Genomic DNA, 72,089 nt, shown 5'->3' with positions numbered 1-72,089 from the left:
AAGCACAGCAGCTGAGGAACAACTAAGATATCCAGGGCATCATGTGTGGAGGTGCACAACACCTGACAAGTATGTATGCAGACAATGTTATTCCCTCTGTCACAGACCATCTCAGATCCCTCCTTGCCCTCATAGATGAACTCTGCATGTTCAGCGAAGTGGCAGGCTTCAAAACTAACATTAAAAAAAACACAGATTCTTAACCTTATGGTCTCTCACGCCCTCGAAGCTGCCCTCCGTGCCATGTACCTGTTTGAATGGGCAGTGGACTCCCTGCCCTACATGGGCATTAGACTAACACGAACATCACATAAAACATTGACTGTCAACTACTCCAACCTTATCTCGTAAACATGCAAAGACCTAGTGGCCTGGGGATGGCTTCAACTGTCCTGGATGAGACGCAGTGCAGCAGTCAAGATGACCATACTCTGTGCATTCTATACATATTTCAGATGTCCCCCCCCTCTCGCCACCCCCACATGCTTTTAAAGTGCTGCAACTGTCCATCAATAAATTCATGTGGGACAGTAAGGAACCGCGCCTTCCCAAAAACCTAATGTACCGCCCCAAAGCGTAAGGAGGGCTTTTACGGCCCCCCAGATTCTGCAATATTATCAAGCGGCCCAACTCCACTACGTGGTCGAATGGACCTGTCTGATGATGGAAAAACACTGGACCTTCATGGACCAAGCTGTCGCAGGCTCGCACATCTGGAGGGAGATCTGGTTACCATGGCAACACAGAGCATGGGGCCTCTACTCTTTTACCATCATGAGCGCGATGCTATGCGTTTGGGATGTGGTCGCTACTAAGGCTGGCCTTACTAACTTTCCCTCTCCTATGATGCCGATAACAGCCAATCACAATTTTGCCCCCAAACTGCACCTCGAAAACTTTAAACGTTGGCATGAGGCTGGGTTTAAGCATCTGCGTTCCCTCTTTGACGCTGAGGGGTTTATTACCTTTGAGAACCCCCTATCTGACCTAGACTATGTCCAATACCTTCAACTGCGCCCCTGGGCGATGGGCCTCTCGACCTGCACTGGGGGAGGACGCAAGCTTCTTCCATTTGAGAAATGGCTTGTCCTTAAGACAGATTACCGGAGACTTGTTTCCGATCTTTACAGTCTGCTGGGTGTGATCTAACCCTTAGCTAAGACCAAAAGCCAACTATGGTGGGAGGCAGAGTTGGGTAGGCCTCTCTCTACTAAAGATTGGAGTGATATATACTATAGAATGCATCACACATTGCATTGCGTAGCAGGGATCGAAACAGACAATAAGATAGCCTCTAATTGGTATCTTACCCCAACGAGTCTCCAAAGGTGGGAGGATCACAAATCCCCGGACTGCTGGAGGGTGTATGGCAACCCTGGTACCTTACGGCATCTCTTGTGGCATTGCCCCAAGTTTACTCGCTTCAGGAACCAAGTTCTTGACGACATTGCCAGTGCCTTTAGGACCTTCATACCATGAGTTCTGGCCTACACCATACTGTATTAGGACTCCCTAACACTTTGACCTACCCTCTACATTCATGTAAAGGCCGGCAGTTAGCCCTGGCGCTTAATACCGCCCACCAGGTTATACTAGCACTCAGGGGTGCAGCTCACATACCTGATCATACTCGCTGGTTGCACAGATTGTGGTTCCTTCTAGGTATGGAGAAACTGTTTCAGATGGGCCCCCTTTAATGGACTTCTCTCACAGGAATTTCGGGAGCTGACCTGCCCGACATAGCCTCGAGTCGTATGCCTAGTCCCTGATATACCGCAGGGTGGGAACACTGAACAGACCGGGGATCCAACACTACCCTCTACCACAGTCTGATTTCATTCAATGTCTGTTGTCGACCACTATGTCACACACAGGATGGGGATGGTGGTCTTAATGATTGGGTTTCTTTTGTTACTTATCTTAATTAATACCTCTTACATGCTGCTGGCCCCAGGGCTGTAGGCAATTGGCTGTGTTGCTTTGATTCTCTGTTACTAGACGGCCTTCCTGGTTGTAGGCGAAATTCTGGGTTCTGATACATAGGTTGACCAGTTTTAGATGTGAGCAACCCCAAAAAATAATTTTTCTACAATAAAAAAGGAGCCAAACTCCAGCTGATAGCACCCTCTAGAATGCTCCCAAAAGCGGCTGAGTCCTTCCAATAACCCTGAGCTCTGAGGGGAGACTCTCGGGGAACAGGATGGGTCGCATGTGAATCTATGAAAGATACCAATACTGGAGAACTACAGTTACAGGTAAGTAACTCATTTACTTCTCCAGCATTGGATCTTTCATAGGTTCACATGCTTGAATCAGAATAGAAAGCAGTTACTATATTTGTAATCTTTTTATAGCATAAGCAGGAATAGCAGATGGTGGGTAACCAAATATATACAGAAAATATCCATATGCAATTAACAATTAAATAAACATGTTACATACTTATAATTTGAATAAATGCATAATTAAACATATAACCAAAAGAGGTTAACCTTATTGAATTAAGTGGTGAAGCATGGCCTGCCCAACAGCTACATTCACTGCGCTGACCGTAGGCAATAATGCTGCGTGAATGTATGCACATTCTTCCAAGTCCCAGCACAACATATTTTCTCCAGAGGCACTCCCACAGACAAAGCAGTTGAGGCAGAAACTGCCATAGTAAAGTGTGCTTTGGTCTTAGCTGTCAGTCTTCCTGACTTGGTTTGTGTAATGTAAGCAGAATTTTAGACATCTCTTGAGCTCCAGCGTGTGCAGAGACCTCTCTGTTGGCGATGTCTGTATGGGGAAGAAAGTTTGTGATATTATAGAATTATTGAGATAAAACTCCAAAGGGACTATTGGCATAAAGTTTGGCTTGGTTCTGGGAATTATTAAATTGGCTGTAAAGAACAAGAAACGTTCTTGAGTTGTTAAAGACTGTATCTCCCTAACCCTCCTGGAGGAATTCAACACCTGTAGTAGTGCAACTTTCCATGAGATAAACTTGAGGTCTTCTCTGTGTATGGGTTTGAATGGACTCTTCATGATTTGAGATAGAACTATGTTCAAGTGCCAATCAGGGGAGGAGCCCTTACTGGAGGAAAAATTGTGAACAATTGTTTCATAAATTGTTTGATGATTTGGCTTGAGCACAAAGAGGGAGAATGTGATGTGTATCTATAGCTTGATATTACAGTGAGATGCATCTTAATAGATGCATGCACCAGTCCTAACTGAGCTAGCAAGAGGAGATAGGGCAGTATCTGCTCAGGTGATGCTTGTAGAGAATGTAAATTTGATTTCTGGCACCATAAGCAGAAATGTTTCTGTTTGAGCCAGTATGTTTTTATCGTGTCACCTGCCCTTTCCTTTGAGAGAATGTTCCGGCCATCCTGAGGAATATTAAGATGTTCAAATTCATGGAATTCAGGAGCCATGCCCATAAGTGGAGTGAAGTCGGGCCTGGATGGAGGACCTGGCGTTGACTCATTGTTAAAAGTGTTCAAGATGGTTGTAGGCGAATGTGGTTGGATTCCAGTAGTAGGAGAAGGTCCATGATCCAATGTTGCCTGGGCTACCTGGGAGCTATCAGGATGATCCGACACCACTCCGCTTTCATTTTGTTGAGAACCTTTGGTATAAGAGGTATGGGGGGAAGACAGTATGCATAGATCCAGGACCATCTGATCCAAAAAACATTACCCCACGACCTTTGATGTGGATGCTGATTTGCATTGAACTGGCATTTGCGGATCTCCCTGGTTGAGATAAGATCCAATGTTGATTTGCCCCAGAGAAAGAAGATCCTGATCAGCGCAGACTGATCCGGCTCCCATTTGTGGCAGGTGTCCTTGGTTCTGTTTGGCATGTCTGCTAAGAGATTGCTTGCCCCAGGAATATGTTTGCCCTGAAGCCTTATCCTGTGTGTTGTAACCCAGCTCGAGATTTCCTTGGCTTCTTTAGAAAGCGTCAGCAATCTTGTGCACCCTTGTTTGTTCATGTAGTGGATGCCGGTGGTATTGTCTGTGCAAACTAATACTGAGGACCCAGCTATCCATGGCAGGAAAGCTCGGAGACTGAGATAGATGGCTTTAAACTCAGAGACTGAGATAGATGGCTTTAAGCTCCAGTGCATGTTCTGCTGGGGTGCTGACCAACTTCTTCGAATTTGCAGGTCTTGCAGATAACCTCCCTATCCTTCTAAGGAACCATCCGTAGTTATTACGAAGTCGGGTATTTGAGGTAGGAACGTGAGGCCCTCTGATAAGTGAGGTGCTTGGGACCACCAGGTTAGTGCTTCCATCATACCTGGTGTGATCTTCACTAGGTCCTCCAAGGATCCTTCTGTTTCATTCCACTGTTTTTGTAACTTCTTCCAACAGTCTCATTTTCAGGCATGCAAGAGAGACCACATTGATCACCAATGAAATCATGCCCAGGAACATTTTCAACAGATGCACTGAAACAGATTTCTTTTCTCGAGAGTTTGAGAGCTAGTTCCTTGAGCCTTTGTTCCCTGTCTCGGGATAGAAAGTCCTTGTCCTGGAGAGTATCTAAGGCTGTACCCAGGAATATTATACTCGTAGTCAGAATAGTTAACTATTTTTTATAATTTACACTGAGACCTAATTTGTGGAACAATGCCAGGCAAGCTTCTGTGGCCTTTGATACTTGAGAAGTCATTGGTACTTTTATCAACCTGTTGTCAAGTTAGAGGAATCCCTGATAACCATCCTTCCTGAGAGAAGCTGTCACAGGGGCTAGGCATTTTCTGAAAATGCAAAGAGCTGACTTGAAGCAAAATGGGAGGATTTTTAATTGGTAATGAGTGCTGGCTATGGTGAAGCAGAGGAATTTGCGATGTTTGGGGTGTATGGGGATGTGGAAATATGCATCCTGTAAATCCAGATTTGTCATATAGTCTCTGTGGTTTAGGAGATGCAGGATGCCTGAAAGGGTGACCATGCAAAAGGATTGCTTCCATAGATACTTGTTTATGTTTCTGAGATCCATAATGGGTTACCATACCCCGGTTTTCTTCTTGATCAGGAAAAAAGGGGAATAGAAATCTATTCCCTTCTGGGGATGGGGAACTTTTTCTATTGCTCCTTTGGTTAGCATGGCGAGTGCTTAATTTCCGAGGAAGTGAAGTTGAGGTGGGTATGCTCCCTGTGGTGGAGTCTTTGGCGGTCTCTTGATAAATTTCAGGGTATGAACAAGAGATGACAAGATCTAATACCCATCTGTCTGATGTTATTTACTGCCACTGCTGGAGGTAATTGAATATCTTTGCACCCAGAGTCTGTGAAGTGCTAGGGTAGCAGGCCCTGGGTGAGGTCACTGTTTGCACTAGTGTCCTAGCCCTGGAGGGTCTGTTTCCTTCTCAGCCCTTGTTTATTGTATGCAGCTGCTGGTGGCTGGTGATAGGGCTCCTGAAGGTAGGAGGCCCTACACTGTTGTTGAAAGGGCTGGTATTGCTGAAAATGCTGATATTCTCCTCTGTAGGATGAGAAGCCTCTTTCTCATTCTCCCCGAAAGGGCACTTTCCGATACTGTAAGGTGCCCAGCGATTTAGCGGTGTCTGTGTCTGTTATCATAGCTAGTAGAGCATCATGCATGAGCATTTTCGACTGCACCTCCAGCCTGAAAGAGGTTGCATGGAGCCAAATTGGGTTCTTAAAACTGCAGCTCCCTCTAACTGCCGAAAGCCAGTTCAGACTATGTCCATTGCACAGTCAATGATCTCAGATGGCGTGTGTTCTCCTTCCTGCAAGATCTTTTTTGCCTCTGATCTTCTGTCCTCTGGCTCCAGGTCTATGAGGTCGCTGATCTCAGACTACATTTGCCTATCATACCAACCCAATATAGCAAGAGAACTGTTATGGCAGACATGGTCAAAAATCTCTTCCCTATATTGTCTGAGCATTTGCCCTCCTTGTCTAATGGAGCAGAGATAGGCGTGGAGGGTTTTTTAGAATTACGTTGAGCTGCTTGAGAGATTATGGAGTCTGGTTTAGGATGTTGGATAAAGCAAGCAGGTGAGTCTTCTGGTGCCTTGCATTTTTTATCTATACGCCGCTACAGTAGCCAAGAGTTTCATAATTTTTATGCCCTCTTCCCATATATAGTTAACAATGGGTGTGGCTTGCACTGATTCCTTTGTCACTTCCTTAAAATCAGAGAGAAAGCAGTTGGACTGCTTGACTGATATCAGCAGTTGAAACCTTCTTGCAGGCCTCTCCATCAAACTGTAAAATTCCCCTATGTCCTCTGTAGGCGAGTCCACAGGCTACGATGCAGAAGGTGATGGGGTGGGAAACAGGTAATTATCCCATTTATCATGAGCAGTTGGAGTATCAGGGATTTCACCTCCTTCTCTGTCATCATCTGATGACAGTGGATCCTCTCCAGGAGGCACTGCTATGTTCAATGCGGGCATCATCCAAGACGTTACAGGTGGAAAAATAGGCCCTGGTGTTCTGGGAGACTGAGGTGGAGGTGGAGGTGGAAGAGCAGGCTGCTCTCTTGAAGGTTCCAGGAACCTTTTTTGGAAGTCTTTTAACAATGCTTATAGGTCTAGAAATGGAGACATAGGCATTTGAACCGTACCCTCACTAGAAGGCGATTCACCATAATGCTGGTGATGATGTCCCCCATAATGTCTAGGTCTGTCCACATATTTTGTTTGTTGTGGATTGCAGCTTTTTCCATAATATTGTTTAAACTCTTCCTCATCCTCTTCCTCCAGATATTTTACATGGAGTTTGGATGGGTTTTGGGCTGTTCCAAAGGAGTCTTCATCCTCCGATTACGGCTTGGGGGAAGAGGAGACACCTTGCTCGGTGAAGTCATCGATGGTAACAATGGTGTAGTCATCAACAGAGTTTTCACCAATGATGAGATCCTCGTCGACAGGATCGACGCTGATGTGGATGTGTCGTGGAGATGAAAGGCATCATCGACGTGACTGTGTTATCCATACATGATGTTACTCTTGACGGTGAGGTGATTGTCGAGGAGAGTTTGAAAGTGACTTTAGGCTTCTTTGGTGACGGTTCTGATGACGACCTTAGTGGATGAGCTTCAGGTTTGATTATTGGGCTCAGATCTGGCAGTTTTGAGATTTTTTTTTTTTGTTTCTCCTGTTCTTAGCAGACCAATGATGATTTTTTTAAGGGCCTTTCTGCCTTCTTCTGACATCCCTTGGTCATGGGATCTTTCCCCCTTATGATATCTCTTCTGAGATGTGGAAGAGGTGTCACTATCTTCCTCAGAAGTAGGAGATCTAGTAGGCTTGGCTTTCTGCAGCCATGTAAGAAGCCTCCTCTCCCTGTCCTTCAAGGTGTTGGTACAACAGACTTTACAGTTTTTTACCTTGTGCTGAAGATAGACGCAGTACAGACAGTCCTTGTGGGATCCTCCACATGAAGACTTTTCTTCACACATGTCTTGCAGGGTCCAAAGAGCCCTTTTTTAGATGCATCGGACATGGAAGAAGCAGTAGAGTAGCTTACTAAAGTTGGTTGTGAAGAAAACTGAGCAGAGCTCAGGAAGACGTCCTTCACACTATGTGCTGTAGATTTTAGTTCCTTTTTAAAGAGGACATAGATAGGCTATTTAACTGATTGTTCATTGCTATTATGTTCTAAGATAATGGCACATACTGCTTTATTATGGTAGCGTGGGACTCCCAATTCGACTCCTACTTCAACAATGGGGAGTGATTCAAGCATGTCAATCTATGAACGACCCAATGCCGGAGAAACGTAAGATTAAAATAATAGAAGATGTTTTTCCTGCCTCTGGCTTTGAATTATATTGCCTAGCAGCACAGTTCTAGGTTGTTACCAGATGACTGGATGGAGAGGATGTGCAAGAGACAGGGATGCTGGTAGAGAGACTGGGAATGGAAGCTTTAGGTGATTAATAGAAGGGATTTGTATATGACCACCCTTGCTCACACCAAATCATTCTAAGATGTTGGAAAATATTTTTATTGAAAAGTAACTTCTGTTGGCCTTACAGTCTGTCCTGTCATGGTGGGTCTCTGAAGAAAACATGGGCACTTTAGAGCCAAATGGTAGCAGGATGTATGGACTAAGGGTGACTGTTATCCTTAGAACAAACTGCATTCCCTAAATTACTCGACTGTAATACATGGCCTATAGAATCACTGGTTTTAACATACAATTACAGCACAAGTTCAGGACAGGAACATTTGGAGAAGTGGAGATATGGAACCCCACACACAAAGTGATGCATCTCTTTTCACCTTGATTGACTGAGTTATACACAGTGCTCCTCTCAGTGACTTACATTTGTCAGGTTTCGAATAAGAATAAAAACTCATCCTGTGGAGGGCTCTAGAAGATGAAGAATGGAAGAAATCACTTGAATGTACACAGGTGGTATGTTGAAAAGACCGATTTAAATATATTAGTTTCAATTATTTACACAAAACATATTTGACCGCTAAAAGGATAAACAGAATATTTAACATGTCCGCAGCATACTGTGCTGTACGTCAGAAGGAAAATGCAACAGTGTATTTTCATATGGAGTGGGAATGCCTCATAGTGACTATGTTCTGGATGGACATAACTGCCCATCCTGGTCCATTGGTAAAGAGAGTGAACATTGAAAGCACTGCCTTGCATGGAGAAGAGAAAGGAAAGTTGCCAGTTACTAGCACATTGCACTGTGCTCAGTTTGATATAGGTAACGACATTTAGAAAAAATTCAAGGTTCTTCATAGTTAATGACACATTCTAGAGGAGACACATTGGTTGATGGAAATATAATGAACCCCCTTCACACTAGTATGCATGCAAATATTTATTTCCATGCAAAATTGAGTCTAAACTGATATGTTATTGTATGTTTAAAATGGTTATAAATATTTTGTTGCTTGACTACTAAATTCAATATAAATTATCTAACCAAAATCTTGAAGCAAAATGAACTGATGCTAACTCATTAATATACCGATTTCATAATTGAGTAGGAAATATGTAATAGAATGTGCATATGCAACTGCAGTTGTATAACTAAAAAGAAACAGCAGAAAAATCTTTGATTAAAAAAATGGAGGGTTGGCCATTCTCCCCAGCCACTCAGCAAGGCGAGTGACAATTAATTTTTTGATATCCCAGCCTAGGAACGATGGGGTGCATTTGTTACTACCTTGGTCTTAGCCAGGCTGGGGGTGGGAGAGAAGGCCCTTTTTAGGTACAGTGCAAGTGTGCGACCTCTTGTATACTTTAAGTATACTTATACTGTGGGCTTAAAGCAATTTCATTTGTTGGTTGCAGTGTTCTTCAAAAATCCTTGCTCGCTAGTGGTCAGTTTTGTCTCTTTGTCCCTCCTTTTTCTCTTTCAGAGCAGGGACCAGCTACTGTATAGTTCCTCTTTGTTTCTTTATCTGTTGCTTTAACTGACTACTTTATTTCTTTGTTGCTCCTGTTACACTTTGGGAGTTTCAGGGTGATAGCTGCTTGCATTTTATCGCAGCATTAGTCCATCTCTCCTCCCATGTCGCTGACATTTTTTTTAATTGTTAGTTTGTGCACAAAACCCATTGTTATTACTTTTTTGTTAACAGCAATGCGACGTCCAATTCACGGCCACCGCGCTTCATCTTTAATCACAGATGCTGCTTTGAGAGGCAGCACAACTTTCTTTTGTTCTCCCTGGCTCGCTCTTCAGGCCTTACAAGATAGGTGTGCGAGCTTGATCGGGCGCATTTCTTCTGTACCGTTTGTTTAATGTCTGTCTTTCGTGCTCTATGTGGAAATACTAAGTCAAAGCAATCGCTTGAAGGATAAGTGGTAGTTCCTCCAAAGACAAGCAGGCTCACACCGAGGCAGCACTGCTGTTCTAACCACTGGGTCCTTCTTTAATGCAATCGCTATTTACCTGAGGTAACGGGATGTGGAGTGCAGTTGTTGGCTGCTCTCGAAGCATGGACAGTGACATAGGTAAATGTTTTCTCTAAGGCGGATCTCAAAGTGGAACATGGTACTTGTTTGGTTGCCAGGACGGACACAAGGCTCCTGGGTCCTACTACCGTCAGGTTCAACAGCTTAGAAGACTTTGCATATTACAATGGTCTCGAACTTTCTCCTGCTGTGCGTAGGTTATGAGACTATTTTGACACGCTGGTTACCGCTGTGCATTACTACAGTGGGACCAGTTTCACAAATGTATGATAATTGTGGGTGCATTTCAGGACCTTGAAGGTTTGTAATCTTAATAACAGCATCACTGAATATGTTTTGTGACTTTGAATCGACTCTTCAATCCAGGTCCAGGGAAAAGGAATCCCGCAGTCAAACAAGCATTTGCAGAGTCAGTAGTAGGACCTATTGCTTTTCCACTAGTTTTAAGTTACTCTGTGCAGCATCCCTGATGCAGTGTAACATGGCTAAATAGTGAACAACAAAAGTCATTATGACGCAGCCGCCACTGTGTTACATGGATAACTGCACGATTGCCGATATGTTTGACTGTGAGCAAATTTATTTTTCCTTTTGTGTATCTCCTTCACACCCATGCTCATGGCGACCATAGCGCTTTGAATCGGCTCACTTAGATCAATTGTTTTAATTTTTATTTATTAATTTATGTGGCAAGAAATATCCAGGTAGGAATTTACAATGCTAATAGCTCTAACTCGGTTGCCTACAGGCAGCAAACATGCACTGTCGCTTGATGACAATCTATTATGTCTAAAAAAAAAAATTTTTAAAAGAAAACTCTAAAAAGGGGCTTTTAGCCCACAAGTTATTTACCATTTGTTGGCATCATTATCACTCATCTCTGCTACCTTCTATTTTGGCAGCACATGTGAGGCGTCACTTGCTTTTCTTTGTGAGGAGCACTGAATAAGTACAGACTGATTTATCTTAGCAAGTGTCCATCCACTGCATGTGCTATGATTTCTTCTTTTTTTGGCATTTTATATAGCATGAACTCGACCTGAACGTATTGGAGTGCATTACATGAGCACCAGCTACATTACACAAGTTCACATTCATTTTCTTAAGCAGGGAAGATTAAGTGATTTTCCCAGAATCACAGGATGTTGAGCTGAGATTCGTACCTGGTTTTCCAGTTTTGAAGTCAGCAGCTCTGGCCATAGCACCACATCCTTCTCCCCCCTCCCAACCATTCTTTCTCCATTTGGCTTCTTAAGACTGCTTGCATCAGGTTAGGCAACTAGCATTGGCAAAGTCAATAGGTCTCACCTATGCAAGATATATTGACTTTGTAATTGTATTTTTGCCACATTGTACAGGAGTCCACCTGCTGTGCAGCATGCTTAAAAGTAAAAAAAAAAAGTCAATCCTGCCTGTGTCCTAGTCTTTTTTTTTTTTTTTTTTACTTTCAACATTGAAAAGACAAATAGTAGAGCTATTTGGCTTTGTCAATTTTTCTGTGGCATGTTGTACAGCTGCGTGGCTAGAAGCATAGTTGAGTGTCATATCTCTCTTTTCTTTTTTCTTTTTTTACTTTTAGCCATGCTGCTCAGCAGGTATGCTCGTGTGCAACAAAACATCGACAACGCCAATGGATCTCACATAGGTGAGACCTATTGGCTTTGCCAGTGCTTGTTTTTTTTTTTTGTATCTCTTCTCGGCCTGTTTGAAAGTCCAGGATGATATCTATATAAGTGGGAGGGCCGTGCATCGGTTCTGCCACCATGCTGCTTTGTTTTATATTTTCCTCCCCAAGTTCACAAACATTCGGAGGGTGATGGTGTTTGACAGTCCAACACAGCTACATCAAACGGTGCACATTTTTGCATATCCTACAGTATCTGTGAGAAAATTACCAGTATTTGTGCTTGAAGGTAAATCTTTACACAAATATACAAAGTTGGAGCACACACACTGGACAGTTAAATGATGTTCTCCCATCTCAAAAACAACACATCGCAAATTCACAAAACCCAGAAAGGGCACCACATGATGGAAGGATTTTGTTCTGTTAAAATTTGATGAACTTTTGTTCAGTAGTTTCGGAGTTATGCAATGATAAACTTAAGGAAAAGCTAGTGTTATTTTTATAGTCAAAGGTATTGGGACCTTTCATGTACCTTTTGAGACATTTTAGCAATCTGTGTCAAAGATTCCTTTTTGAATGCTGTATTTTCCCTTGGACTAGTGCAACTCCTTAAGTGGACAAAGTTATTAGGGATGCAAAAACGTGACTCCTACGAAATCAGGCGTCGTCCTTAACCACCCAGGGTTGCCTGCACCTCATTAATTACAGAGGCTTAGTATGTTTTGGTTTAATTTAATTAAAGCTGAAACAACACAGGAAAACCATGCTTCAATTCTTAAGAACTTTGCACACCCTTTCCAGTTTGTACAGCTCTTTTCAAAAAGAAAGTACGACATATGGACTTTGATAGTGCATCACTGATGTTGATTGTTCAATGAGGGGAAGTACGTATGCGCAGGTTCCCAGTACACACAGGCAGTTTTAAGCATGAAAAACAGGAAAATAGCCTAATTAAATTGCATCAAATTTGTCAGGCATTTAGTGCTTGGTTCCACTTAGTGATTTTTGTGTAATGAGGTATATTTTTTCATTTTTTTAAAACATGTTGAAAACACGCAAAGAATAATTCTGAGTGGGTCAATTTTTCAGAAGTTCACGAACATCTTAGAATGTGATTGGGTGACATCTCTCTAATCATTTTCAGATAGTAGTCATCTTGATTTCTGTGCATTCGATTGTAAACATGAAGATGTTCACAAATTAACATAGGGAAAAACACAAGTGGTTGTTGAACCCTGAAAACAAAAGGCTACATAAATGAAAAAATGGTACACGTTGTATTGCATTTTCTTTTGATGAGAGTAAAATAACCCACGTGTAACAAAAAAAAACTGCAAAACTTGCAGTGTTCATGAAAGAGGGAAACAATTAAATACCATGACCAGAAAAAAATCAATGCTGTGTTATGAATAGGCCAAATGCATTTTATCCCCATCCTTGCAAAACGGCTGAGGCTAAAATAAAAAATCTCCACAACCTTGCAGATTGGCCAGGAAGGATTGTGTTGGATAAGATTGTAAGGGTGCCCAGACCTTGCAGAAGGGCCGTTCGTGGTTCATTTGTCAAAACTAGTCTCTCCCCTTCTCAAGTGACTTCCAGAGCTTTCTCAAAGGTGGGGGTGGGGGGTGATGCGTGCGCTAGGTCTGCTCTTCACCCAGCTACTACAAGTATGTGGTTTATGGTAAACAATGGGGAAAAACAGTTGAAAGCAGTTTTATGAGGGGCTTTTCACATTCAGCTACAGGTAAAGCACAGTTTTACCTGTCCAAAGTCCTTCAGATAGAAGATGAAATAAATTACATTAATAAAACTCAGACGTTAGGGGCATTTCTGCTAATTCTCTAATGGATTCAAAGTGCACACCCTTTGTGCCAGATATGACATTTTGCACACATCTAGTCATGAAGTGCTTAGTGGTAGAAGAAAGGTTCTCTCCTCTCTATATACCTTTTGGAGGTGGTCTTTTTCACAGTAGAAGGTTCAGTTAGGCGAACTCAGCATCTTTCGTTATCATAGCCTTTTTTGAATGAATGGATTGCAGCCCTATTTACATATTTATCAATTTTATATGGCAACCTTAACAATCTTTCCACCAGATTGGCACTTTTATAAGTATAATAGTGCAACAGGGCATATGTTGCTTTACCAAACTCTTGTAAGAAAAACCCTTAACAGAATACTGATGTAACTGGGGGTTTGGGGAGGTAGATGAAAAGTAAGAGGAGAAATTGGGAGCAAGAAAAAGGAGGTTATAGGAAGAAGTTGATGCATACTTTTAAATACCATGAATATACTAGAAGCGTGTACATGGTCTTAAATCTTTGAGTTAATCACCTGTAGAAAATTGTCAGGGTCAATTTAGGTATTATGGCCATCTCCTATAAAAAAGTGGGGGGTACCATGCCAAAAGTATTTAGGGGGATCTTGAGGCTTGGACAACTCAATAACGACTCTAAGTAGGTGTTTCTGTAAACCTTTTTTTGAAAGTCAATATGTTTCATGCTGTTCTCGGAGGAACCCAAAAAGAATTGTTTCAGAGAAAGGAAGAATCTGAATTTTAGCTTTCCAGGATGAGAGAACACTTACTTCCTTGTTTGACTGAAGCCTCCTTAGATAATCCGCTTGCTAGCTGGGTGTGTCATGGTATAGCACTTTGTAGCTTAGACAACATATTTTGAACTTAGCTCTTGCTTCCTGAGGGAGGCAATGAAGATCTTTCAATATTGGGAAGATGTGGTCAATTTTACTTTCTGTGATGAAGTGCACTGTGGAGTGAAAACCAGCTTTCAACAGCGATAACATGCAAGTCGGTAAATCAGCTAGTACAGCATTTCCAAGATCTATTCTGGACATTAGGAGAACTTGGGCAGCAGTTCTGAGTTGATTGTGAGAGAGTCGCTGTTTTATTTTCTTTAGCTAATGTAGATGGAAGTTAGTAGATTGTGCTAGTTTATTTACACAATGAGAGAGAATGAAGGAGCAATCAAAGGTGAATTCTAGGGATGTGACACTTGTGTTCTGTGCTGGGACAAATCCAAATTCAGCTTATTCCAATCACAAAATCGACCACTCCGTGATCTTGGAAAAGTGAGCTAGAAGCAGGAACTCAGTGTTTTGGGGGTTCAGTTTCAAGCAGTTTATATTCATCTAGTTGTGTACTGTCGTTAGGCCATCGCCGAGTGTGAATATCATTGGCCAATTGTCGCTTTAAGTACTGCTGTGTGTCATCTGCATATCCATGTAGTTTTAAGCCTGTGTTCTTTAGTAGAAGGCCTACTGGTTCCACGTAAAAGATCAGTGATAGTGGGGATCCTTGAGGCAGACAGCATGCTACCTTCCCTGATATATATGGTCCCTGTTTTATTATTTGTGATCTGCATTTCAGGAAGGATTCAAACAAGTTTAGCTTGGTGTCTCTGAAACCCATTCTTTGTACTAGGGTCTTCAGTAGTAAACCATGGTTCACTGTGTCAAAGCAAATGAGCGGTCTAGTAATACTTGAAGACATGCTTTTCCATCACACGCAATGTGGTGAATGTCCTCCATAAATTTTAGTGTTGCCTTTTTTGGTGCTATGCGGTGCCCTGAAGCTGGATTAAGAAGTCGACAGTAGAGCACTGGAATTAATATAGCTGTTCCTTTGTATCTATTTGGGGATAGGTCTGAAATTCTCTGTTACTTTGGGGTCAGTACTAGATGTTTCACAATCAGAGAAAGAGTGATCTGGTCTACTTTCAGCTTGTTGGGGAAGGACACTTGTGACAATGAGGCATTTTTTAAGGCAAGTCAATATGGAATGGAGAGAATATTTGGAAATTGCCGTTGATTATATTGATTGTTTTTAAAGGGATGTTCTGTAAAGTTTTTCTTCTGTGTGGGAAGGGGAAGAGGTGTGCTGGGTTACATTGCAATGTTTTAAGTTCTTATCAGTTTATCTGAGCTTTTTTGAATTCATATTGCCAGAATTTATTTTGAAGTCTCCTGTGTAGATGTTGTGGGGAGAGACGATCTGATTGGTTGAGATATTTTCGGTGACATTTTCGGGAAAGTTTCAGGTGGTTTTAGGAGGGTCTGTAGATTATATGGATGTAAATAGTTAGGGATGGACTAATGGGTAAGATAATTTTCATATCATCAACAGCAGAGTACACAGTAGAATTTAGTAAGGAACAGCTTAACTCATTCTTAAAGAAAGAGGTTTAATGCCAATGCAGTTATACATTTTTCATATCTATCATCACGTTTACCATGATCATCCTTTTTAATAATCCTTCCCGGTAGTTCTACTCCCCATTTCTTCACAAGGAGACAGTCCAGTTGTTTCAGGTAGTGTTTCTTTATCCTTTGGTTGTGGTATGATTATCAGTGAGTACTTTAAGAGAACATCACTGAGAGTGTCCATATAAAGTAAGGATGAGTTTTGACCTAGTTATTGCTGACTCTTTCTTTTGGTGCAACATGGTCTGCTGCTCCGATGTTTAGCTGGAGGTTGACAAAAATGGCTTTTCTGAAAGGGGGCACTAATCATTGACTGTCTCGAGACCCTTGTTCTTTGGAAAGATAAGTTACGGTTTTAATTCATTATTTTTGTTGTATTTTGCTTAACATACTGTGTATAAAAAGGGGCTACTGCTGGTGTTTTGCTGAAATTAAATTATTAAATATTGCTGCTTTGGAGTCACATATATTTGAAAAACTTTATATAAGGCATAGCAATAATTAACCTATCTCCACACTATGCCTCTAACATGGGAAATCATAAAAATATAACTGATTGCCTCATAAGTGTTCACGTTACACATTTTATTTCCCTGCACAACCTTGTTTATTTTTTCCTGTTACATTACACATGTATATTGCAGAACTACAACTTTGAAAATGTGAGAATGCCTGGTTACACATTCACTTATCCTTGGAAACATAAGAATGACCTGCCATGCATTTGCTCTTTCTTTGAAATGTTGAAACGGGGGTTATGTATTGTTTAACAACTACGAAGTGTAGAAAACAATGAGTTTCAGATCAAAAACGGACCAACGGACGCCAGAGCCAGTACAATGGACTGACAAATGCCCTTTCCCAGAACTTTTAACATTGTAAACAGATCGGTTGCACTCTATGGGGAAAGGTATCTAGAACTGAGACACATTTTAAGAGATTGGTACATGACAGACTACAGGATTATACGAGCCCTACCTACAATTTTAGGGATATATTTTGGTTCACATTTTTAATAATTGTCGATGCTAAGGCTTTTTGTGAGTACTATAAACGCCTGCCATTTTGATGCTTTAGGCTAGTGAGCAAAAAATACCTCTATATTTGATAAATCCTGAATACTGATTCCAGTGTGGAAGTCCCAGGTGTGTCAATAAACCCGCACGACTTTCTGGTATTTCTGAAGTCATACTGACCTTCGACCCATGGCTAAATTGTCTGTGTCTTCCCAGCTCACGAGTCTGAGAGCAAAAAGCTCTCTAGCTCCCTTCAAAATGGTCAGAAGACTAGGGTCTGGAGGCAGGCATCTAGATTCAATGACAGCCCTTAGGTGACACACACGCCACCATATTTGCTCCCCCCATCACCTAAAGAACCGCTGCTCGGAGCAAACACAAAGACCATGAACGCAAACAGGATGCCAAACAGTTTTTCACATGTCTCTTTGTCACTTTCCACCTTGGGAGACCATTAAACAGGAATCAGGTGTTCCTTTACCAGCTATTATCAAGTGCTATGCAGCACGGTGACTCCCCTGTTAACAAACCAAAGGCTGGCCCTGACATAGGTCATATGGGAGCATGCCAACGAGGTTGACTGGAGGAAATTATCTTCTAATTGGCAAGCTTTAATAGGGTACCTTAGCGCCAGGACACCCTTCCCTGGGGAACATTGTGCTCTACAAATAGTATACCATAATATCACAGATCACCTTATTTCAGTTCCCGTCATTGTCGGTGGAAATAACTCACACACGTAATTGGTGGCTGGAGTCTGATGTTAGCCGGAAGCACTGATTGGAGTTGTCTCCCACAGCCAGCCTTGTCTACTATAAATACCATCAGCACGTAAACAAGTCCCTCGATGATTCAGCCTCCTGTATTCATTCTGACTGGTCAGAGAGCGATGGCCACATCGTGAACATTTGGTGAAAGTCTGACAACCACAGCATTGACTGCAGACCATCTATGACTGTTCATATCATGCTGAATGATGATTTCACATTGGAAAAATGAACCTTCCAAGTGCAGATGGAGAAAGAGGGCACTGGTGGAAAGGAAAGTGCAAAGACAACAGAGTGGATATCTATGCCCTTACGCATAGAGTTTTGTAAAAGTTACAGATTACAGTTTTGGATCCCAGTGGGGCCAACTTAGTTTCTCATCCTTACAAACTGTATAAAAGCAGTGCTTACCAGCTATTGAGGGTACAGTGAGACCTCAGTGAGACAGTGCTAAGTAAGAGACACATTCTTTTAATAATCATAATGAACCCCAGCAGACTCCTACATATAACATGTGAATATTTCTACAGTGAACTGATCTGTCTGTGTTACTTAAGCATGCAATACGACTTTTATGTCCCGAGTCAATCACTGACTCACCGGGGCACACAGACGAGGGTACAAAGTTTGTCAAGGTGTGGATATGGGTTCTCGGCTCACCCACTGCCTTGCGACATACTATTAGAACATTGTGCGCCTGGACATGCAGAGGGGCAGGCAATAGAACAGTGGCGAAGGAGGCAGACCCCAGTAAACAATAGAAACGCTCTCAGCTGTCCTTTGTCCACTTCATGGAGACATCCCGTTTAGATTGGGAGAGGGTTTTCCAGTCAAAAAACACATTTTACTGGTCTCCTCTCGGGCACCTTCTCTGTCCTCTAAGTCTCAGCTAGTATAGTGTGTCTCTGCCCTCATGGTCTCATCTATTAAAGTGTCCCATCCTTGTTCCACTCCTTCCCACAGTACTCTCCGTGTCCTTTAGGTGTTCTGTCCTCGAATTACCAACAGGTGTTTGCTTCTCCATTTCTCTACAGGTTTTCTTTCAACCATCTCCTCTCGTCCTGTTCATCCCACTATGGGCTCTGCAGTCCTTGGAGGTGCTCCTCCATCTCCTTCTGATATTTTCTATTTCTCGTAGGTCCCACCAAACTCCTTCAGGTACATTTCACATCCCCTAGATACCTTCACTCTCCTCAGATTCCTTTGTTCACTCTCTCGCTCAGGAACCACCTATCCCTTTTAGACGTTTTCTCCACTACCCCCTTCGATATGGTGCTCCCTCTCACATACTCTTCTTGATTGGCTCTCTCTGGACTTTCACATGAGTACCCTACCTCAGGTACCCTCTCTTCCTACATACAGAGGCACCTTTGTCAGCTCAACCTAAGTCTTGATTATTCTCAGTGGCCGTTCCAAACATAATGTGCCCAAAACTTTAGAATTCACTTCTTTGGACACTTCTGCCACGCGCTCTGAGTTCCTTCAACATGTATTACCAGAAAGCCTGTGCTATCTGATGAGATAAGCATATCAAATATAAATAATCCTGTGAGCGGGGTCACCACCTATATGTTCATAATGCCTCAAAGTGTTCTGGAATGGCACTAGTTCTACACAAAGCACACCAAATACCAAAGAACATTAAACTCTTGGATTGAGGACTAGCTTAGATTGCTCTGGTAGAACATCTGGATCACACTTCCTTTCTTTTTGACACGTGGGGTTTTGCAGCAGTTGCTAGGCAGAGATCCCCTCAAAGGCTGTTAGAAGTTTCCCAGACCAAGCACACCCCTTCCCTGAGGAAACTAGAGAACGTGAAAAACTGCACTGTCGATCACTCCCCAAAAACCACTGACACCATCTACTGGGTCTCAAGTTGGCAGCGGTTTGCACCCTGTCAAAGTAGGGACCTCAATTCTAGTCAGGGCAAGTTAAAATACATGACCTAAATTAATTTGTGCTCAATCTCTGGTAGTTTGGCCCAAACCAGGCAGGCTTAACTTAGAAGGCGAAGTGGGAAGTACGCCACAAAAAGACTCCACACAGGTGTAGAAAAATAAAGCTCATTTATCTGCATAAATCAAGATCAGAACAACAGAAATCCAATCCGTTAATTATTAGTTAATCACTTTTTTAGGGTTAAGTAAAACAAGACTGACATACGCACGGTTATGGGATAAAAAGGTGGTGCCGGAGACTCCTCGGCACGAATGCGTGTTGTCTGCTCAACAACGGTAACATTCGGGAAGTGTTCTTCTTGAAGAGCGGCTGAGTGTTAAGTAGGTTTTCTCTCAGAGCGGTCACAAGGAAGCAGGTGGAGACCACAGGGGAACTGGGAAGCAGAGGCTGGTGGCACCAGAGTGTAAATCACTTCTGCGGCCCTGGACCTAAAGGTTGGAGTGGGCAGTAAAGTGCATGAAGCCGCTCAGGCCTTTGATGAAAGCGGACTGATAAGTTCAGCAGAGCTGTTCGAGGTGACTGATGAAACACGGACGGCAAAATACAGCAAAGCCGCTCAAAGTTGCTGATGAAAGCGGGTGGCAAAGTACATCATAGCTGCTCCAGGTTGTTGAGGAAAGCGGGCGGCAAAGTTAAGCAAAGCCACTTGGGGTTGTTGAGGAAAGCAGGTGGCAAAGTACAGCAAAGCTGCTCGGGGTTATTGATGAAAGTGGGAGCCAAAGTCCAGCAAGGCGTCTCTGGGCTGTTGAAGAAAGGGGGCGTAAAATTATGGCAAAGCCACTTGGAGTCACTCTGGGGCAGGTGGAGGAATCCTAGGCTACGGGTAGAGATCAGCCGGGCGGCTTAACAGGGCAGGGTAGCAGTTCCTGGGAACAGTCAATCCTGGCAGAGTGCCAATCCTGACACACAGCAGCCTTTACTCCAGCCGCATTTCCTTGAGTCCAGAAGTGTAGTGATTTGAGTGGGTCAAAGACCAAGTACTTATACTAGAAAATGCCTTTGATGTAGTGTAATTAATTCAAAAGGTTTCTGTGAAGTGCACATGTCCCCCTTTCAGCTGACCCCTGGCTCCAGACTATCAGTGAGAGGTAATCAGCCCCTTTGTGAGGGCTATGGCCACTACCCACTGAAGTGTAAATGGGAGCCCTTCCTAACGTCCACCCCAGGAAGACCCATCAGTATGCAGATGCAGCTGAGTATCCTGTGTTGTGGGTGTCTGAAGGTAATGCACAAGTACAGCTGTCACCTAGCCAAAGTCGGACGTGGAAATAGGCTGTAGGCACACAGGGCAGTGAGAGCAGAGAGCAAAGAAATGCCCACTTTCTAAATGTGGCATTTCTACAATGGTAATACAAATTATTCCTTTACCAGTAGAGATGACTTATTATTACCATTCAAGTGGTACTAAACATGGTGTTGCTGTGCCTCTCAGATCAGGAGTTACAGCTTTAAAGTATTATACGGAATTCCCAATGCTGGCCTAAGAGAAGGGAGGCCTCAGAGTAATGAAAAATTACTGTGGTAGTTTTTTTTGTTACCAGGACATGAAACACATACATGCCCTGCCTTACACTTACACAACACCCTGCCCTTTGGGCTATCTAGGGCCTACTTTAGGAGTGACTCATGTGTATGAAAAGGGGGGAGTTTAAGGTTTAGCAAGGGATTTTAAATGCCAAGTTGGGTTGGAAGTGAGGCTGCACCCACAGGCTTTGCAGTGTCAGGCCTGAGACATGTATATGGTATACCACTTTACAAGGGACCTACATGTAAACTAAATATGCCACTTGTGGATACACCAATGTTACCATGTTTTAGGGGAGAAGCACATGCACTTTAGCACTGGTTAGCAGTGGTAAAGTGCTCAGAGTCCTAAGGCCAACCAAACGATGCAGAAACAAAACAGGAAGTAAAGGTAAAAAGTCGGCAGGAAGACCACCATAAGGATGCCAGGTCTAACACCAGCCCTACTTTGGGTAGTGTTGCATTATTTTTATCCTGGTTGTACCTATGAGCACTAGTTGCAACAGTTTTAACAGGTCTTCTCTGGAAGTGCTGGTGTTCATCCCAGCAAATTCATAAAAGACTTGGGTCAGGGGGCTTGCTTGGCCCCAAAAACCACAATATGAACCAACCCATGTAAGAATTGCGCAAATAACATATTAGTCTTATTGTGTATTTGCAATTGTTAACATTTAGCAGAATTGGTGGTGCCACTACATTCCATGATTTTTATTAGATTTTTTAAAATATAAACTTACAAAGAATAAGAAAACTATACTCCCTTGCTCTCACAGAAGACCCTGAAGATGATGCCATGTGACAATCATGAAGCAATTCAATGGGTGATACAAAACGCATAAATGTATCATCCTTGAATAGGGAGTGGCAGAATGGTATTTTAAACCACATATCTGTGAGGATTTTGTTTTAGTGTAGTTAATAATATGAACAGAATTACCTCTAGGTACTACCAAATTGGCAAATCAAGGAATACAAGGCATTGTTGACGCCATGTGATTTTCCAGCAAAACACACAATTTGGTGGTAATTATTTTGGCTTATTTTCCTTCCAACAAAGTGAGCGGAACTAAATTAGCAATCTCAATAAAGCTGACTTGAAAAATACTTTCTAAAGTAAGTTGATACTGTATTGGGTTAACTGTAGATGCAAACTGATTATGATTTGCTCTCAAAGAGTAAGTAAATGAACAAAAGATAAAAAAATATTAGAATATATAAAGCACACCAGTCATCTACATATATTCATTGGCTCAGTTTTCTATTAAAAAAACTTAAGTCTATGCAGAAAACTCTGTGTACATGCTAATATCAATGGCCCACCCCGACTTAACAAAAACTCACCAAATGACAGGAAGCAGGCTTTCTGGACCAAGATCTGGCTTCCTGCTGAACTTGGTGTAATTCAGTTGACCAGTTTTTGCGTTAGCACTGCCTAAAAAGGCCTAGGAATATGCATCTGGATTTAGCCATTTTGGGACCCACCACCTGTGTTTCTTGCCCCCCCCCTAAAACTTTCCAGGAAGGAGCTGAGGTAGATGAACTTTTTTCTGGAAAGTTTCATGAAGAGTCCTTAAACGCGCCAAAATTATTGGCAAACCAAAATGCGCCTTCTCTTTGGTAAAGCAGAACTAACTATAACTACGCAGTGGCAACTGCCACTAGGTAATTAATAGATAGATGTTTTACTTACATTATATTTACATACCAGGTGTGGTAAAGGCATGTGTCTAAAAGTCATAAAGCTGTCATCATATGGCCTAGCTTTTCCACCGTCCCTGAAGGCTAGCACTTCTGCTTCCACCTGAGAGAAGCTGCTGCACTGGGCTCCAGGACCGCAACTGCTGAAGATGAACTCCTGCCTCCATCAGCCACCTACGTTGCAATTGTCAAAGAGGACCATCCGTCTGCACCAGGCCCAAGGACCTCAACTGCCAAAGACAAAAGACTGATTGTGTTGTTCTGAAGGCTAAGATTGCCATGAAGCCCCCTAGGGTGCATTGCCAGTGCCCATGATCCTGAAGGTAGCTAGAATGCTGCCCTTTGCCTCCCATCCTGTCACCTAAGCTCGGGAGTATAAAGATTCTGATCACAGCAGGGCACACCTGGGACTGACCAGCATCCCTGAGAAAGTAATGTGGTAGTGTCTAAGCATGAATCATGAGGCTGACAGAAAGAGAATGTTGCGGCTAGTGCTGAACTTTTCCAACATGGATTTGGTGATCAAAAGCCAGCTGAACTGACCTACGAGCCAATATTCGTGGTAATCACTAGTGATCTGCGCTTGTGCCTAACCTATGCCTCTTCAAATAGCTTTGTCTATACACCACTGGGCAATCTGTGTTTCATTAGACCCCATATGGTGTATACGTTCCTGTAACTGAAACCACCGTTGGAATGTATAGCATTTAGTAATTCTGTGTGACAAAATACTTTCATTTAATTTAAAGACTCACTGTGCTGGGCGATTGGCTCTTGATTTTTGATCTCTTGCCCCGACACTACTTCCCTGAAAAGCCAGTGACACTTGCCCTCACTACCCCGAGAGTCAAGTACGAAAAGTGATGTAAAAGTGGGGTACGTAACCTAGTTTTGAGGAGCCCATTGCAAGGGGCCCCAGGACAACACTGGCACACAACCTCAACCACCACTGATGAAGTAAGGTAACCCCAGCCCACTCTGCAGCGCTCCAAATGCGATCTAACAGTAGATATCTGCATGCATGAAAGATTTTCGTCTTTTCTCACATACCCAAGTTTAGGCACACTACATATTTGCTGTAAAACTGATTGAACAATACATACATGTACCAGACAGAGGCTACAATGCGCTCAAACACTTCCTATCAATCCATTCAAAAAACAACTAAGGCTGAAGCATCCTATTTATATATTTAGGGTGTGTTTAAGTTGCTGCTAGACATTGTTGGTAACATACAGTGCTTATGTGAGCAGGTGGTTGCAGGTGGAGGCCACCGGCGCTCATTTTGTGGGACTGGCATTTATTTTTCCTCATCAGACATTTCCCGGGGGAATGATTATTGGTTTTTGTTTCGAATTCACAAATATACATGTGCAGAGCACCAATACACAATAAGACTGCATGCAGGCCAAATGAAAGACATAGGGGGTCATTATGACCCCGCCGGTCGTAGATAATGTGTCAGTAGTACCACCAACAGGCTGGCGGTACTTACCACCACATTATGACATGCCAATGTACCACTCCAACCGCCATGGGGGTAGCAGCCGCCGGGCTGGAGATAATCTCCAGCCCGGCGGCCCCTATTGTGCTGCAGGCGGTATCACGACCATACCTACCGCCATGGTTTTCGTGGTGTTCGTAACACCACGAAAACCATGGCGGTAGGCACTATCAGTGACAGGGAACTCCTTCCCTGTCACTGATAGGAGGCCCCCTCCCCCCCCAACACTCACCAGAAACACCCCACACCGCCTTCATCCACGCTCCCCCTTCCTTCCAACCTCCCCCCATACACACACACACTCATCCACACAGACATAGATGCATGCATTAATTCATTCACGCATACACGCAGACATGCATTCACATTTCCATTCATACACGCACTCACACACATTCATACACGCACTTACACACCTTTATACACGCACTCACACACCTTCATACATGCATGCAAACAACACTAAACACACACCTGCATTCACGTACACACTCACACATACATGCACATCACCCCCCCCCCCACAGAAGTACACTGCCAGGCTGTATTATTTCTCATAATACGGCTGGCGGCGGTTGTAGGAAAGTACCATATTTCTTGGCATGTTACCCCCAATTTTACATGTATGTCAGTATGTTTTTGCCTGTCTCACTGGGATCCTGCTAGCCAGGACCCCAGTGCTCATAGTTTATGGCCTAAATGTGTATGCCTGTGTAGTGCCTAACTGTGTCACTGAGGCTCTGTTAATCAGAACCTCAGTGCTCCTGCTCTCTCTGCCTTTAAATTTGTCACTATAGGCTAGTGACTACATTTACCAATTTCAATTGGCATACTGGACCTCCCTTATAAGTCCCTAGTATATGGTACCTAGGTACCCAGGGCATTGGGGTTCCAGGAGATCCATATGGGCTGCAGCATTTCTTTTGCCACCCATAGGGAGCTTAGACAAACCTTTACACAGGACTGCCATTGCAGCCTGAGTGAAATAACGCACACGTTATTTCACAGCCATTTTCACTACACTTAAGTAACTTATAAGTCACCTATATGTCTAACCTTCACTCGCTGTAGGATAGGTGCAAAGTTACTAAGGTGCCCACACATAGTTCAGGGCCATTTCCCCGGACTTTGTGAGTGCTGGGACACCATTACACGCATGCACTACATTTAGGTCAATACCTATATGTAGCTTCACAATGGTAACTCCGAATATGGCCATGTAACATGTCTAAGATCATGGAATTGTCCCCCCATTCCAAATCTGGTATTGGGGAGCCAATTCATGCATCCTGTGGGCTCCAATATGGACCCCCAGTACTGCCAAACCAGCTCTCTGGTGTTTTCTCTGCAGTTACAGTTGCTGCCACCCCACAGACAGGGTTCTGTCCTCCTGGGGTCTGAGCAGCCCAGTCCCAGGAAGGCAGAACAAAGCATTTCCTCTGAGAGAAGGGTGTTACACCTCTCTCTTTGGAAATAGGTGTTAAAGGCTGGGGAGGGGTAGCCTCTCACAGCCTCTGGAAATGCTTTGAAGGGCACAGATGGTGCCCTCCTTGCATAAACCAGTCTACACTGGTTTAGGGAACCCCCAGTCCCTGCTCTGGTGCGAAACTGGACAAAGGAAAGGGGAGTGACCACTCCCCTGTCCATCACCATCTCAGGGGTGGTGCCCAGAGCTCCTCCAGTGTGTCTCAGACCTCGGCCATCTTGTTTTCAGAGCTGTGGGGGCACTCTGGAGGCCTCTGAGTGGCCAGTGCCAGCAGGTGACATCAGAGACCCCTCCTGATAGGTGCATACCTGACTAGGTGGCCAATCCTCCTCTGAGGGCTATTTAGGGTCTCTCCAGTGGGCATTTCCTCAGATTACAGCTTGCAAGAATTCATCAGGGTTCCTCTGCAATTCTCTCTTCGACTTCTGCCAAGGATCGACCGCTGACTGCTCCAGGATGCCTGCAAAACTGTAACAAAGTAGCCAGAAGACTACCAGCGACATTGTAGCGCCTGATCCTGCTGGCTTTCTCGACTGTTTCCTAGTGGGGCATGCTCTGGGGGCTGCCTGCCTTCAGCCTGCACTGGAAGCCATGAAGAAATCTCCCGTGGGTTGATGGAATCTTCCCCCTGCTTCAGCAGGCAGCAAACTTCAGCTTCACCTGTACTCTGGGTCCCCTCTCATCCTGACGGGCGTGGCCCCTGGAACACAGGTGGTGGACCCGAGTGACCCAGACTGTCCAGTGGTCTAACTGTCCGAATTTGGAGGAGGTAAGTCCTTGCCTCCCCTCCCCAGACAGTAATCCTGTGCACCATGTGATCTGCAGCTACAAGGGCTTCTGTGCACATTTCCAAGAAATCCTGCATGCACAGCTGAGCCTAGGTCCCCAGCACTCCGTCCTGCGATGCTCAGCTCCCTGAGTTGATCTCCAGTGTCGTGGGACCTCTATGCATTGTTGAGACGACCGCTGTGTTCAGTCTTCTTGAACCCGTGCTCGAGGACTTCTGCAGGTGCTTACTTCCTGTACAAGGGCTCTCTAGGTTGCTGAGGGCCCCCTCTATCTCCTCTCCCAAGTGGCAACATCTTGGTCCTTCCTGGGCCCGGGCAGAACCCTTTTTCTCTAACCGCAACTCTTGCAGCTAGCAAGGCTTGTTTGTGGTATTTTGCCAAGAAAACAACTCTGCATCCTCCAGCACGCCGTGGGACATCTTCTGCACGAAGAAGAACTTCCTACCTCCTTTCGTTGTTGCAAAACCTGCAGCTTCTTCCAACCGGAGGCAGCCATTTTGCACCTTCATCCGGGGTTTAGTGGGCTCCTGCCCCCCCTGGACACTTTATTGACTCTTGGACTTGGTCCCCTTCCTTTGCAGGGCTTCAGGTCCAGGAATCCGTCTTCAGTGCTTTGCAGTCTGTTGTGGTCCTTGCAAAATCCTTTATCACGACTTTAGTGTGTTTTGGGGGAAATAGTAGAACTTTACTCCTACTTTCTAGGATCTTGGTGTGGGGTCTCCTTTACACCCTTAATGTTTTCTCACACTCCCAGTGACCCTCTACACACTACACTTGCTTAGGGGTCCATTTGTGGTTCGCATTCCACTTTCTTAGTATATGGTTTATGTTGCCCCTAGGCCTATTGCATCCTATTGTGTTTTACAGTGTTTGCGCTACTTTCAGACTGTTTTAGTTACCTGATTTGGTTAGGGATATCCTCTGAGATATTTTTGCCACATTGTCACTAAAATAAAGTACCTTTATTTTAGTAACTATGAGTATTGTCTTTCTTATGATATAGTACCTATATAATATAAGTGATATTGCATGAGCTTTGCATGTCTCCTAGTTTAGCCTTGCCTGCTCTGCTACAGCTACCTTTATCAGCCTAAGCTGCTAGAACACTACTACACTCTACTAATAAGGGATAACTGGACCTGGCACAAGGTGCAAGTACCATTGGTACCCACTACAAGCCAGGCCAGCCTCCTACAGTGGTCTACTGGCGTGGAGCTGCTGTTGGTAGCAGAGCCACCTTACCACCATCCGACACTATGGCCAAAGCTGGATTTCCACCCTTCTTCTGGCGGAAATCTGGCTGTGGCTGGAGTCATATTATGGAGGACGGATGGTTGCCGCAGCGACGGTCTTTTGTCGGCCGTCGCCACGGCGGTAGGTGGTTTTTACCACCATTCTCAAAATGAGGGCCATAATCTCTTAATACAATGTTTAACACTACCCATCTGCAAATGCACTTCAACACCTTGTCAGAAGCAATACATAAGTGTAGATACGATACATTACAAAATATTTTGGTAGGTTAATTTCTCCTTTTGGGACCTAGGAAAAATGCACAAAACCACAGCATGGATGAGTAGGTGGAGGAAGGAATTGTTGTTCACCCTTGGAGATGTTGGAGAGCTATTTTAGGGTGTGTGAAAGAAAACGTCTGGTTGAAGCTAAGAACAGGTGTTTTAAAAACAGAAGTACAACATTACTCTGTACTGTACAAGAGTAACATACAATAATAGCTTTTCGCTTCATTTTGAACTTCTACCATTTCAACGCACTCCCAATTTCAGTTCGTTCTGTTATCCAACTTAATGGTCCTCATTTCCCTGACTTAATTTGGCCATGCCAGGATTCGAAGTGCCTATCACAACAGTAGTCCGGAGAAAGTGTCTTATTCACTGAGCCAACTCATCAGCTTCATTTCCGTCCACCCATCAAATGAAAAACAGAGTATGGCTCTTGTGTACACCTCAAGGGCGCTCTTTTAAAAGAGAGAAGCAATACAATACTTCTTGCAGAGATCTAATGGAAGTTTACATTTGATGGAGAGTGGATGACTGGGAGGCTCCAGAAGAAACACTGATTAATATTGAGCCGTGCTGGGTTTACTGGGCTCAGAGGTCCTTAAGGAGATTAGAATGTAATTGTGACACACGTGATTGATGGCGCTGGCTCCCACAATGTACACACAATACAACTAGCGCTGGCTCACAGCCTGCACAGGTGCTTCTTGATGGTTACAGCAGCAGCAACAGGGGAATAGGATAAATTAACACTTTTTCTAGTTTTAAGAAACGTTTTCGCTCACCTTCGCCAGAAGTGTGCACCCCCCAAGTGTTTGAATAAATCCTGTCCCTGAAAATGTATATCGTTCTCTCATCTAACACGTTTTTCAAGTAAAAGAGCTATTGCCGCAATATTTGGAACTGTGTAGTAATTTGAGACTTATTAGTTGACTGCTTGAGCCTACAAATGCTCTAGTCGCACAAGCAGTGGCCCACCAAAATCAGGACAGAAGGTTTGGTTGCAGATATTGAGTACGAACTTTGAGCAGATAATATCTGTGAAAGAGACGAAATGTGCGGTATTTACTAAAAAAAACGGGCTGATTTACAAAAGCATTTATGAGTACAGGAAGCAGTATTATAGGAGTACCCTTTACATATTCTTACATGCCTTTGTAAATTTTCCCTACACATCCCACTCCCTATTAGTAAAAGTGAAGTGAGGGCACAGCCCTTTCTATTTGTGTGTGTACGTGCATATGACTATTCCCTGAATATTCCAATTGTTTCCAATTTTAGTATTTTGGGGGCATTTAGCAAAGGTGAGCAAGAGTATGTAAAATGTTCTACTTTAAGTACTCTGGAATGCCTTTGTGAATATACCCCACTGTGGTTTACGCAGCACCTAAGTCCACCTCAGTACAGGAGAACTCTAGTAACTGATGTTATAGCCCATCTCACTTAGTTTGTATTTCTTCCTTGCAATACACCACCTCTACTAATGCCCTTAACGTTTGCAACTTGTCACCAGGTAAAATGAATACTGTAGCCATAGATCCTAGTTCGTTACTTACAAATGCCAATGATTTGGATGGTCCTTCAGCCTTTTCTTTTCTGGTGTGAAAGGAACTCCAGACTTTCATTACCATTATCTCATACACTATGATCAGTCTCTTGCACTCACCCATGTCCCCTGTCATTCCCAGAAAGAAGTCGTCGCCAAGACATGAAACGTTTATCTGAATGGAATATATTTATACATTGAGTGTAATTTCAGAATAATCATCCTTTGGTATTGCAATTACAATTCTATTGGAAATGCGTCAAAACCTAGTGTTTATCTTTTTAAATCAATCCAAGAGCCCTAGGAATTTCTACAGCAGGTATGTCATTCATCAAAATAGAAAAATCTCAGGGTTTTAGAGCACCCCTTTAAATATAAGTAAAGTAGTTGCCCAAATCATTACCAGAGATAACATCTTTAATAATGTATAATTGTTTTTTAGATGCCAATAAAAGACTCCAGAATATCAGAATTAACAAGTTAGGTCTCGCCTTCCTCGACAATTATTGCTCTAACATTAACTTTGCTTTTCTAATTAAAAAAATAGCCACTAATGTTCCCATTTTATTTTGACCCTCATAATAGTTTGCTCTATAGACTTAATAAGAACTCCACACCTATACTCAGTAGATTATTTGTTTTGTTTACTTTCTTAAAGATACAAATGTATTTCAGACATATGCTTTCTAAATATTAAGCAAACAGAAAAAACAAAGGAGTGCATTCTTTGTTCTCAGTACCAGCTTTGAATTAGCTCCACTCCATCCATATGAAAAGTCTAGCATTACTTGGACCATCCATGGCCTTATTTCATTACAAATAGATACATTAAGGTTTTATGGCCATTCAGAATTAAAAGACATTAGATGGTAAGATTTTAGAAGGAATGTCAGTATGCACTTTTGATGGCAAATTCCATTAGATTGTCACTGTTTTGCAGATAATGAATTGATTGTGAACACTGATTAATTCAGAAGCACATTATGAACCTCTTTGATTTCTTAACAAGTTACAATACACACAAAACAATATTTAACAGTTCCGAAAGTAACTGTTCAATAACTGTGCTATCAAATTAAACCATTTCACCAAAATACATTTTTAAGCACTGGGCCATATTTAACTATTCCTGCAAAATCATCCCATTCTTTAAGAACATGTATCAGGCTTGCAGTAACTGTGAATCAGTGAATTGAACATTATGATTACAATTGACTTCCACTGCCATAATAAGCAACCATGTTGCATTGTTGTCCAACAATAGATTATTTGGTAGACTTAAATTTAACCTTTAAGTAATCAGCTAAGGATATTTGTGCCTTTGCAGAAAAATAATATTTTCCTTTAGATGTATTTCATTTATCAGACGTTTGGAAGTCTTCTATATGTTTTGTACATAGCTGATTATGATGTCTCAAGAGGAGGAAGTGTTCTAAAATTATTTATTTATAGATGTATCTGCCATATTATTAAAGCTACTAAATCACGGAGACAATCATTAAAGAAATAGAGCAGTCTTAAACAATTATGAGTTAAACTGCCTTTTATTACAACCTTTTGTTCAAGAAATGAGTTCACGTGATCTCAAACCAAAATCACCCCAATCACAGAATACAAGAGATTTAATCATAAATTGTACTTGTAAATTGTACTTTACAAGTAACGGTACTTGTAAAGATTAAAACAATACGCCACCATAAAGAATGAAAAATCACTAACAGTAAGAGTACAAATCTTCCAAGAGCCAGAGAAAGCTCTTTCTATAACTATTTTGAAAAATATTTGTGTCTTATTTCAAGTGTATTTAGATGAAGATTTTCTGTCTATGAGCAGATCTGAATTTGTTTGCAATTCCCACATTCCGCAATTTAACAAATTATCAAAGGAACTTTAAATCAATTACTTACTGATACTTTCTAAAAAGGCGACATTAGAGTTTGTAGGACCACAAGTTCTTGAAATGCCCAATTTTAAATTATTATTCCTAGCTTCTAACAAGGTCTAGCTCTCCTATGAATATTTATTCTGTAAAATAACCTCAACATTGAAATCATTACTACATAAAAAATACCCTATTTTTCCTATTGATCACAGGGAAAACTGTTCACCTACTGTTTAAGCTTAACAAGGTCCTCTCTGATAATTATTAATTACACAAATGCGCCCTACTAGATTTTATCCTTTCTAATGAAATAAAACACGTTTAATAAGCTCTCACAATCCCTGGACATTGGTTCACATATCTAATATTCAAAATACAGTACAGCAAAAATAAGAGAAATAACACCACTATCGAGATAAAAAAAAATGTAAAAAAAGATCACAGTATTCCATAATAGACCAATATTGTGATAAAGCTGACACCCATAAATTTAATAACAGAGCAAAAGATACGCCAAATATGGCACCAGAAAGCATAAAGCATTAGACAACCAAGTGTTAAAAGCCAACAGCAGAAAAAAAAACTCCTACCGTCTCTATTGACTACAGCCATAAAGAGAATACTAGGAGGCACTGATATGGTAGATATCTCAGATATAACATACCTAGAAGACAAAAAATGAAAATGTTATTAGTTAACAACAGGCAAATAGATAATTATGCAATAAATTTAACATTCATTTTAGTAAGGGAAGCTAAAGAGTCAAGTTTTATATTTTATACTACTAAATACAGCCTAATATTTTATTTCTGTTGGTTGGGCTCTATACAAGTTATTATTTCATTTTAGTGGATAACTTTAAATAAGCAAGTATGTGTCCATATAGTATTTATTTTTTTCAGTTGTGTTTCATCTCTAAAAATGATTGTCTCCTAATACCTGTGAGTTTCCTGCAATTAGGATAATGTTTAGAAAGAATCATTATTTTTTTGATAGGATCATTGTATTTCAAAAACAATAAGATCTTGCCTTTAACTTTAGCAATTGTCCCAGAAAAATCCTTCAATGTAGCTTATTTAGTTGTTCCATGGATATTAAATTCAGAAAGACCTCTAAGAGGTTACAGTATATTGTTTTTAAAAAGCTGAAATATTTTGTTATTTTTTTTGGTTTAATTGAATTATTTTGTACAATGCAACCTCTAAGGTTAAACTGGACGCTGGTTTGATCATGGCCAGCTGATCTGTTGTGACCCTTTTATGCACCGAGGCAACACTTCTTCCAAGTAACAACATGGTTTAAAGATATGTAATTGGCATTAGAATGCTTGAAATTGGAGCATCCTGTTTCAGAATTTCAGAAATTATATCCTCCATTTTCCCAGTGGCTATGGGATTGTCAATTAAGTGTATTATATTCCAATTTCTTTGAGGTGGTTTTCTTGTTCTGCCTATAAATATGTAGAGGTAAAACCTTTCAAATCCCCAGGTACAAACAATGATTTTTAGTGTAAAACTTAGCTTATGCTTAATTACCTGAGAAAGACAGCTTGGAAGTAAAATTATGAAATTATATACCACTTAGCTAAATCCATAGTATACCAATAAATTGTCACACAATCAGTTATTACAGATGGGTCATGTAAAGGAAATTCTTCCTTCAAATTAGAGAATGGGCAAACATCAGATATAATTCACCAGGGGAGAAGCAATTTTGCTTTTCATAATGTGTTGAAAAGAATCCAATTACATTGTAGCTGAAAATTGTCAGCGAAATACATTATACGGAGTGTAATGCAGAAAAATTCTAACTACCATTGAATTGTTTCAGGCAATTCAAACCTTTTCTTGGCACAGCTGGTTACACAAAACATTCCTGTTTAGAGACTTAACAATAAATCTAATAGGTTAAATAGAATTTAACTGTGAAATTGATTCATAATTGCCGTATTGGGAGATCTTAGTAATGAAATGACTAATACAGCATGCAATCTGAAAAATGAAACATGCTGAATTGTGCTTAAAATAGGTATGCATCTGCGAATCAGCAAAAAATAGCATACTGAACTGCCAACCAATTCCAACATCATCCATTTTACTGTGACATTTCTGAAGAGTTCAGTGATTTACACATTTTGGTCTTCACTGTAGTCTCACCTAACCCCCTACCACCTTTTTCAGAGTTGTGATCTTAACATTCCCTAGAGTCCTTCTCTGGACTCCAGACTAGGACAGACTCAATTTAAGTGCTGCTAACAACCCTGTTGATTTATGTGCAGCTTTTCAATGAAGAATCACAAAATATCTGTAGATTTTCCTATGGCAAAAAGCACCATTAAGCAAGTAGTCTATTTGTATCATAAACTTCAAGTCACGTTTTATAACTCTACATATTTAAGTCAAAACGATTTCTATTAAAAATCTGTTCCTGGCAGATCTGTAAGATGTACACTCCACCACACTGTCACATCTCAGAAGGGGACAGGACTCACTGGTGGTGGTGTGCTCCCCTGGAAGTGTGTCATGCAAGGAGCAGGCAGCTTATCTTTTATTCTCGTGCCCAATGTGTGGTAAGAGGCTTTCCCACCCTCCAACTGGCAGGTGCCAGCATCTCCGCAGTTGCTCAACAGTGTTTTCTACAGGGGTTATCGAGCACTGGTTGAAGGACGTGGTTAGCAGAGTGCAAAGGCACCTAAGGATGTCAAAGATGGGGTTCATCTTCCTTCATATACCATTAAAGGAAAGTACCATTCTCCTGGAAGAGTAGGCCTGGCTAGCCTTATATCTGTGCCTAACCGTGATGGTCTACTTGCCATTGTTTGCTGTACGAAGTTCCCAATCCACAATATTGTTTTTTCCTGTGATATCAGTTCCAGGTAAAATCATACATTACGACACGTGAGTTTGAGAAGGAAGTATTGTAATACATTAATTTCCCTGATGTTCCATCACACTCACCGGCCACTTAGTATATTTTTGTCCCCGCTTTTGCCTTTCTTTTTCTGCAGCAGGATTTTTTGGGGGTTTCTTTCTTCTAGAAGACTTACATTTGGCTCTTTCTCACCCCTGATTTGGTGGTTATGGTGACTTGCTTTTCAATTCCTACATTAACTACCAGCTACAAACACGAGCTACCATCTTTGCCAAGGAGGCTTTTCTACCATTTATGTCTTTCTCCTTCTAACAGGGCCCCTTTTAATGAGACACTTGACAAATTTCACGTGCACATTAGTGTGCACGGTAGTACTGTGTATAATGGGACGATTTACCTTTTCTTCAGGAAAGAGAAGCAAATTAGACAGCTCTTCAGTGTGCCCAGTTCTTAAGAAACGTTTCGTGAAGTTGTATGTCACAACATGGGCTTTCAATCTTCAAATACAAAATATTAGCATAACTGTCTCAATGTTGGTTCAGATTATTCAGTAGTCACTTATTTTCAGTCTGAGAACCCAATTCTAAAGGAATTAACAGACATGCTCGGGTAAGGCAGTAAAAGAAAAAAGTTTTCTTGCAATGTCTTTAGTGGAGAAGCTACAACAAAATGCCTTGAGTGAGGAAGCTACCACAAAAGTAGCTTTTACCCCTCTGGATGTCATGAATGCTGACTGACGCTTACATAACGCACAAAAGCCTACAGATCACAGCAATTAACAAATCAAAATTATAAATGAAACTAACACCACATCATCTACTCTCAAGGCAAAGAAAAACATATCATTTTATTTCCAGTTTCACGTTTTATTTGGAGATGTTTTTAGTAAGTGAATTATCCGTAGGCATCATAGGTATGTGTGTTCAGAGGACAAACAGTGTCACAGTACATTGCCAGTTTAACCAATTATTATGCGCTATTTGCAATCATGTGCACACTGTCCATGGCTTATGGCCGGTTCATAGTAATAAAACAATGACCGAAAAATTGATTGACAAAAAGGGGTCAAATAGCTCAGCAGTTCCTAGAAACCTCATCATTCCTTCCATATATAATATCCGCCCAAAATCCATCATGTGAAACTAGGACTGGATCCAGAAAACATATATTCAGTCTACCATTGAAAACCTTCGCCAAAGTCCAATTATAATAATCAGGTTTAGATGCTCACAAGTGCGAAATCAAAAATCTTTCTGACGAAAATTTTAGTCACAAAAGTGCTTCGGGATGAAAAATGAACGAATACAATGAGTTGAGTGCCCTCCTAAAATCTCATGGCCATATCACTCTCTCGCACCCATAAAATTATACATTTTAATTGAATCTCTTCTACTCACTCATAACAGATGTCTAGAGCACATTAAAGTCTGTAAGAATCAGGGGGATCCTTATTTTATTTATTAAAATAGGATGTCTAATGCTGTTCTACTGTATACCATTCTAAGTATCAGTGTTTAACAAAAAAAAAAGCAAAGCTCGCATCCGCCATTCTGGCACAATCTTAAAATAGCAGAATTCAGGCCATCTGGGCCGAGAGCCTTTGAGTCTAAGCGCTTGGACTCTGGTGATCACATTTCAGGTAGGCTGATTCAAGTTCCAAGGCTGGGGATTCCCGAAAGATGCGATTTCCCCACTGTGGGCTCATCAGTCATAAACCGCTTAGAAAAATGATCTTCTCACAGTTCAGCAGGATTAAATGCGTCACAGTCACAAATGTCGTGTTTATTTGACTACAGTATAGAGCTCGCGCTGCAGACGCTCACTGACTAGACACTGCATCTAAGAAAAACACAAATTATTAGAAACAGAAAAGGAAATCGTGCTTGTTGACTGGAGTTCAAGGCATAATGCAAATGAAATTATGGACTATAAAATGGCCAACTTTTGAAGAATTTGGTGTTTTTATTTCTGTTTGCTGATCATAGTTATATTCAATTGCATCGAACCATAAGTGACATCCCCCTCTTGCAACACATTTTGAAGAATTTGTAATCGTACTTCACTGCTACTGTTGAACATACTTCCTTTCAATATAGGTGTACTAGATAGTCTTCAAGTTTGATGTTTTACATATTTAACAATATGCGATGGGCTCTTTGGAAAGTGAATGTACTCACTTTTCCATGATAATTTTTGATTTTTATATATTATAAATTGGTTCTAAAGCACTCTTAATACTGCAATTAGTTTTATTTTCATTGGTTTTCAAACTGCACTAGTTTTATGATGTCAATTAAATACTGAAAGTCTAGATGAGACGGTATCACTTTCCAACCAGAGCGGTTTAAATTAGAGTCACAGATGGTCTTCTCGGGAAACAGTTGAAAATTTGGCACATTTTTATGTAATTTGGGTGTGGCGGGGACCTGTTGGCACACAACAGTGCATAGAGATGTATGCGCCTTTACCTGCCCTCCAAAATACTACTTTTCACCCACATTTAAAAATAAGCAAGTACTTTCTTTCATCTTATCTAATACATTAGAACAAAGACCCATTGTCTAACATATCTTAAGTCAAACATAAGAAGGTATAACATGTCACCATGGAAGTTAAGCAAGGTGCAGGTAAAAAAAATAGACCTCCCCGGCACATGTCTATGACTGTGTTCAGGGGTCCCCAAAGAGGAGGGTTAAGACAGGGTCCAAGATAGGATTTCCTGCTAAAGCAGTGGTGACATATTTCTATGGCACCAATACAAGGGGTACACTGTGCTACCACCCATTGCTGAAAAACAATATGACAGTCACGATGTCAGTGTTATAGTAATTCCTATACTAAGGCATGGTGAACAGGGAGATAGTACAGAAGCTTGAAACATTGTTTGGGAGAGCTGAGGGTGTTTTTCTCAGCTGGATAACAGTCAGACCTTGAAAGGACTGTCACATTTCCTGTGTACCTGCAATGTAACTGGTTGTACCCGATTCCGGTTGCCCTTAAAAGGCCTCAGCCATCTGGGGAAGTTCACAGTGTCCCCAAATTGCCAGCCTTTCACTAGTATAAGAGGAGGAAATTTCAACTGAGGCTATGCTAAAAATGTATAAGAAAAGTATGGTCTGGTTTCCCCAGAGAGAGCTCAGAGACAACTGCATGCCATTTTCTTAAGATCGCTGAAGGATTAGGTTCCATTACGAGTTTGGTAGTCTGAGGACTGCCAAACTCGTGATGGCGGTCGGGCCGCAGCACTCCTAGTGGTCCAACGGCCAGATTACGACCCTGACAGTCGGACCGCCGCCACCGCCAGGATCATCGATCCCAATGGAGTGGTGGCGGTCGAGTCGTGGTCAGCCATGGCATGATCACGAGTCCTCTTTCCACCATCCTTTTCATGGCAGGGTCCTCGACATGAAAAGGTTGGTGGAAAGGTAGTGCTGGGGGCACCCCTGCCAGCACCCTCAGAATGCACACTATCTGCACTGTAGACAGTACACATTCCAAGGCTGCTGTTGTGCCACAGTGTTGGCCTTGGCTCCTTTAAGGGAGTTGAGGCCAATGCTGTGGTACTGTCTCTGCCGGTCTGACAGGCGGAAACGTCGCAATACGAAGTTTCCACTGGTCAGCCTGGTGGAAACATCATAATACGACTGGGGGGTGGGAGGGTGCGGTATGATGGCAGCCTCCTCCCAGCGGCTTTGGTGGTCGGCTCATTCTGACTGCCAAAGTCATAATGAGGGCCTAAGATCTCACAGAAGTCCTAAGTCTAAAGCTATCTTCCCAATTTTCAAGGAAATCAAAATCATCCTTAGGTCAGACAACATTAGCCTTTCGAAAACTAATTAATTTTGCCTTAAAAGATTGCATTCTCTCCACTTAGTTGGTACAGTCGTATCCTTGGGTACAGGTTTTTCTGAATTATTGAATTATTGATTTTGTAATATAGGCCTATGTTGGGCCTCAAATTTCTGATGGATTTCTAATCAGTCATCAGAATGTTATCTTTTGGGACAGTCCCTTTGCCACACAGACATTCGTTCAAAAGTTACGATTATAACATGGTAATTCCCTGCTGTGCCCTTTCAGAATGTCATAATTTTGAACAGTACCCGCTTGTGTTATGATTATAACATAGCAATGTTCTGCTGTGATAGTTTTCAGAATGTCTTCCTTTCAGATAGTACCTGCATAGGTTACTACAATTACAGTGGGATAATGCTATGTTGTTCCACACAAGAATGTCACCATCTGGGACAGTACATGCATAGATGACATATTAAATTATGAGAATCCTATCTGCTTACAATGACTGCCGTATGATAAATAGTGAGTCACCCTAAATTGGGAGAGGGGCTTGATAAGCATTTTTCAAAACCTATTTGTCCTTTTTCACCTGAGGGGTAGAGCTGCAGTTTAATGTAAATGCTGGTAAAATCTGCCTCATCTGTGGCACAGCTCTCCAGTCTAAAGGTAAAACTAGCAGTTGTATCACGTTGTGAGACAAGAGCCTGTAAGGGTTCTGAATCATGAGATACCACTCTTTTGTGCAAAATCTGAGGTCTAAGTCACTGGTTCTTAACCTTTGTCTTTTGTGGACCCCCACTTGATCATTAATGGAATCTGAGGACCCCCACACAATCCTTACTGTGGGACCCTGGCCTAAGGAAGCTCACGGAGCTGAACGCAAAACAGTAAACAAAAATATATAGACAAACATACATCAAACATTCATACACCAAGGCTGCAATATTTTAGTTAATAAACAAAAATAAATAAAACACATATGTTTTAATTTTCATGGAAAGGTTGGTGCTTTTCTAAATTCAACTGAGGCCATCCTTCATCCATACTATATTCTGTTTGACTGGTCTCATGAATCAATCTGAGGCTACCAACTTAATATTTATACTCCAATTTCAAATTTCTTCACATATATATAAAACGCTTTCAATGTTACATGTTGCTTCTTCATTTTTATACAATTTATGTTGTTAATATTATTTAATTTTCTTAGCAGTGGCAGACCTACTGTGTAGGCACTGTAGATACCCAGGGGTTCCCAGATCAAAGGCTAAGAACCACTTATCTGAATTGTCTGAGTTGTTTAAGAGACAGCTCTGCTGTCTTAAGCTAACATATGCATGAATCTTGTATCTTGTAAGGTCAGTCTGCTGGATCAGTGTAATCTAAGAGATAGTTTTGCAATTGAGGAGCAGTGCAACCATTATTGGAGTTCCAAGAAAAATAGAAATGTGTCTGTCTGAGCATGCTCTATAAGCAAGGCCTCTTGCTCTTTCCATTCCACTGAAGTATTTTCATGCAACAACTAAGTAGAGCATCATGCTGCTATCCTATTCTGCTGTTTTGAAGTACCAGCACTGATGATGTGACTATCATGAGCTTGTCAGTTCTGAGACCATATTCCAACTCATCGGAGAGAGAAATGCAGCAAGATACTCAAAAAATAAGGTCTTCCAATATGGGTTCTGCCTTTGTCAGCAACATGAATGTAAAATATGTTTCCTCTGTATTTTCCACCTGCATCAAGTCCTTGGTCACAGAATTAACCCCTAGGTCCTATTCAGAGGGCACATAAAGATGAAATTCTCAGCTAAATCTTCTACATTGGTGCAAACTCTTCCCTTCCAAATACACCATCTGCTCCACACTGTAAACATGCATGCTCTAAAAAATTGAGGGATGGCAGTATCCTGCTCACAGCCTTTGCTAGTATACCAGAAGATCATCCTTTATGCTGCTACATGCTTCAAGCCAATGTATTTACAATCACATTTTCAACACGCTCCTTGACCTTCGCTATTTGCCCTTCCCAGCAGATTTCAAGTTCAAATCACTCTGCGTCATTTATAAGTCCACTCATACCACCATGTCAGCAGATATCTATGTGATAGGTTTGTATAAAACAAAGGCATAGTTGAGGGCTTGGGATTATTGCACATGAAGAAGGGCTGGAGTAGGATGTAAATAGTGTAGTTCAAGTAGGAATAGGAAAGTAGTGGTAGAATCTCTTCTGTGTTGCACCTGGATAGGTGGTGCAAGCTGAGAGGTTCCTTGTTGATTATGGAAAATGTGATCCTTAATGAAATAGCAAATCTGATGTTCAGATGCGTAACATTTCAGATTAGGGGAAGATTGTAAAACACTCTATACATGTTAAATTATATGTTATGAAATTTTATTTGTACAGCACACTAATCCCCTGAAAAGGTATCCTGGCACTTGGGCAGCTGCATAGTTTTGTGGTCCCCAAAATGCTAATCTGAATAGCCAAGTCTTCAGCTTCATGAGTAATGTAAAAATTGAGTAGGAGACTCTGATGGTTAGAGGGAGGTTGTACTGTGTCTTGGCTGCGATGCAGGAAAATGAGCGACCTCCAGTTTTGATTTTGCATATGCGGGGAATGTGTGAGAGTGAGGCAGAGCATAGGTGTTTGGTGGGTTGGTGAAAGTGTATGCGGGTGTTTAGTTATTCTGGCCCGGTGTTGTGTAGGGCTTTGTATGTGTGCGTGAGAAGTTTGAATTAGCTGCGCTTGTGAATGGGGAGCCAGTGAAGCTTCCTGAGGTGCGTGGAGAGTGGGAGGTTGAGTATGAGTCTTGCAGTGGTGTTCTGGATGGTCTGGAGTCTGTGTAAGAGTTGTTTGAAGGTTTTGGCGGTGAGAGTATTGCTGTAGTCCAGCCTGCTTGTGATGAGTGCTTGCATGATGGTCCGTCAGGTGTTCTGAGGACAACCACTTGAAGATTTTTCACAGCATGTGTAGGACGTGGAAGCAGGAGGTGCACATTGTGTTGATTTGAGCTGTCATATTGCTCCTACATCACAACAGAACAAAACTGTTGAAACTTGATATCCCCAGAGACAAGGAAAGAAAAATAAGCCAAGCTTTGTACATCCCAACTTCTGGAACTACTTCTCCCTTTGTCGGAGGGTGGACCTTCTCCTGTTTTCTCCTCTGACTTTTCAACCAAGTCCTTATCTAGAATCATGTGAGACACTGATTGCGAGTTTGTGCGTACTCTATATATATGGGGTAAGATGAACCGGTAATATGTATGGGTGCTTGATAGTATTGGGGCATTGATCCATTCTGAAACTCTTGTGTGCAAGTGGCCAACAAGTGGAGGTCAGAGATGATTCTAGCCACAAAGGGACTTGAATTGGAGGGATCCCCATTACATTCCCGATTTCTGTTTGAAATGACCCAGGTTCTATTGAATGTTAGGTGGGGATCAAATGGTGATTTGATGTGAAATCTAGCCCCCAAACCTCTTCTTGCTGCCACTTTTTCCTAAAGATTTGGTGCAGACAGAAATGGGCACTGGCCAGGAGAGAAGAGCCTTATTCTTTATTTCCAAATTGTTAGACCTGCCAGCCTTAGTAGGGGTTGTTGCCCCCCAACTTTTTGCCTACCTCCTCTTGTATTTTGTGGAGTTATGACTGTGCACTTTACCACTGCTAGCCAGTGCTAAAGTGTTTGTGCTCTCTCCTCTAAACATGATAATATTAGAATTTACCCAACTGGCATATTTAATTTACTTATAAATCCTTAAAAAAGTGGTACTATGTGTACCCAGGGCCTGTAGCTTAAATGCTACTAGTGGGCCTGCAGCATTGATTGGGCCACCCGCTTAAGTAGCCCCTTAACCATGTCTCAGGCCTGCCATTACGGAGCCTGTGTATGCAGTTTTACACTGTCATGTTGACCTGGCAAAATAATTTTTGCTGTGCCTAACTATTCCCTTTTGATATGATTAAGTCACCCTAAGGTAGCCCTCGGCAACCCAGAGGACAGCGTCCAATATATTTAAATGGCAGGACATATACTTTTATCTTTCACATTTCCAGGTAGTGAACACCTCCCAAAGTCGTTTTCACTACTGCAAGGCCTATCTCTCTTATTGGATAACAGTGGGATTACCTTATTACCTTTTATTAGTGTCATTGTGAAGAGATAGACATTTCAAGTTTGGTGTCTCTGGAATCACAATTTAAATTCCAAATTCATGATGAAGTCAGATTATAAACTGCAATACTGAAAATTTTGCATTTTTCTACTTTAGACATTTGGTGCAAGCTGCCTATCTCTGATCACATGTCTGGGGTGCGTGACAGCTGGGCTTTGTGTATTCCGTCTAGACAGCCACACACAATGGGAGCTTACTTGTGACTTGATGGGTCATTCCGGCAGGATAAGACGGAAAACCTCAACCCAGCCTGAAATGCATCTAAATAGGCTGTGTCCTGTCCCCACACAAAGGGGTGCAGAGCCCCCTGTAGTGAGTCTGGAGTCACGGTAGAAAGGGCAGGACCTCTATGTACTTCAAACACCTGACTTTGAAGTGTCCCCCACTAAAAAAGAACCACTGGGTATAAGAACTGGACCTCAGACACCACCACTTCAGTACACTTCTGGACCAGTTGTTGCTCTGCCAGGAAGAAGGACTGCTGTTGTGCTGAAGGACTGCCACTAGGCTCTATTGCGCTCTGCTGTGCTTCTGCTTTACTGTGCTCCCTACTGCCCTCAGCCTGGTGAGAACTACTGGACCTGCATAATTTGAACCCAGAACCAGTCCTAGGGACATAAAAGGCTTCCAAACACCCTGCTTCTGCACATGAACTCTGCCACCTGTGAGTTCACCCTGCCAAACACCTATCCTGGACCCTTGGAAGTGGGCCTCTGGTGCTTTTTCAGCAGAACCGATGCATCCTCTGCAGAGTGATGCATCCCCGAGCAGAACCAGTGCATCTCCTTGGCTGAGCAGTGCATCTTCGAGCACAACCAAAGCATCCCCGCTGTTGCCTGGATTGGACCAATCGCAAGAGACTCATATCGCCACCACATCCTACATCTTGGGCTCGACGCATCCCCTTCGGAACTGCTGCTGCACAATGTTTTTCCCAGCCCAAGCTCCTTGCATCTCCTGTCAACAGCAGCCTGAACAATGACGCAAAACTCTGCAACACAGCTTCACTGCTCATCGGAACCAACACATTGTCTCGATGGCGCAATGTATCCTTGATTCTGGGCTTCGCATCGCAAGCCCAGTCAACAAGTTCCTCGATGTTGATGCAACAGGAACTCGCATTGTAACCTCTTCACATCTCGTAACCAATGCATAGCCTCAGCTGCGCGATGCATCTTCGAAGCAGATGCACTGAACACTCCGCAATCAGGATTTAAATTACTATGGTTCACCGGACCTAACTGTGTCCTTGTAGGCCGGCCCATGCTCTATCACGGTGAGACTGAACATTTGACTTTGTCTCAGTCCAGCACAACCAGATATTCCCGAAAGCAATGTATGCTTCTTGGTGGTATTTTTACTTAAAACTTTGGAATTCAATATCTCCAGTTCTACCTATTGGATTTTTGCTGCTTTTGTCTTCTTTATGTATTAAATTCAGAGTTACTTTTCTAACCTGGTGTGGAATCTTTTTGTGTGGTGTTTTGACTGTTTTTCTGTTGGAAGTGCTGCACAAATACTTTACACATTGCCTGAAAGTTAAGCCTAACTACTCTGTGACAAGCTACCAGAAGGTGAGCATTGGTTAATTTAGGGCTTGTTTGTACCTTACCCTGACTAGGATTGTGGTTACTGCTAGACCCCAGTCAACCAACAACCCAATTTCTAACACAAATCTATCCACCATTCATCCTTACTAGAACCACAAACGTTTAAAAACTGACAATTTCCTGGGAAGGGATGCCCCCCTTTTAAATCAGATAAACCCAAGAGCACAGCAGAGTTCTGAAATCTACATTTTAGCCTGTTTGGCCAAGTATAAATAGTGTAAGACAGAATCACTAGGGCAGCGTTCCAGAGATTCTTATTCCCATTGTCCATACTACACAGAGTTGTGTCCTGGAAAAGATTCCTGAATTGCAGTAGAGGTGTATTTGGCAGCAGGTCTTCTCTGGTCAGGAGGAGATGTTAAGTCTTACAACAGTTATGCTACATGAATTGTTCGGAAGCAAGCAAGAATAAAGAAGCAATCTCTTAGGAGAAAGTAGTAATCGAAGAATCCTTTCATCAAGGAGTTGCATAAAAGAATGACCCACAGCGTAGCTACCTGAAGGAATAAGGACCTGTACAGGAAAGGACTAAGAGTCAGACTTTTTAATATCTGGTCACAAATACTGGTGGCAAACTACGACCAGTAAAGGTTTTAAAGAAATAACCTACATACTAATAGGTTGGGTTTTAAAAATCTGAATCCTATTCACTCAGAATGCTTCCGTGCTCATTAATAATGTGGTACATTGCAAATTGTTACTCACTAAGATTCAATGCCATCACATGGATGAGGGCCTACTGAGTTAAGCAGCCAACATTGTCTTGGACTGTATTTCAATAAAGTATTTTTTTTAAAATGTAGCCTTTTTTCCTTAAAGGAAACTAGGCTGCATTTAACAAGAAAAAACTTTAAGTTTGAGAGTTTGCAGTGGTCCTGTGGACCACCCCTACTCCCAAAAACATTTTTTTAAAGTGACAAAGGGGAATTATTTTGTAAACAGTTACCACCTGAGCTTGAGGGGTGGTAACTTTTTAGTGGTTTACGAGTACTGTTCAGGCCCTAAACGATTCATAAGTGTGCACTGGCATTGCTAGTTCGAAGGGAAACTTACAAAACACCCCTTCCAAAACAGCATTTTTCTAACTATTACAAAACCCATTTTAAGATTCAGTAAAACAATCCTGACTCCTAAAATGGGTTAAGTATATTGCTAAAAGCAGTTTTCCAGTCGCAAATATTGAATCGGAGCATTTGCAACCAACAAACTGCTTTGTACATCTGGCCCACATCAACACAAGTAGAGCACTGTGAGCAACTTAAGAGACAGAGTGGACTGCCTGGAGCGGTGGGGAGCCGACTGCTAGCGTGTCTCACTGAGAGCTACTAGCCTAACTCTCCTTTCGGCCAAGGCCAACATCACGGTGCACTGCCTTGAGTAGAGAAACCTTGAGGTGAGAGGCCAACCGAGAAAAAAAAACTTTCATCTTGCTGAGTGCTTTGGCTGAACCTTCTGCACAGCTATAGAACTGCAACAAAGTGAATTAAGTGAACAAGCGCAGTCTGATTAATTTCCTCCTTGCGCATGATGACAACCCGAGATGCCCCTCTGACTTCCAGGGACACCCTGTCTCATTTTGACACTTGAAACCTGCATTTTTACCTTTTGGGAGACAGATATTGTTGGTCTTGCATGTCCTTTCTGGAGGCCGCATGCAGAAGACTTCCCCAGCCGAGGCTCTAAAGGAAAAAAGAGGCACGGTGCACATACCACCAATAATACTGGGGCCAGACCCTTCCCCTATTCCTGCCACTTGTGGCTGAATAATACCCCACGTGGCCTGAATGCAAGCTCACCTGCGTGGCAGAGCCAGCTGCTTGTCTGTGGCTGCCACATCTGGGGTGCTGCACCTGTCAAACAAGGGAGATATCCTACAAAATGCACAAATTTAAAACAGGTTGGGAATCCCTAAGAGGCAAGGCAGCTAGCTAGTATATTCTATGCAGTGTTTACCCGTGGTGGGTGGGGACCCGATCCAGGGGAGACTACTGTTAATGGCTACAAAACCCATTGAGCACCAGGGTGGCTTAACATTAATAAGAAACTACTGTGACAGCTTACACAGAGACACACTACAAGTGATATTTCACAAACTTGAGCAACAGACTTTTGATTTCTCAATAACTGTGCAGGGACCTAAATCTGTTTGTAAATTATATGTGTACTATTTCATTGTGAAGTAGCATAAAGTACTTTTTAGGTCGAGCGTGCAAGCGCTCTGGCCTGTTGCAATCTATCTGTGGGTTTTTAACCACGCCCACTGCAAACCCATCACTATCACTCGTTCATGTGTTTGCCTTTCAAAAATCCTTTGTTATCATTGGTAAGTGCTTTACCTTTTCCCTCCTTGGGGCAGTTTTTTTACCGCCTTGGCCATCGACCCTGTTACATGGATAATTGCACGTTTACGGATACGTTTGACTGCGAGCGAACTTCTTTTTCCTTTTGTGTCTCTCCTTCCCACTCATGTTCATGGCGTCTGAGGCACTTTGAATCGTCTCGCATATGTCAACTGTTTTACTTTTCATTTTCAAATTATGTGGCAAGAAAAGTCTAATTAGGAATTTACAACACTAATATCTCTAACTTGAGCAAACGCAACACCCATTGCATTGCAAATACTTGTTTTATATAAGACAAAGCACTAGTTTGACATTGGCGTATTATATTTTGTTTACATTCTGCTGATTTCAGGGACTCTGCTCCGCTTCCCCCCGCTTAAGAGTCAATCGCTAAACGGGTACACTTGATAATCAGTCATCTGTTCAATAGTATGTCAGGTCACAGGATGGAAGGGACAAAAACGACTAAAGCTCACAGGTGTGGAGTCCAGTAGTGCCTGCCTGGTGACCCCTAAACCAGTTGTGACACTTATGCTCTTAGCAGTGACGTAGCTTGGTCAGGGGTGTGAGGTTCTGATTTCGCAACAAACATGCAGCGGAGGTTTATTAAAAGAGATTATATGAGAAGGGAGACATGAGAACGTCTTGAGGTGAAGCAGAAAGAGAGTACATTGCTATCTATACTTAAAACACAATCTTTTTCAAACTAATCATTTTTAAGGCTTCCAAAACAGAGAAGAGTGTGTGTGTGTGTGTGTGTGCATGTACAAATCCAAGACACCTCACTATATGCCCGACAGAAAGCACCTGTACCCAACTATTTACTATATAATACATTTTGCAGTACCCCCCTGAAGCTACGCCCCTGGCTCTTAGCAGTGATTTTGGGTACCTTACCTATCAGTGCTTCCCCACCAAGCACATTCCTAGTTCTATATAAAGCCTCCCCGCAGTGTAAACCTGTACATAAGTTGGATAATGGGAACATCTGTCATTTACAGCATTTAGAAATGCAGTTAGAAGTGCTGCGTTTAATAACTTCTTCTTATTATATGATAACCACAAAGCAATACCAATTTCCTTCTTCGAGGCTTTCTGTTAAAATTGCTGCTTTGATATTTTTCTTTTTCACACACTGATGAGGAGCGTGTGGTACTTTTACCTCCCTTTGCTGTGCAGTGAAAGGAAAATATTTCACTATAAAATGTACGATTGGTTTTCTTTTGGGTTAGAAAACAAATAAAACACATTATCGAGCTGAGCGCTCAAGGACTGCATTCTTTTGTTAACTGTGATGGAACAGAATAGGTCAAGGGCTCTTTCACATTAAGCTACTGAAGCTACTCTTTAAATGAGTGATGCCTGTCCAACACTCCTAGCATGCACCCAGAAAACACAGAAGCTGCGTACAACAAGTATACTAAATGCAGGGGTGAGGAAATCGAAACATGCGCATGTGGACATGGGGTAGCAGGCCTTGTGGTTATCACAGTCTTGCTTGAACCTCAGCATACTTCATCTTGAGAAACATCCGACGCTTCAGTGAAAGGATTCAGACGAGGCACTGCAGACTCTGATGGAGAAGCAGCAGCATAAATGAATTTCAGTTTGACTGGTGACTTCTCATTCTGCCCTTGTGCCCTCTCCACAAGACGGACAGTGGATTTGTCATAGTTGGTAACGTGTCTGCCTCTGCATGAACCTAGAGCTCACTGTATGTTTACCACAATCTAGACTAATTTTTTTGTATCTCTTCTCTGGAGTTCTTTCCCAAGTTATGTCGCTATAGTGACACATTTCTGGGGAGTCAGTCAGTCAGTCAGTCAAAGTACTTTATTTCGATAAATAAATATCATAAAAAGGCATAAAAAATAAAAAAAAGTACAATCAAATATTACAGGCAATCAACAATTTATATTATCTACAATGTTCAAAAAGGGGGGTCAGTAAAGTAAAACATCCTAAAAACATCATTTAACGTGAAACATTAATATTCTCCCAGATTCGCAGAAATTACATTTCCTATAAAAAGTTAATTAATCACTCAATTCATTACAATAAAATAATCGGATTGATGGCGAACTTCTTTTTCTTAACCCTAACAGCTCCCACTAAAAAACTAGCAACATGGAACATAATCCTAGGGGTCTGTAATAACTGTAAGAACAAGAGGGCAGGTTTGACCTGTATAAACCCCTCCTCCTTTAAAATTGGGAACAAATATTTATTTCTTAAGGCCGCGTAATGGTCACAGAATAACAGAAAATGCATTGTATTCTGGATCGAAAAATTATCACAATTACACGGCGTTCCTTTTTCCGGAGGAGACCAGGTTTGAAAATGGCCAAGAGTTAGATGGATCAGGTTAAACCGAAAGCGTGTGAGTAGAAACCGGTGAAAGGGTTGATTTACAATAGACAAATATAATTCAGGGCCCACATAAGTACTCAAAATGATACTGGCCCGCACCGATGGTTTCTCATATTCAACTTGTTCTCTTTCTAGACATAACAGATCTTTCATCATGCTTTTAATCAGGCCAATATCTTTAACAGTTATTGATTCCGGGGAATAAAAAAGATCCGCTCTCCCTAATCTAACAAAACAATTTTTGATATAAACTAGCCACGCTATTTTATTTACTTTATCCAGCTGCAGGCAATCTTTTAAAATGGAGTGGTTGAGCAGAATTTCTTGATTCAGCCAGATCTTTAGCCAGGCTAGAACGGGGGCCAGTTTGATCAAGTCTGAAATGTAGCCCACACCCAATTCAGTATGGACAATGTGTGTGGAAGTAGACTGTGGGAGAGAGAGAACGGATCTTAGAAATTTATTTTCCGTGATCTGTATACTTTCCATAGAGCAATAGCCCCATATCGCACTTCCATACGTTGCTATTGCAAGGCATTTTGCTTCATAAATTTTTAGCAAACTAACAATTGGCCTCGCCCCGAGTTTATTCATAAAACCCCGAAGAGCAGAAGACGACTTTGCAAGGGCAACATTTCTATTTTTTATCTGTGGGCCCCAGGAGCCTTTCTCATCGAAAGTGATCCCTAAGTATGGAAATATTGCTACTCTACACAATTCTTGCCTCCCACAAGTAAAAGTTTTGGGGAGTTTATTTTTATTACCCTTACCCATGATCATAATCTGGGACTTTTTAACGTTGATCTTTAAATCCAAGGAAGTCATAAAAACCTCAAAGGCGTCCAATAATCGTTGAAGACCAACACCAGTACGAGAAAGCAGGACAGCATCGTCCGCGTATAGGAGAACCGGAATACCGAGTTCTCCTATCCGTGGGGTGTCCTGGGTAGCATCTTCTAGTGTAGATTCCAAGGCATTTATATAAATAGTAAAAAGAAGGGGAGCCAGAATGCACCCCTGCCTGACTCCCCTTTCTGAGTTAAAGTGGCTGGTGCATCGCCCCGCAGTAGTAACTCTAACAGAAGCTGTTAGGTCAGTATGTAAATCTACTAAGAGGTTAACAAGAGCCTTGTCCAGTCCCATGTCAAGTAAGATTTTCCATAATTTAGATCGATTTACAAGATCAAAGGCTGACGAGAGGTCCATGAACCCCAGATACATGGAACCCTCCTTTGCCTTCGTGTATTTCTCTATTAATAAATACAAATTCAAGCCTTGATCTATAGTACTCCTTTTAGGTCTAAAACCATACTGCACATCTGCTAGGACCCCTTTCTCTGTTAACCAATCGTTCAATTTATTTAGGATAACTCGACCTAAAATTTTCACTGAGGAATCAATCAGTGAAATCGGCCTGTAACAAGATGGGTCTTGCCTATTACCCTTTTTAAACACTGGTATAATTATAGATTTCTTCCAGGAAGACGGAATTTTATCAAATGCAAGATTATTAAAAACCTTGCATAATACCTTAGACCAAAATTTTTGAAAACTTTTAAAAACGTCCCCAGGTACCCCATCTGGGCCCGGGGCTTTGTTTTTTGTGGTTAGGTCTATAGCCCTTTCAACATCTGCAACTGCAAAAATAACTGCATCCTTGTCAGGGGAGATTTCCCCAACTTCATCTGCTAAAATTCCACCAGGAGGACCAATATTAGAATATATCTGACTAAAGTGTTTTATCCAGCCCTCATCTGGAATGTTTGCCTCTAAAGGAGTATTAGTTTCATCAGAAAAAAAGGGCTGATTTATTATTTTCCAGAATAAACCACTGTTTTTTAGGGTATCTGGATCCAAGAGTTGAGCCAAGGCGTTATCTTTCAGAGTCCTTTTCCTCTCTAGAATAGTTTTTTTATACACTTTCCTAGCATTTACTATTTTTGATCGATCTTTAGGAATAGTTTTTAATGCCTTAAGTAGTACACCATGTGCTTTAGAGCATTCCTTATCAAACCACCTATTGCCCTCTAGCGCCTTCTGGCTAGATTTAGCCTGGAGACTACGATTAATTTCTAAGCAAATCTGATCAAATGCTACTATAACCTCCTTAGGATCTGGATTTTCCGCTAGACATATAGAGATTTCATCCTCCACTTTGGATAAGACCTCCTGAAAAAAAGTTTCAGGGACTATTTTTGTCCACTTCAACCTTCGATTCTGGTCTTTGACTTTAAGGTTCAAGCCCCCACTCTCTGCGACTAGTTTGAGAGAAATCAGTTCAGTGTTCTTAAAAACAAGTACAACAGGATTATGATCACTAAAAACTGACACCTCAGTACAATAATTTAAAACACTATTTAACAAAAAAGAAGACAAATAAATATAATCTATAATAGTACCATTTTCTTTGCCCTTAAACGTAGGGGACCTGCTATTCCCGTCTCCACAGCCAGACTCATATAAATTCCATTTAGCAAGGAAAAGCTCAAGATAATCCCCCTGCCTAGTATGTTCTGGATGAGCAGTTGAGGAAAAGGGAGGGCCTTCCTCATCCCTCCTAATACATGGTAGGGTACATGGATGTATGTTAAAGTCCCCTAGTAATATTAACTCAAAAGTATTAACATTTATACTATAGACTGACAAAAATGTATCCAAGTCATCCAGGTTTTGACTGGGGCAATCATTAGCATGCGAATTATAAAAATTTATAAAAAGGATCTTACCCTTATCCTGGGTGGAAAGCTCAACAATTAGACAATTTACTGAGCCAGAGGGGCATTGAGTTAAGGTACCTTTCATATCCAGGTTGAAAAGGCTTAATAGTCCCTCCTTAGGTCTTCCTGCCACACTGTTTGTAGCTGGAATGCAAAAATGACAAAAGCCATCTAAGGAAAAGCTATTTGTTTGATCCCAAGTCTCTTGTAAAGCAATGACGTCAAAAGATTTTAGTGTCCTTTCCCATTCGGCTATCCCAGACTTGCTCTTTAAACCAGCAATGTTCCATGTAGCAATCTTGATGGACGATGCTGAGGACTGGGAAGAATTTCCCAAGACATTTGGCAGTCAATCATTTTCCTCCATAGAAGATAAGGCAGCATACCGATTGTGAAGAGGTAAAGTGTTAACGGTCTGCCTGTAAGACAACTGATGACGACTTGGCTCCCCCCTAATTTGAGACCGGGACATATTCACAAATACATTCGGGGTACAGACATCCATACCTCTTCCGTTCTCATTTGAACATTGCCCTTGCACATACGACGAGCGACATTGAGTATTGGTCCCATGATTATAAAAGAAGCCAAGAGGTCTAGCATGAACCGCATTTTCTAGAGTTGGCAAAATTGCAGCTCTCAGAAGCACTGTTGCCACGTGTTGTGGGTGTTTAAAATTTATAATAATACAGTCTCCACCTCTATTTTTAGGGCCATTGCCAATCCAGCTAACTCTGTGGGTAAATAAAATGTCATTTGCAAGGGCACAAGGAAATCCACAGTTCTTATTCAGCCAAGCAAGCGTCTTGTTTTTAAGAGCAGGATACGTTTCTACCCCAGAACCATTCAGGCACAAGTCAACCTCTGGGACATTTGTTAGAACCACAGTATATGGTGCACATTCTGGCGGGAGATTAATAGAATTATGTTGCCTAGTTATACTTCTTCTATCAATGACTGTCCCTCTTATAGTGTCCTGAGTACTCCTTTGTATTGATCGTGGTTGACTAAATGTGTTTTGTGCACTAGCCGACCCTACTGGCAATGTAGACGAGGATGAGGCGGTCGGCACACTTACAGTCGGTGGGACCTGAACAGTAGCCCCAAAGCCTTCCACCCTATTACTGACTATAGAGTGTGTAACTGAGCCCACTGGGCGGTTATCCATAGAGCCTATTGAGTCTAAGTGGGTACTCAGTGGAACAGTGGGCCGAGTCAAACAAGATTCTACAAGGCCTTCCAGTCTAGTAACCCTAAGAAGCACTAATTCTACCTTGGCCACCAGGGGACTGATCAGTACTTCCAATTTAGATTCAAGAATTGTGACCAAAAGATCAATTTGACTTGAGTGCAGACTAGCCCCCTCAATAATATTGGTGGGCTCAGGGACATTTCCCCTATTGGTAGCTGTTGGGCCAGCTTTTTTTGGCTTCCGACACCCTGCTTTCTTGACAGGCCCCTTCCTACAGGCATGTACCGCTCTCCTAATGGGAGATTGAATAAGAGGAGACCCTGATGGTAATGTCCAATCCTGTACTTGAATAGGTTCGGAACAACAAACCTGCTCTACCACAGAAACATCAATATTTAAATCGTTCTCATTGTTGGAAATAGTCGAGACACTCTGAGACAGTGATGTAGAGGGTAAGCACTGCCTTATGGGAGATGTTTCTGGACTAACCCTACTTAATGATGATCTCCTATCTTCGTTAATTTTACTAACTACTTTAAAAAGATAGTTATCCAAGGTCTTTGAGTCATTATTTGTAGCCATTTTAGAGGACCTCAGTTTGGACATGATGGGAACAGCGGAGACGTCGATTATCTGAGTTTGCACGTACTCTTTCCAGCTCACCCTACAAATGTAAGGCTCCTTCCAATACTATATTGTTTACACAATCTTCCCGTGAAACGCCCGCCAGTGTTCAGACAACACTGGATAGGGTCAGTGGTGTGTCAGGGTCACAGGGTTCCGACACTGCGCGGGACTCGAGTCCGGCTCCCGGCTCCCCTTCCACAGTCTGCAGCTCTGACCTCGCCTCTTCCCGTGGTCTCACCTCGTGTCCGCTTCCCCCGGGGTCTCAGGAGCCGCTTGCGCCCTCGGGCCGGAGCCGGAGCCTGGGGCCTGGCAGTAGGGGCACAATCTGCAGCTCTCCGCAGCGGCGTGTGCTGCTCGTTGGCCGGCTGGGTGCTAGCGCTCTCCCCTGGCGCGCTCTGCAGCCACTGCTGGCTGGAGGGGGTGTGTGCGCGGCGTGCTCCGGGCAGCGACTCAGCACTTCCTGTCTTCAATCCAACTGCTCCTTCGCACCCTGTAGATCCCAGATGAAAGACATGCCAGTCGCAGAGAAAGTCACCAAAGAGGAAGCCACCAGCAAAAGCACTCCTTTTGGTGGGCGGATGCACATTTGGGAAAGACCACACCCGCGAACGACGAAACCACTCAGTCCGGTAACTTGGAGCAAGCAGCCCCTGGAGAGACCATCTAGAATCGGGGGAACGGCCGATCCGAGCACCTCAAACGGCACAGTCCAGGCGCTAGCTCCAGAGCCTCTCCTCCTCGGGAGCCCAGCGCCAGGACCATCCACAGAGCAGTGCCGGCGGAAGTGGGGCCGGGGCAGGCGAGGGTCTGTCGCGGCGGGTGGGGGTCCTCGCCGCTCTCGGACTCCTCACCCGGGGCTCCTGGCGCCGGTGACACACTCCCTCGGTCCCCTGTGGTGGGAAAGTTTTCCCGCGGGTCCCGCCGGCCACGCACCCGGGATTGAGAGGGCCGTGTCCGCCGCGGGGATGCCGCGGAGATGCCTGTGGGTCCGGAGAGCTGCAACGCGCCCTCTGCTCCCTGCTCTTAGCAGTGATTTTGGGTACCTTACCTATCAGTGCTTCCCCACCAAGCACATTCCTAGTTCTATATAAAGCCTCCCCGCAGTGTAAACCTGTACATAAGTTGGATAATGGGAACATCTGTCATTTACAGCATTTAGAAATGCGGTTAGAAGTGCTGCGTTTAATAACTTCTTCTTATTATATGATAACCACAAAGCAATACCAATTTCCTTCTTCGAGGCTTTCTGTTAAAATTGCTGCTTTGATATTTTTCTTTTTCACACACTGATGAGGAGCGTGTGGTACTTTTACCTCCCTTTGCTGTGCAGTGAAAGGAAAATATTTCACTATAAAATGTACGATTGGTTTTCTTTTGGGTTAGAAAACAAATAAAACACATTATCGAGCTGAGCGCTCAAGGACTGCATTCTTTTGTTAACTGTGATGGAACAGAATAGGTCAAGGGCTCTTTCACATTAAGCTACTGAAGCTACTCTTTAAATGAGTGATGCCTGTCCAACACTCCTAGCATGCACCCAGAAAACACAGAAGCTGCGTACAACAAGTATACTAAATGCAGGGGTGAGGAAATCGAAACATGCGCATGTGGACATGGGGTAGCAGGCCTTGTGGTTATCACAGTCTTGCTTGAACCTCAGCATACTTCATCTTGAGAAACATCCGACGCTTCAGTGAAAGGATTCAGACGAGGCACTGCAGACTCTGATGGAGAAGCAGCAGCATAAATGAATTTCAGTTTGACTGGTGACTTCTCATTCTGCCCTTGTGCCCTCTCCACAAGACGGACAGTGGATTTGTCATAGTTGGTAACGTGTCTGCCTCTGCATGAACCTAGAGCTCACTGTATGTTTACCACAATCTAGACTAATTTTTTTGTATCTCTTCTCTGGAATTCTTTCCCAAGTTATGTCGCTATAGTGACACATTTCTGGGGAGTCTCTAGGAAGCCCTAAACACTGCTGAGTGCTTTGGAAATTTGAGAACTTTTGGAACAAGCATAGTTGGAGGGTATGGATATGGTTGTAGAGTTCCTTCCTAAAGAAGGGGGCGTTGACAAGTTTGCAGAGCTCTTCAAGTAACCTCTGGCTCTGGTTCTGTAGATGCACGGGTGTGTGGCCACCTAAGGAGGTTTTAAGAATATAAATATACAGGCCCGTTTTTTTATAAACGACTTAAAAGTTCAAAGACAAGGAAACTAAACCAGAGTGAGATGAAATGGTCTATGCCAGGTTCAGAACTAAGCTGTTCTTGCTCCACAGTAGGCAGCTTCGTCACCAGGCCAAGCCACCCCTCCTAGATGAGGCAGTCCCGTTTTAAAAGATCAGTGATCATTAATATTTGTTTTCTTGTGTCTTATCCATCAGTAACATTTGGGAGAATCGAGGTGCCTAGGATCCCAAGTTCATGATCTTTGATATTATATGCCACATTAGAACTGTCCCACAATACTGAAGAGTGGCAATTACTGGGTTTGCAATTACCGCACTATGTCTCATTTCAGACCTAGTGATGGTGAATCATGTTCTATTTGCACTTCCTTCCCGTGCTGTGTAGTACACACATTCATCCAAGAATCTAAAGGTGTCCTTGTATTCATGAAGATGACAAATGAAACTGCTCTCAAGAGCTACCTGTGCCATTGAGTGGTCAGGTGTCATTCAAGGCCTGAGGCACTGGCATCGGCTTGTTGTCCTCCAGGCCTCCTTCTCACCAGATCGGAGTGTCTCTGGGGAAGATCACAAAACATGCAGACCGGAGAAAGGAGCAATTAACCGTGGGAGGGATGGAAACATTCACTTTCTGAATGGCACAGAAATCAGGAACCTCGGGACAGAAAGTGTGGTTGTTTACTATTTAGACCCTTGCCACCTCTACCTAGATCAGTCACTGTGGCTATGGAAAGATAAAATCCTCCCAGAAGAGAAACAAACGGCTAGAGCAGACCGGAAATGAAAGATCACGTGGGACAGTGAATCAGCATGGCTATTCGAAATATACAGCTACTACATATGTTTAAGCGCTCAAAAGTGAATGCAAGTGGATGGCCCAGTTTTAGTACAGACTAAGGGGGTTATTCTAACTTTGGAGGAGTGTTAATCCGTCCCAAAAGTGACGGTAAAGTGACGGATATACCACCAGCCGTATTACGAGTTCCATAGGATATAATGGACTCGTAATACGGCTGGTGGTAAATCCGTCACTTTTCCGTCACTTTTGGGACGGATTAACACCGCCTCCAAAGTTAGAATAACCCCCTAAATGTGTAAGGAATCAATTAGATAGAGCTTGTCAGCAGTGTACATTTCCCCAGTACGAATGAATTAGGGAAGTCACTGAAAGTGTAAGACTTTATAAAGGATTGACAGAAGCCACTGGAAGTGAACACTCACCTAGCAAAGGGATTAATGAGGCAGTCAACAGCGAACACCCGTCAGGTAAGAAGGGTGGCACCTACCACACTGAATGCAGAGCGAAATGTAAACCCAAGCATGGATCATTTGTGTGTGAAACCATGAAATAAACCTGCCGACTTCACACGTGCATAATAAATAAATGTGGTCTCAATTATTGGGATACCGCTGGGTGGCAGCTTTGGGGTGCCACCACTAAGTCTCTAGTGCCTTGCTGCCTGTATTTCCAGCAGGCTTTGTGGGGTGATTAGCAGTTCATAGGTGATTCCTGCTTGGTCTGGGACCAGTCCAGGCCTTGTAGGATGAGGTGATGCGGGCTACCCTTCTGATTTGAGTGCACACCATGCATAATCTGCCATCAGTCAATTCCTGCGGTGGGCCTTTCAGTTGCAGCAGACAGCAATTTTCGGCTTAGGTTCCCTGGTAATTGTACACAGTAATAAAAGACTGTAATCCAAGCTATGTGTGTTGGCATTTCCGAACTGTCATGGTGTCAGGAGCCGAGGGGATAGGGATGGTAGACAATAATGCATACATAATTGATCACTGAGGTAGGACAACCATATCCTGAATTGTAACAAGAGGAAGACTGCAACAAGAAAAGGAAACCCAGAGTCGATCCTTTCTTAAATGTCAGTAATGAGAATAAAACACATTATTTACTTTTGTTCAGTTAAGATTACACAAGCCGACGTGTAAATAATATATATGCAGCTTTGTTAGAAGAAAACTTGAGAATCCTGCTTCAACAGGAGCCTTCTCTGGCTGTACATTGAGGTTTATTTTACCACTCAAAAAGTACATCAGGAATGCTTCATGCAGATAAAAATTCAACAAGAAATTGTCAGTCACTAAAACATTTTTGTGATAGATGTGATTATGACACGGTTTTCCATCGATCCACCCACTTTTAGCTATGTGCCAAGAGATGCATATTGGACCACAAGCTCTAAGCTGCGCAGACACTCGTTTCCATTGTAATGCGTATATGAGGCTGCAAAGATAGCTGGGTAGGTAAACTCATCTATTGCAGAGGTCATTGTATAACCCCAAAATAACATGTTTGAATAAAGTGATGATCCTATTTGACATTTTAGACCCCTGGTACATCAGATGCACTATTTCTGCTCGTCTTTATGTACCAGTTTATTCCATGCTCTTTTTGATATGTAGAAGTTATAAACAAAGCCGCTTAGTGGAATGCCACAAGGTGTTTATTAATAATTGTAAGCAAAGAGAAGTAATGGCAATCCCCGCTGTGCTTACTATAGACTGTCGTGATAACAGGCCCCTGTTACTTTGTAAAAGGATTCTGACACAGCACGTGCCACCTACCAGCATCATTTGCCATATTGTCTTTGTTTCTGATTTGACTTAATTTTAGTTCAATTATAAGGTCTAGATGAAATTTCAAGTCTGATGACCCCTAAACTCTACAATTCACCCCAAAGAAAGGAGTTGCTGTAACTGTTTTCTTTCTGCCATGTGTAAATACTTGACAGAGGTACTTCTGGAACAACTTCAATTGCATGGAGGTAAGGTAAAAAAAACGTAACTTGTGCTTCTAAAAGGTCAAGGGAACACTTTCGGGCTGTGTTTCTTTTTTACATTTTTGCCATGGAACAGTTACATTTAATTTCCACTTAAAGGGCTAGCATCATGACTTCTCGGTGCAGAGCACCAGACTCGCTTGGCATGCATTCTTCCATGAAGAGCTTACTTCCTTATCTGGGGATTCAGCTGGTACCGATTATGTGAGATGCAACCATCAAGAGCTTGACGTCCAGTCTAAACTGTTTCTTTGAACCCTTATGGAATTTGGAACAGTCTTCATTCTCCAACCAATGAACACCGCTGAAGCATGTTTCCTTTTAACAACACGTTATCATTAGCTGGTAGGACTAATTAAACTCCAAATCCCATCACACACCAGGGGTTGGAAGAGTACAACACAGGAAATGGACTATTGGATACACTTTTACAAATATTTAACTTCTGATGATTATGGTATTTGGCACAGAATCAGTGTAGATGCTTTGAGAAAGACCGTTCGGGTTGAAAAGCATAGACCTTTCCATGCCAGGTTTTGGTCAAGTGTAGGACTGTCCTTGCCAGTGTTAGCGGATGCATAATGCGTAAAGGATTTGAGATCCTGTTTGGAGCATCAAGCAATCCTTTTCTTAAAATGAAAGCATGTCAGAAAGTTGATCACCACCTAGTGCGGGCACTAGAGCTCGCAGCCTAGTGGTCCCACAAGAACAATAGCGTTCTCTAAACATATACTATGCAGATGCTCCGAGCTTAAGATCTATATTTTACAGTACTGCTGTAGAGTATGCGGAGGGAGGGGACAGTGAGTTAGCAAAGGTGGACCCATGAAAAAACCATGATGCCTCTTCCCTCTTCCATCCGAGGTAATACATGTAATACTACCACCAGCGTCTATGAACGAAGATATGCCTTTTTCATCTATAGAAGTAATTTTGAACAGAATTTAATCAGAACAAGAACACACCGGGTTTCTTAAGTGCAGAAAGATACATTTTCACTAAATGTGCGTTGTTTTCTTCGGTAAAGTGATTGCAGTGCTTAATTTGTGCTTATTCTTTCCGGTGCTGAGCCCCGACACTTATTTTTGAGGGCCGGTGCTTATTCTTCTGCATCAAGCATTTTCTGCGAGAAAAAGACACATATGGGAAAGACGGAGGAACAGAAAAACGAAAAAACGTCACAAAGGTAGAAAGCAGAAAGCTGCCAGAGTGAGCTGAAGGGGCAGGGAGAGACTTTGAATGGATTGAAGAGGCCCGAGATGGCTTCAGGATTAAGCTGCATCAGTAGTCCGTGCTCGAACATTTAAATGCAGCAGCCCCATGTTTAAGAGGAAGGCTTTGGGCACCGGCACGTTTTTATTTACAAATTAAGCACTGAATGATTGTAAAACTCGGTAAGATAGAGAGTAGTGATTTCACCATTTACTTATGAGGTAGGATGGGAATGTTGGTGTTCCAGTGTTATTTAGTCGGTGCAGCCTTTATTGCAGCATTGGTTTGTTTACTAATCTGGAGTTGTACTTCTGGGCCTGCTTTTCTGTTTACCTGACTGTATGACAGATGTCTGTGTGAGGTGCTGCTCTGGGCTGGGGCTAGGGCTGAAGTACATGTGATAAAACGTTGGAGATGAAGTGAAGGAATGAGAGGCAGTTGGAAGTAGATGGCTGAGGAGATAGTAGCCAGAAGTAAAGACCAGACGGGGCAGAGGACGGAAGCCACACTTCTATTACATGTAGAGACGCCTTTGAACAGATTGTTTCTACCATAGCATATGCTTTGTGACAAACACAGATCCTCTTTCTGGCATAGCCTGAAAAAGGTCAAAGTTCCCAAAACTGTAGTTGTGTTTCAGGGAACCAACGTTCTTTTTTCAGTAAGATCACCGTTGGAGAGAGAGATTAAAAAACTTTTCAGCTGTACTGCCAAGATTCAGTTCATTTGAGATACACTGAGATAACTGTGTCATTCCCATTTTTGCCTTTAGTACATAGAGGACACAGAAGTGTGACTGACATTATGGTGTTAGATGATGTAAAGACAAATCCACTTGGGACCCACAGTGATGTAACAAAACTGGGGGGGGTCCCCCTGCAAAGAACATGGAGGGGGCCCCCTCTCCGGACTCACTCAGGCCAGGTGCTGTGCTGAAGGGCTCCACTGGATCTCGGGGGGCCTCCGTTACTCCACTGGGGACCAAGCACAGACCACCTATTCAGTTCATTCACCATTAAGTGAACAACCAGGGACAATTAATATTTATCCAAAGGCACAATAGTTTAATCACCACAACACGAGTGAAATGTCATTTATTGTGAAACAATGTGAAAGGTTTACACTTAAAGCAATTTCTCAGAAGTTTACTTAAACAATGATGTAGTCGTCAATGTAACCTGTATCAAGATTGCACATGGGAGTGGTCTAGGAATTTTCTGCAAAAGATTAGGACTAGCTGAAACCGTGACCCATTTGTTCCTTTCTTTGCCTGTTAAAATGTAATAAAAGAAAGAATGTCATACATCTAAGGCAATGACAAGAAAACTATTGTAGTGCACTCTGAATGTATGTGGTATATCAATAGTGCAAACTTAGATGAAAGTTAGTAGAGTGCTGTGCAGTATCAAACGTAAAAAAGTGAACATGTGATAGGAGGGGTAGCTGCTTTGTGGACTGACACTGCATCATTAAATACCATTCTTTAAAAAAGTGAGTCTTCAGATCTTTCCTAAATTTGAGGTATGGTTGATAGATGGGGGATATCAATCCAAATTCCAGATGCACAGAGGGAAAAGGCGTGTTGCTATGTTTGTTTTCCTTTTTTGCACCTTTGCCTCCAGTGTGATTATCTCCTGGCTGTGAGGGTGCCAAGCACCACCTGAGGTAGCAAGTTTTCGCCAGTAGGCTGAGATGTAATTTGTGATAGTTTTGTAGAAGATGCAGCTTGTTTTGAAGATGGTGTAGGCCAACAAGCAGAGTTAGTGGAGTTCCATAAAGGTTTGGTGTAGTCATAGTTCTTCCGGCCCTCAATGGTCAGTTTATATTCAGCAAAGATGGTTGTGCCTGCCTTGCCAAGTATTACATACCTTAGAGGTTTTTTGTGGTTAAATGTTCTGTTTTCTCCCTTACATTCATATAGATTATTTTGAGTGTCCAATGAGTTAGATCAACAGCCTCAGCTTTATTGCTGAGTGAGTGATACCACCTTCTATACTGATAGTCAGGATACAGCAGTGTTATGCATAGAGTTGTGCTCACCAAAGCTGGATGTGCATAATCCATACAGTGCCTGGTCAGCTGTCAATCCATTTCATTAAGGAAAACAATCAGAGGTCTATAAGAGGTGCTTTGCCTTAGCAGAATTTTCTGCTGTTGTCCGGAGATGAGTTGTCCGGATGGAAACCTGCCAGTAGGCTTGCTTTGTCTGCACAGCATTCTCTTTCTATGGAAATGAGGAATTGGGACTGTGGGCTACCTAATGCTTTTTAACATTCAATCAAAAGTGCCCTACACTGAACGAGGAAATATGAACCTGGGAAAGTAGAGTTGGAACAGGAACCACTATCAAAAATGTGCCACCCATGCACAGTACATTTAAGTTTGCCTCCCCCAGCAGGACCACAATAAAGAACTTGAACAAGGAGAATTCAAAGGGGTTTCAGTGACTCAAGCCTTTCTGTTCCAGCTGAATTCAACTAACAGGAATAACTTGGAGGTGGAAGGCACAACTGAGAACTCTCATTATAAGGCATGAGCGTAGTCGAGGAATCATGGTCCACACCCAAAACATAACCTTGCAGATGAGCAGACATAAAATGACTAACAATCACCCTTTGAAGCAATCGATAGTAATATTATGAATGTGAAGCTTCCGCTGCCCTCACCTCAACGACAGTAAACATCTGTGAGGAACACTTCAACAAAGGCCGAGGAACCCTGCACACCTTGCCTGCTTCCTCCCAGAAATAACATCAAAAGGAAATAAATCACGGGAACTACATTTTATAAAACACAATAATTGCGTTATCTGGCGCAGACATGAAAGGGGAATTCATCTTCTCTGAGACCTAGCTGTATCCCACTGTGCACCACCGGCAAAAAGACGGAATGGGTTGTGATTTTTGCCAGCGGTAGCCAAATACTAACACATCAATGCCCAATCACACACGCATCAGTTATGTTAATCCGGCCACAAAGAATGAATCTTGTCACAAAACAGGCCGCTGAATGCCGAGGGGCTCTTTTTCAGATGCACCGGTTCTAATGAGGCAGGTGCAGTACTGTGCGTCGCCCCTATGCGGAAACGCTCCAGGAGTTACTCTCTCATAGGTCGCGCGCTTCCTTGCCTGGCCTGGCAAAGCTTCAGCACGGCCACAGACCCAGTGGGGTCGGCCCCACCCCCCGCGCGCTTTTCATTTCCTTTTCCACCGACCCGAAACAATCCAATTCTAGGCAACAGTAATGTGCCTGGCAGAGAGCGACAGCAAATAACAGACAGCACAAATGAAAGCGCGCCCTGCCGGCATCCCCGAGATAAGGCTGAGTGGATAGAGGAGACCATATTATCATCTTTCTGATAGCGGGGGCAACCGAAAGTAGCTGCAACAGTATTTATGTGACCGTGCAAGACAAATAAATCAAATTTATTTTCAGTTTTTTTTTTGAGCTATGGAAGAAATACAAAACACGTATTTTACATTTTCTGCGTAAAGGAAAAACGATATATTTTAACAAAATTATCAATGAAATTATTTATTCCAATCACAGTAATGAAGAAGCTCAAATATTAAGATATGCAACAATGTGATTTAGGAAGATGCCGATTATGAAAATGAATGTAATTTCCTTGGATGAAATGTGATCTGCTGGCTAAGAGCAGACCAGAAATTATGTTTAGAATAAGAGTGAGAAAGTGAGAGAAACCATGTGCGTCCGTGAGTATGTGTGCGTATGTGAAGCTTCACAACTGCATTACAGAAATTAGTTAAAGCAGCATTTCAAGCTTCCCTCGTTGCACCACTGCAGTATAGGCAACAACTGCCAAGTACCCCTCACATATGCAAACCTGGTACAGATTGAGAGCAGCAGCGCAAGCTTCCCTCACATGCACCACTACAACACAGGCACCAACTATCACATACTCTAACTTACACAGACCTGAGACAGCACAGGAGCAGCAGCACAAGCTTCCCTCACATGACACCGCTGCATCATAGGAAACAACTATCAAGAAAACCTCACATGCACCTACCTGGTACAGCATGAGAGCAGCTCTCACATGACACCGCTCCAGCACAGGGATCAACTGTCACGTACACAAACCTGGTACAGCATGAGAGCAGCAGCCCAAGTTTCCCTCACATGTCACCCCTGCCACATAGGCAATAACTGCCAAGTGCCCTTCACGTACACAAACCTGGTACAGCATGAGAGCAGCAGCGCAAGCTCCCCTCACATGGCACTGCTGCAGCAGAGGCAACAACTGCCACATAACCCTCACATACACAAACCTGCTACAGCACGAGAGCAGCCGTGCAAGCTTCCCTCACATGGCACTACTACAGCATAGGCAGCAACTGTCACGTATCCCCCACGTACACAGACCTGGCACAGCCCGAGAGCAGGAGAGTAACCTTCCCTCACATTGTACCACTGCAGCACAGGCAACAAATGTCAAGTGCCCCTCACGTACGCAGACCTGGTACAGCACGGGAGCAGCAGCACCAAGCTTCCCTAACATGGCACCGCTGCAGCATAGACAACAACTGTCAAGTTCCCTCACACATACACAGACCGGGTGCAGTGTGAAAGCAGCAGCACAAGCTTCCCTCAGATGGCACCACTACAACACAGGCAACAATTGTCATATACTCTCACATACATGGACCTGATACAGCACAGGAGCATGTGAGGGCACAAGCTTCCCTCACATGGTACCGCTGGAGCATAGGCAACAACTGTCAAGTGCCCTTCACGTACACAAACCTGGCACAGCATGGAAGCACCAGTGCAAGTGGTCTTCATGTATACACACAGATGCAAGGACACAGAGACCAAACAGATCATGTACAGTTAATGTGCACGATTTCTTACACACACAACAGCTTTCTCACAGAAAACAGGTGTACGACCCTTTTACACCAACACTCACACATAACCATAAGCACGCTGCACAGGCACACCAGAGGCAGGAGCTGTCCAACTTCTCTCACACACATACTGCAGGGTAAAACACAGTCCGCAGCAGTGAACGCTTTTCTAACACTCACTCACAGAACAGACAGGCACAGTAGTAGCAGTATAATTGTTCCTCTCACATATATGCAACAGGTATAGCTTTGGCAGCAACAATGTAAGTTTCCTTCATAGAGAAGACGTAAAATGCAGCAGACAGTAGTCGCACAAAGTTCCTTAACACAAATAACACCAACTCAGCAAGCTTCCTTCATGCTCCACATACGTTTAGCACAGGAAGTAGTAGCATACTTTTCCTTCACATCTACAGTTTTCGTACATCACAGGTTGCAGTTCATGCAAGCCTCCTTCACTCACATACTGTAGAGGCTCTGCAGACACTTGTGAAGGCCACTTCACAAGGAATGTAGAGACAGAAAATCTACACGCTTCCTTAACACACACAGCACTGTCAGCACAAGTACCACTGGTACTAGTAGTGCAAATTCCCCTCACAAACAGCCCAAGTTCACCATTAGCAGGTTCAGGGGTTTCAGCCTCACAAACATGCGTACAGTACAGGTACAACAATTTCACATGCAGACACCATAGGTGCAAGACAGATAATATGCAAACTTCCAAAGCTACTATCATCTGGCCCCGCTGCTGTATGGGCAGCAAGGCAGAAAAGGTAAAACAACTTTCAAGCAGAGCGCACAGCACCATTACCTAACTAATTTCTATTGAGTCAAAAGGGTAGCACACAACACAGAAGCATCAATGGATTTAAATAACTTTACAACTTTAAATAAAAGCCAGAACGTGGTATTCTAGAAGCCTCCTCCAGGCCACCTCGAAACAATAATTTAATGAAGATTTGCAATGCTGACTGTCACAATAATTATATATATATATATATATATATATATATATATATATATATATATATACATACATATATATATATATATATATATCTGAAGTGTGGAGGCTTGAGTGTTGTGGTCCAAGTCAGGATCCAGTATCCCCTCAATATTCTCACAAAATCCTCAAATTGATGAACATGCAGTAGTTTATTAGTAAAATAAAGCTTCATATCCAACGTGTTTCAGCCGTAGCCTTGGTCATGGATGAAGTGTAAGAACCAGACACTTCCAAACAGTGTGAGACATAAACAAAGGACAAAACACACCAAATAGTGTTCCATAGTGAATACAAGTAGAAGTCATCTTTGAATATAGTGTCAGAAGCAAGAATGTATAGGCATGGACAGATGTAATATCCTGGAATTGAACAGTAGTCTCAATAAATGAAAAAAACACAATCCCATTAAGTGAAAATAATAATTTCCAAAAACAAGTGTTCCAGGATGATGTTGATAAACATAGTGGATGCACTCACAGTAGTTTATAAAATATATCATATGGTATATTCTGCGCCTTGCGTCTTGACACATTGAATTAAATACCAACTTTTGCTTTTATGCTATCACTCTATATGTATGTATGTATGTATTTCCTATTTATAGAGTGCATTACGGCGAAGGCATCGAATCGCTAGGAACATTACTCGGATGGGGTCCTGTTGGTGCAATTTCTGATATTCCACTCTAAATGTTAGAATTGACAACCAGGGGGTGTAATCTGCCTTAGTGTACAGCAGGCATACAGTGCGCAATGTTTGTCAACTTAGGGCAGGATTGGCCATCTTGGAAATGGCCTGGCACACAGCAGTTTGGGTCTTTTTGCAGTCAAGCAAACAGGAACAACTAAAAACGTAGGGTGGCCACGGCCTGGAAATGTTATCCCTTTGGTTAGGCAGTGCCCAGGAGTCACCCTCACCCATGAGCTACTATTTACCATAAATGTGGAACAGCAATGGATGTTCCTCAGAACTCTTTCTGGGCCTGCAGAAAGATCAGAAGAGGACTGGACCTTCTGTCTGTGACCTGAGATGAACCCCGAAGGACTGGGCCTGCTCCCTCCTGTACCCAAGACACAGAAGAGGTCAGTTGGCGGACATACTGTGTGGATCCAAGGGGTCTTTTCCCTGAAGACCAATAGTAACAGAACCTGGTCTGGACTTTCCTGTTGGCAGGTGCTTGATACCCTGGGAGTCTCTAAGTGCCTTGTCCTGAGATCCTGAGGGCCTTAAAAATGTAATCCAGTGGATGTTTGGGCATCAGAAGAAACTTTAGAAAACTATTCATCTAAATCTTCAGCAGGACCTGCCAGAAAAACTATTTAACCTGCAGTTCCACAACATTGGACTGGATTTCAGCTTCGTCCCACGCAGATACCTTTGTACCTCCAAATAACTGACAAAATGCTATTCTGTGTTTGGACTTTGAATGTTTTCAGCAAGTAATCACTAGCACTCAAGAGTGCCAGCGGGACCTACCTGCTTAAGATATCTGGACTATGAATCCACTGAAGCAGCTGCATTTTCAGCAGCGTCCCATGAGGAGAGGAGTTTTCTTCTAAAAAAAATGCCAAGGTCTCATTCTGCTTTGGGATTTAGAAGAAATGTCAACTTTTTTTTTCAAGAAAGTGACAAAGTCTCTGTCTGAAATGGGACTTAAAAACTTTTGCAAACTTTTCAACCTCAAGGCTTTTACCAGGACCAATCTACCTGGTGTATCTGACCCATGTTCCACTGCAGTCAGCCTAAAATTGCTCCTACATCCCAGTCTACTGCTACCATTGAAGCTTTGGACTACGATGTGTTATTTTCATTGAAAACATTGAAACCTTATATCAGTGGTGTCTCTTATTGGATTTTTGTTGTTTTGGTGTAATTCTGTTTATTAAATATAACTCTAGTTTTATAATTTGGGTTGGTATTTTCATTGCTTGGTTTGCATTTTGACTTTATTACTGTTGTGATACTGCATAAATACTTTACACATTGGCCTGCGGTAAGCAGGTCTGCTCTGTACCATTGCTACCAGGAAGCTGAGCTCAGAGTCATTTAGTGACTTTGCGGGTTCACCCTAACCAGAAGTGTTATTATACCTTCAGGTGAGCAGTCACCCACACCAAATAATAACCCACATTCTTAAAGGGCTTAATTTCACATCCCCTCTCATTTCCAGGAGAATCCTGGCAGACCCATCTATCCATAATTGCTGGAGTCGAAGACACACAGCATTATGTGCTAACAACTACCCACTGCCACACGGAATTTCCAGCAATTTCCCTGTTTGTGCATTTTCTCTTTTCAATAACTCACTATGGAATTTAAAATGAAAACGCACATTTTAGGGCCATCTACAACTTCCTCCACCCTTGATCATTCTGAGCATAACTTTACAAGATTATTATAAGGTGGGTTTATTTTTTTAATGTTTTGTGCAGTATTGTCACTTAAGGCTAAAATTAACAACAATCCAAACATTTAACTTCACAGTTGTATACGGTGGCAGTGTGCACCAGAACCAACCAGTTATGAGAAGTGCGTCGAGTCCTATGCAAACTATCTTCTGTTACCATAGTTGAGCTCTGTAAGTGTTAGAGTACAGGTTAGTATCACAGGGTAGCTTCAGAGTCAGTGTAGGGATGATAGGGTAGAGCTATAGTTCACTTCCAAAGAATGAAAGCGGCCAACTGAGGCCGAGGCAGGCAGACCCAAGCACAGGCCTCCAGAGAGGTGGACTGGTACTGCCATCCACTGGCATCTCTGTCACTGTCACATTTCCACCACTATTTCTTACTGTTATTTCCCCTTTTGACTGGCCTTGAGAGGACAATAATCAATTAGAACACCCAAACTGCAAATCAAATCCAAGTCTAACAAAGGACATCCTTGTGAACCCATGAAGAGAGAAGTCAATTAACTAGACTCATGAACTTGTAGTTTTTAAATATTATGAAATAGTAGGATGACATATTACAAATATTGCATTGGGTAACTCCCGCGGGACTGAGTGCACGAGAATGAAGTACTTGAGCTATGAAGGATACAATGCGATTTAAATACCATGAGCTCATAAAATCATAATTTTAGTCCTGTAGTGAGCTTGCCATATTTACTGAAATGTATTTTCCCAATTTTATTAAGAATTGAGGTCCTCTGTTGATTACGAAATTGAGTATGAATGTATTCACGGCGCCTTCTCAAAAAACCTTTTGGGATTATATGTGTATGCAATTAACCATTGTAGGTGTGTATGAATGAGTGTATACAATTCGATATTTTAATTGTACAGAACTGGATAAGGTTTTTATTGTGGAATTTTTATATGCCATTTTGTATTTTTGTACAATATCTATTGCAGTCCTGAATAAGTTCTAATGTTTAAAGAATGAAACATGGCTGCATTTTGCTCCAGGCTAAAAAAGATTTACTACACATATTAGAGCCTAATAGATCTTGAACAAATGTGAAAAATTAAACAACGCAAGAGACGAATTCAAGTGGAAAACAAAATACCTAATTGTTCAAATTGAAGGACAGTTGTCATTTATTGTACGATTTTGGAGAGCACTGCAAAATACCATGTTACATTTACTCTACTTTAAAGATGTGCTTATGACCTCTGGAAGCAGACATTGTTGCAGCCACTCTCTGATAATATTGCACCCAAAGGTGACATTTAATCTAACTTCAGTGGAATTTGTCCATACGTGTAGTATGTAGATTGTAAATGTTCACCAACATTATCTTGATCTTAGGTGCAGAATAGGTGTGGATGGAAGACTGATTGCAATCATCTTTCGCACAGCTATCATTACGGTACCCTTAGATGATGATGAATATTCTTTTGTTTTTATGAAGAATGTAAAATAAAGGACAGTTGCTGCCCAAAAAGACACAACTGTAGGAGTCCAATCCAGATTTTTTTCTTTTTCCCTCTCTTTTGTACATGGGTTCTGTCTGAAAAGAAAACAAAGTTTAACCCAGGGACAACCCCCCACAGCACTTTCTGGAAGCAGGGTACAGCAGAATCAACATAATTCTCGAGAGGAGGAGAGCTCTGCCCCAGCACGCCTGGTTGGATATTTTGATCATTGATAACACACTGGCAGTCAAAGGCAGTAGGCTGTTGCCTTGCTACCAAAGACTAAACAAGTAAGCCGGATCCCTCTCCAGCACTTGGAAGATCTTCATGCCATAGACCCATATGGACCAATCATTAGTGCTTTCTAATTGTAGCACTGCATGCTCACTTTTATCATGATATAACCTTGTTTCATTCCCTTCATGTTGTATCATTTATACTTGGAGTTTAGTTTACTTTTCACAGAGATGGTAATCAGATAGTGATCCACAGACATCACGTTAGGAAGTACTATTTGGCAGGAGGACCGCAATTCTCCAAGTAATACAACATTTGTGATCAGTGAGTGCGAACAATTTGTGTTGCTCGCAATAAAGGCGCCTGGTGTTGCAACTGCAACTATGTGATATTTTGCTGCTTTATTGATTTGTCTGATTTACACGGAGCACTTTATCTTTTTACTGTTCATATCTAAAGATATATAAGGTGTTATTAAAGTGGTGTTATTTATATACAAATTAGCAATTCTAACTGGCAATTTGATCTTTATTCCAACTGTGGTAACTGTTGTTCAAAGGTATCTAGGCTCATTCCTTACAACACTGGTATTCTTGTCAAGCCATCAAATCAAACTTAAATGGTACTAACCACAGAAGTCATCCTGCTAAATGACTACTGGTATAGGGGATGTGGGGGGCAGCATTCTAATGAGAGATTATATCTATGTGCAGCAGTGTACTCTCTCCATCCTGCCAGGGGCGGCTCCTTCGCAATGGCGAAAGAGGGTCGCCCCTCTGGATAAGAGCCAGCAGCAGAAAAATAAAACAATATTTTATTATCATTTAATTTCTGAGCTGCTAGCTGAGGCAGCATGTGCAGGGAGGGATGGAGCTGGGCCATGGGAGGGAGGGAGGAGTGGAGTGCTCTTAAGTGCACGTCAGTTTGGTTGGCCGTCTTAGGCCGTTGAAATTTGTTCAATTTGCAGATTGCACATTCTTTGCGCACACCGCTCTGGTACCGGGTTCATCACTGAACAGTGGAGCAGCTGAGGTAGGCAGACCCAAGCACAGGCTTTCAGAGAGGTACTGCCATCCACTGATGAACCTCCGGGTGCACAGAGGTGCCATCTGCAGCCTCACAGGCATAGCTTGGATGAGCATTCTTAGGTCTGCACATTCAACCTGCAGCTCAGCTCATGCTGTCGTTCATCAATATATTTGATTAAGGCCATAACAATTATGGAACCCTTGACGCCCTTAAGACCATCATTTCACTTTACCAAGTGATAAAAGTGATCTCATCCTAAACTGACTGAGTGGCTGGTAACTAAATCCAAACATTGCTGCTCCGTCCCATCAGTGAAGACAAAAACAAAACTATTCCCTTGCCCTTAATAAGCTTTCAGTGGAGCAGCCCTGATCTAAAACTGTCAAGCACCTTGAGTCAATCTTGTCATCAGTCAATCCTACCTGCCGCAGTCCTGCCAGCGTTGAAGGATAAGCACGGGCTACCCTGTGGGGTTAGGTTTCTGAAGGCCTTTAAGGAAACCTGAAAGGAAAGCAGCTCCTGGACTTACTCCATCGTAGCTCTAATTCTCCTCAGAACCAACTGGTGTGCACACACACGGGTGTCGCCACAGCAACAGCCCAACATTCTATGATGATGTCACAAACTGCTTCTGTTCCATCTGGTACTAGAATGCATGCAACAGAAAGCAACGAGCAGCATTCATACCACTAGAACATTCACGATGTCGCACCAAAAGAGAACAACTAGCTATCCGCTCTGAAACCCATATCCAGACTAAAATATATGCATTGTTCCCTCTGTACAACCCCTCGCTCGTTCTAAATCTCTCTCTGACTGCGCGGCTTACAGGTGCTGCGTATAGGAAACAGTAATCGCAGCCTAAAGCATCACCTCAAAACGCTAGAAACAAAAGACCAAGGCTTCGGTGGAAGCAATGGGTCGTAAACTTTAGAACTTTTTCATGTGCTGGTTAGACATTATTTGAAATTGCTAAAGATACGTTCATGACATTTATACTGCAGCTTCTAAAACCATTATTGCTAAATATAAATAGCATTTATGTTAATGACTAAAATATTGCGATTAATACGTGGGATTTACTCCTACAATAGTATCCGTCTTGAATTCTGAATTCTGCACATCCTACAATGCTTATTGCTTACATCCACCTTTTACTCCCACTGATCGGAAACTCAGCCGAATTATGGGCACCTTTTCTGCAGGAATACAGTGTGGTACATGCCCAGCCTCTTTACTGTTAAAATTCTATCAAAATAACTATTCTGTTCGGTCATTACATTGCACTGAGTATTAACATCACAGTACTTGAAAGCTTGAAGTGCCCAGAAACAATCATTTTACTACCTCACGTGAGCGCAACGCTTATGAAATGCTCATCTAGGCAAATAAATCCATTTACCGAAGTGATTTAGTTAAGCTGGTCTTTCTTTCCCTTTCAACTTCCTAAATCATTTAATTTTCCCGTCGTTCCCTTAGGAATCTACTTCACACACAATATAGATCAGTGTAATAATGTGAGCGCTGAAGTGGAGAGGTGCTCCCCTGTGGCTCGGCTCTCGCTCAGCTCTATCTCACACTGTACGGTCTATTTAAAAGCAGGAAAACATACAACTAAATGAAGGGCTTAGCGCTTAGAGTTCTCAGGAGGGCGCACAGACAGTTTAAGGACCTGGTTCACAGTTCAGTTTGATACCTGAGGCCTCAGCAAGAGGAATGGGAAACCAGAAGCCAG

This window comes from Pleurodeles waltl, chromosome 3_1, assembly GCF_031143425.1.
Source record: "Pleurodeles waltl isolate 20211129_DDA chromosome 3_1, aPleWal1.hap1.20221129, whole genome shotgun sequence".
NCBI classification, from domain to species: Eukaryota; Metazoa; Chordata; class Amphibia; order Caudata; family Salamandridae; genus Pleurodeles; species Pleurodeles waltl.
Note: the sequence above shows the minus strand (reverse complement) of the source record.